Genomic DNA, 70105 nt, shown 5'->3' with positions numbered 1-70105 from the left:
GTCAGCTAACTTAGCTAGAGATTATATCCACAGTATTTGTTCATCAATAACTCCTTAAGATTCAACTTTTAAGAATTAAACTCGGGATTGTATTTATTGTGTATGTAATTGTTGTCCCTTTAAGTAAATGAAAAAATATATATAGGGTCCGATGATAACAACACTTTTCAATACCATTAAAACATTGACCATAATCTTTTGACCAAAACTCATCTCATCTCTCCTCATTCATCTCCTCAATTGGTAGCGACATTGTTTTGTGCTTTTCAATCGATTCATTCACCGAAAATTGACATTATTGCCACTATTTATCTTCAAAATTCCTAATATTTCAATCTTTGATTTTTGACAGATTAATCTCTTAATTTCTAAGGGTTTGGATGAATTAAAAATTTCATAGCCCGATACAATAAAGGCAGCGGGTCACAGTTGAACCGATTCAACTGATCGGGTTTCTAATCGCTGCTTGTGAGTTCAAAATAAAAAATCTTATTTAATTGAATCACATGACAAATTTGAATCATGCATTGGGAATTATTGACAGGACTTTCCTTTCTGACACGATTGTGTATCACCTAAAACGACGAACACAACACGTCAGCAGTTGGAACATGCTGGGAACATCACAAAAAGACACGTGGGTCTGCAAGGTCCAGCTTGATGAGCGTACGGACGGATATCCTAGTTGGCATTTGGCTGTGAATGAGGGACCCACGTTATACAACCGTTAAAAGCGAAGGTGGAGAGCGATGGATGATCCTTATTAATTACCATAGACCGCCGCTAAAGGCAATCATGTAAAGGTGGCTGGCGGGTAAGGTGAGATATGAGAATGGCGACAAGCGCTCATCTTGGCTTCCTGTGTCCCCCTTTCCTTTGTGATGATGCCATTGTCTTTTACCTCAAAATTTATCATCCTTCTTTTCAATTTGTTTAATAAACAAAAACAGCAGTAAATATATTAAAAAAAAAAAAAAAAAGATATGGTTTTTTAATTTTCCTACCTTTATCGGACTATGTATTATGCAGCAAAGTAGACCCTTTTGGGAAAGACTCAAGAGCACAAGACATCTTTTCAAAGTAAAACTGATAGATTTGAAGACAAACAGCACTTTAAGGCTAGTGATTGATTGATTTCTTTTATTAGTTGCACCTTAATCTCAAACTTAGTCGGCAAGAATAAGGGTAGAAATAGAATTTTAGGATAAACACAAAACACATGGAGCAATATATGTAGATTTCAAATTGCCATCATTAATACTAATGACTTTGACTTTAAATCCAGATCCTTCCTTCACACTCTTTATTAATTTTAAAAATATTTTTTGTCATTTAGGTAATCTCACCTAACCTGGTTATTTTCCGGTCTCTTCCAACCCACCCCTCAAAGTTGGCTGCTTTGTTTTTTTTTTGGTAGTTAGGGAGTTGGCATAATTAGTACTCAGGTGATCTTCGCCAAAGTCAGTTAGGTTAGGCTGATAATCTGGGTGTATTTTTTATATTATTAACTATATTCGTAAAATTATTTTTAAGACACAAAAATAAATATTAAGGTTCCATTTGATCCACTCTTCAAAATAACATTATAAGTTTTCCTAATAAAGTTAAACAGTAAAATTAGCTTATTCTCAAAATATTATTATATATTATTCAATTTTCTTTAAACCTCCCTAAATTTATTAATTTAGCTAAACACTCCTATTTTTTTAGAAATTACAAAAATACCCCAACAACCCGCATTTACCAGCTTCCGGCCACCACTGCCGGAAACTGGCCGGAATCTGGTATAATGGCGCACTACCGGCTGAATCTGACCGGTAGTGCACCGATCTAGCATTTTCCGACCAGATCTTTGGTCGTAGCCAGTCGTCAACGACGGCCAAGATATGGTCGACAGCCGGATCTTTGGCTGTCGTTGACAACCAAATGCGGCTAGATCTGGCCATTGAGATCTAGCCTTTTTTGACCAGATCCACTGTGAATTTGGCCGAAAAAGGTCATATCGACGCACGACTGGCAAGATCCAGCTGGTCATGTGCCAATACCTCAACTCTGGCCACCCTCCGGTGGTGGTGGCCGGCTGTTCGTATTTAATAGGTGGGTTAGGAGTGTTTTTGTTAACTTTTAATATTTTATTATAGGAGTGTTTAGTAAATAAACAAACATAGAGGGTATTTTTGTTAATTTTCAAATCTTACATCGTAATACCCACTAAATTTAACTTTTTTCAAAATATTATTCTAAAAAAATCAGAATAATGAACCAAACGAACCCTAAAATTTTAAACTATGTTTTAACATGTTACATGTATTCTTAAGAATAATGTTGTGAACTTTGATTATATCAAAATAATATTTATTTTGGGAATAATTTTGGGGAGTTGGATAGAGGAGTATTATGAGGTAAATTTTAAAAATTTTATTAAAAAACCCCAAGGTTTACTAATTTAATTAAACACCCCAATATGTAAAATGAAAATACCCCCACCACCCGCAGTGCCAGATTTCTGCCACCACCGCCGGAATTTGACCGTAAAATTTCGTTACGACACAGACCGGTTAGATCTGTGTCGTAACTAGTCGCTATGGTCTTTTCCGGCCAGATCCACCACGGATCTGGCGGGAAAAGGCCAGATCTACTCCCAAATGTGGCCGTCGATGGCCAAAGATATGACCGTTGTTTTCGGTCAACGATTGCCAAGTTTTGGCCGTCGTTGACCATCAACAACGGCCTTATCTGGCCTTTTTCGGCTAGATCGGTGAATAACCGATAAGTTTCGGGTTTGGTTTAAACTGTTGTGACAGATTCCGGCTACCACGGCAAATATGGGTGGGTGGGGGTGTTTGTGCTAATTTTTAAACTTTTTTCTGGGTGGATGCATTTGGTTCAGTATTTCTACTCATATTCCCAATTCTATTCCCCAAATATTGTTTGGCATATTATTCCAGACATATTAGTGAATTTTTTTAATTACTTTTAGACCCCTTAAGTTTATTAATTTTAGACAACCCAAATACTATTTAGATTTATTAGGGTATATTTGTTATATAATGAAATTTGGTATGGAATAGTTAAGATTAGTGTCGTGGCGTGCATGAAAATTAAGAACATTAAACTAAGACTAGTGAATTCAATTGGTTGAGACTACGTATTTCTAGGTGTTCTTTAGACCACCGATTATTCGCCTTTCATCTCAAGTCTAAAGAGTCTAAACGTGTCACTGTCCTTAGGCGAGGGAATAACACGTGTCCCTTCATTTCTACATACCCACATGACACATGTCGTAGTTATTTATAATGCCGCGTGCCTTGCCAGATGTCAAACCGTAAGCAAGATAAAAAATTGTAGAAGCTGATACATGCAAACAAAACTCTCCCACACATCAAGCGAGCCGAGTTAATGGATCCGCTGGCAATGCCATGCTAGAACAGTACGAAGCAAGCTTTCCCCACGCGTCATGCCAGCTGTGCATGCCATACACTCCGTGTTGCCTACATGGTGGACCATGTGGGCCCTTTCTCTTATTCAATTTTATTTTTCTCGATAAATAATACAATAATATTCTCATAATTCCTTTTTTCTTTTTCTTTTTTTTCTAAATTCAATTTGATTTCCCAAGTAGTACATAAATTGTCATTGCTCATGTTTGTTATTTATTAAACTACGTTTGTTAATTTTTTGGAAAAAAATCAACTAAAAATAAAAAAATAAGAGGAATATTTTTATGAGATGTATTTTTGAATTAAAAAAATATCAATGGTAAGAATAATGAGATGTTGAAGTATTGGATCATGAATATAATGTTTTTAGAGATTGTTATGCAAAAAAATATACTGACATAGTATCACCAATTAAAATTAGCTGTAAATCCCATAAATTAAAGTCCAACAAAAGTTAAAAGGACAAAATAAGATTAGATATCAAAACCAAACCAACATAAATTGTTATTAAGAGCATTTATATCAATCATACCCCATTTTTAGATAAAGATTAGGGAGGAGTCTCCACAATTTGCAAAAACATTTATTAAATTGAACTCAAAGGTATAAACAGACACTTTTCTTCATGAAAGATGGGACTGAAAAGATGAGAGCTGTGCACAAATTCAAGCTTCAATCATTATTTTTCTTTGTAAACAAAATATTATTTCATCTTTGTACATCTTATAGGTGATATCGGAAAAATAGTTAGAGAATAATAAAATCACAATAAATTTAAGATTTTTTTTAAGCATCCAAATCATTATACAAAATTTTCTTGTCAATATTTTATTTATATTTATTCAAACATACATTATCACTGTATCATAAACACTCTCATAATCTACTCACGTGCAATTTTTTAATACTTAACAAGTGTAAAATTGTTGGTATTAAAATCAAACATCAATTAACCGAAATTAATGAAAATATGAGATATTATAAAATTTGAGTTAACATATGGAAAACAGTTTTAGGTTAATTTTAAACTTAAAAAAAGGTAAAAGAAGTTAAGTGAAAGAAGCATAAAGAGGACGTGGCAGAATAAAAATGCAAAGCCACGGATAAATGGAAGAGGCGTGTGAGAATGAGAAGCTAGCGCAACAGCAACCGCAACACAACACTGTTATCACTTACACGTTCATATTAAAAGAGCATTCACATTCAGATTCAGACAAACGCAGAGAGAGCGAAAGAAAAGCAAGAGACTATCTCTATCTGTTCATAGAATTAGAAGCTGAGAGACAAACAAAACAAAAATTAGAAACCATAGAATGAAACAAAACCATTCCCATTCTCATTCACATTCACATTCTCATTCTCATTATGATTCTCATCCTCTGTTTTGCCATTCACAGTAACATTTAATTTTTTTTTTTTTTAAAAAAAAACTAGGTTCGCCTCCATTAACCCAACGGCGTTGATTTGATCTTCTGTTAATCTTATGGCCAAAACCGGGGTTTTCGATTCCGATCCGACGGTGATGGCAAAAGCAACGGAATTGAAGAAAGAACTGCAGAGATTGGTCAGGCTTCTCGTGGACGATGAGGATTACCGCACCGAAATGATCGATCAAGCCAAAGAGACACTCTCTGCTTTAAAGGAACTGAAGATGAAGAAGAGATCGTTGTCTCTCAAGTTACGTGAAACGCTCCTGTGTCCTGAGGAGTTTAAGTGTCCGCTTTCCAAGGAGTTGATGAGAGATCCCGTTGTTTTGGCTTCTGGTCAGGTCAGTCTCTGTTTGGTTGTTGAGAAAGTACGATAATGGAAATGAAAAGTTTTTTGTTTTTGGAAGTCTAGTACTAGAATTATTTTTCCAGAGCAATACAAGAATTGAAATTCTATTTCTTAACTACCTTTCTTGGCAATCAAACAATTTGTTTTTAAATAATTTAGACGAAGTGAGGTGTTCTGTTCTCTGAATATTTTAAAACATGATTTGTGCAAAGATTTCTGTGTTCTTTCTGTTGTGTTTGGTGGCTGAGAAAATGTGAAGAGAAGAAAAACATTGAGATATAATGTTAACACCATCATAATTTGGTAACAACCAAGTGTTGCTTAAAGCTTTTTTTTTTTTTTGTTTTCCCTCTTTAATTTAACGTTAGTTTATTTTGCATTTTCATTTGGTTAATGATCTAGTAACATTGGAGAGGTTAAGCTGTGTGGTGGTTGGTGAAATTAAAATACTAAGGAGATTCGTACTATCCTTCAAAAAAAAAAAAATTGAAAGCTGCATTTGATTGATTGGCTGGAGTTTGGATATCTATTTATTATGTTCATCCTCCCCCATTACTTTCTCGAAATAATATTATATTGCTTCCAAAATGATGCTAATCTTTAGGATAATGCAAATTAACTGAGCTTCCTCGATTATTTAATATTGAAAATGGACAAAAGAGGCGTCCAGAAACAACAAGCGCATCAACAATTGGTTAAATGTTAATCATTGACGCTTGTTGTGAATTATCCTTTTTTTCCGATTTATAAATAAAATTCACCATTGTGAGTTGCTGGATTTTTTTATCTTTCTGATGATATTGTATTGTTAATTGATGCTTAATATGTTTCTTCTAGGTTCTTGATTTTTTTTTGATATGTTTCTGTTTTGCAGACTTTTGATAGACCATATATCCAAAGATGGCTAAAAGCTGGCAACCGGACATGCCCACGAACCCAGCAAGTGCTGTCTCACACAATCCTTACTCCCAATTACCTTATCCGGGAAATGATATCACAATGGTGTAAGTGTCAGGGAATAGAATTGCCCAACCCTGTTCAGTATGTTAATGAAGAAGTAACGGAAGCAGATCGGGACCATTTTCTTTCTTTGCTTGAGAAGATGTCTGCAACTCTTGCTGAACAGAGAGAAGCTGCAAAGGAGCTTCGGTTGTTGACAAAGAGGATCCCCTCATTTCGAGCGCTTTTTGGTGAGTCTCTTGATGCCATACCACAGTTGCTCAGTCCTCTCTCTGAAAGCAAGTCTAAAAGTGGGATTCACCCCAATCTCCAAGAAGACGTGATAACAACACTCTTGAATCTTTCTATCCATGACAGCAACAAAAAACTTGTTGCTGAAACCCCCATGGTAATTCCTCTTCTAATGGAAGCATTGAGATCCGGGACCATTGAAACAAGGAGCAATGCAGCTGCCGCACTTTTCACTTTATCTGCTCTTGATTCCAATAAGGAACTTATAGGAAAATCTGGAGCCTTAAAACCACTCATTGATCTTTTAGATGAGGGTCATACATTAGCAATGAAAGATGTTGCCTCTGCATTGTTTAACCTATGTATTTTCCATGAAAACAAGGCAAGAGCTGTGAGAGATGGTGCGGTCAGGGTTATTCTGAAGAAAATTGCGGATGGTGTGCATGTAGATGAATTATTGGCTATTCTTGCAATTCTTTCTACCAATCAAAGGGCTGTTGAGGAAATGGGTGATCTTGGGGCCGTGTCTTGCTTGCTTCGCATAATTAGGGAAAGTACTTGTGAGCGCAATAAGGAAAATTGCATTGCAATCCTCCACACCATCTGTCTGAATGATCGAACCAAATGGAAAGCAATGAAGGAAGAGGAGAACACCTATGGGACAATATCTAAGCTTGCTCAAAATGGAACTGCAAGGGCCAAGAGAAAGGCTAATGGTATTCTTGAGAGATTGAAGAGGGCTGTTAATATTACTCATACTGCATGAAGAACTCACTTAATGCAGCATTACCGAGCACCCATTTGTAAATTCTACACCCGTTTCCCTTATCTTTGGTTGTCAAAGCTAGTCATCCTCAATCACCATTTTGTAAATTCTTTTCCTTGAATTCCAGTTTCATGTTTATGAGTTAGTCGCTGTGAATAAATACGTCGGAAGCTTTATTTATAAGATTTTTTCCCTTTGGTTTGTTCAATAATTTATTACATTCTAATTCTACTTGGTTTCTATTTTGTTTTTAATATAGTTGTACTAGCAATGTTGTCTCTTCTACTTGTTTTCTACCATAAGCCATCACTTTCTGAGTATTAGAAACTCCTTGTTCGCTAGTTTCAGCTTATATACTTGCACATGATTATTCCCTTTTTAGTTTGTCCAATACTTTCTCAACATTCTTATTTGGTAACTAAAATTTTACATTTTAATGCACTTCTTCTCACAGAGTATTGAATATTTGGATTATGCAAGATTAAATTTTATTATCGAATACATATTTCGAAAAATTTTCACAGTAGCAACAACATTTCCTCTGACATGTGACCTCCTGGACACAAGAAATAAGAATAAGATAAAAAACCAAAGCTTGTTTTAGAGTTGATGATTCATAAATGAATGGGAACGGTGAATGAATGGTTGAGAAAGTATTAGATAAGTGACGAGAAGAATGTGTCCATATTGAATGGCGCTGTGATTTCTGGTATTGTGGTCCATCCAATCCAAGCTGTTGCCCCTCGCTTTGGTGAAAAAGTCTTCAATGAAACAGTTATACCACCAAAATTTATCCTGTTCTTATGATCAGTCAAAGGATTGGTAAAAAAAAAAAAAAAAAATCAACAATTTCACCTGAGTTGTTTCAACAAAATCATAAATTTCAAGATCAAAGCAATGGGTCTACTATGTTGAAGTGGGCATTATAATGGCTTAATAAATTCACAACCCGCCAAGTCATGGACGGCTGGGATGGGAACTGGGAAGTGGTGTTTCCACTAATTTCTTCTTCCACCAGAAATATAAAACATTTATTTTTATTATTTAAAGTAAAGAGAAAACTGGGTCTACAAAAACAAAATTTATTGGCCGTCTTATTGTTTAGTGTTATATGAATGATTGAAGTTGATGTGATAAGTGAATAATTGGTGTGTGTGCTGGCAAGTTTTGAAGTCATATGGGGATAGTCTACTCATCCAAATTGAGACGGTGAATAAGTAACTTATGATCATGATCCATGATCAAGATAATGTCAGCTAACTTAGCTAGAGATTATATCCCAGTATTTGTTCATCAATAACTCGTCAGATTCAACTTTTAAGAATTAAACTCGGGATTGCATTTATGTATGTAATTGTTGTCCCTTTAAATGAATAAAAAAATATATATATAGGTCCGATGATGACAACACTTTCCAATATCATGAAAATACTTATCACAATCTTTTGACCAAAATATAACTCATCTCCTCATTCATTGGGACATTGTTTTACGCTTTCCAATCAATTCATTCACCAAAAATCAATATTGTTGTCACTATTTATCTTTAAAAGTCCTAATATTTCAATCTTCAATTTTTTACATATTAATCTCTTAATTCTAGGGGTTCGGAAGAATTAAAAATTTCGTAACCCGATCAATAAAGCCGCGGGTCACAGTACCGAACTGATCGGGTCTCTAATCGCTGCTCGTGAGTTCAAAATTAAAAATCTTATTTAATTGAATCACATGACAAATTTGAATCAGGCATTGGGAATTATGACAGTGCTTTCCTTTCGACACGATGTGTATCACCTAAAACGACGAACACAACACGTCAGCAGTTGGAACATGCTGGGAACATCACAAAAAGACACGGGGTCTGCAAGGTCGGCTTGATGAGCGTAGGGACGGGAATCCTAGTTGGCATTTGGCTGTGAATGAGGGACCCACGTTATACAACCGTTAAAGCGAAGGTGGAGGCGATGGAGATCCTTATTAATTAGATAGACCGCGCTAAAGCAATCATGTAAAGGTGGTGGCGGGTAAGGTGAGATATGAGAATGGCGACAAGCGCTCATCTTGGCTTCCTGTGTCCCTTTCCTTTGTGATGATGCCATTGTCTTTTACCTCAAAATTTATCATCCTTCTTTCAATTTGTTTAATAAACAAAAACAGCAGTAAATATATTAAAAAAAAAAAAAAAAGATATGGTTTTTTAATTTTCCTACCTTTATCGGACTATGTTTATGCAGCAAAGTAGATCCTTTTGGAAAGACTCAAGAGCACAGGACATCTTTTCAAAGTAAACATGATAGATTTGAAGACAAACAACACTTTAAGGTTGTGATTGATTGATTTCTTTATTAGTTGCACTTAATCTCAAACTAGTCGGCAACAAGAAGGTAGAAATAGAATTTTAGGAAAACACAAAACACATGGAGCGATATATGTAGATTTCAAATTGCCATCATTAATACTAATGACTTTGACTTTAAATCCAGATCCTTCTCCACACTCTTATTAATTTTAAAAATATTTTTTGTATTTAGGTAATCTCACCTAACCAGGTATTTTCCGGTCTCCTCAACCCACCCCTCAAATTTGGCTGCTTTTTTTTTTTGGTAGTTAGGGTTAGCATAATTAATACTCAGGTGATCTTCACCAAGTCAGTTAGGTTAGGCTGACAATTAGGGTGTATTTTTTAATATTAACTATATTCGTAAATATTTTTTAACACACAAAATAAATATTAAAATTTTTAAACTATGTTTAACATGTTAAATGTATTCTTAAGAATTGTGAACTTTGATTATATCAAAATAATATTTAGACAATCCAAATATTTCATTCGTTTCGAAATAAAAGTCGTTTTAAATAATTACACACTTTTTAAAAACTAATTTTAATGTAAAAGTTGTCTCTCCTACTCCATCTTATTCGCTCCTATGAAAATACGGTGGAAAACGCAATGAAGAAAAAATAATAGTGGAAAAATTATGTTAAATGGCTTTGAAAAAGAGAGAGAGGAGACGAGAGAGAGAGAGAGAGAGATGTCATAGACAAGACAACGATACTTAATTGAAAAAAAATTCATTTATTAAAAAACTGAGGGAATACTATTTAGATTTATTAGGGTATATGTGTATTAATGAAATTTGGTATGGAATAGTTAAGATTAGTGTCGTGGCGTGCATGAAAATTAAGAACATTAAACTAAGACTAGTGAATTCAATTGGTTGAGAATACGTGTTCTAGGTGTTCTTTAGACCACCGATTATTTGCCTTTCATCTCAGGTCTAAAGAGTCTAAACATGTCACTGTCCTTAGGCGAGAGAATAACACGTGTCCCTTCATTTTACATACCCACATGACACATGTCGTAGTTATTTATAATGCCGCGTGCCTTGCCAGATGTCAAACCGTAAGCAAGATAAAAAATTATAGAAGCTGATACATGCAAAACAAAACTCCCCACACATCAAGCGAGCCGAGTTAATGGATCCGCTGGCAATGCCATGCTAGAACAGTACGAAGCAAGCTTTCCCCACGCGTCATGCCAGCTGTGCATGCCATACACTCCGTGTTGCCTACATGGTGGACCATGTGGGCCTTTCTCTTATTCAATTTTATTTTCTTGATAAATAATACAATAAATTCTCATAATTTTTTTTTTTTCTAAATTCAATTTGATTTCCTAAGTAGTACATAAATTTCCATTGCTCATGTTTCTTATTATTAAACTACATTGTTAATTTTTGGAAAAAAAATCAATTAAAAATAAAAAAATAAGAAGGAATTTTTATGAGATGTATTTTGAATAAAAAAATTATCAATTGTAAGAATAATGAGATGTTGAAGTATTGGATCATGATATAATGTTTTTAGAGATTGTTATGCAAAAAAAATACACTGACATAGTACCACCAATTAAAATTAGCTGTCAATCCTGTAAATTAAAGTTCAACAAGAGATAAAGGACAAAATAAGATTAGATATCAAAACCAAACCGACCTAAGTTGTTATTAAGAACATTTATCAATCTACCTCATTTTAAGATAAAGATTAGGAAGGAGTCTCCCAACTTGTAAAAACATTTATTACATTAACTCAAAAGTATAAATATACACTTTTCTTCATGGAATAGGGGGCTGGACAAGTGAGAGCTGTGCACAAATTCAAGCTTCAACATTTTTTCTTGTAAATAAAAAATTATTTCATCTTTATAACATCTTATCGACGATATTAGAAAAATAGTTAAAGAATAATAAATCACAATAAATGTAGGATTTGTTTCAAGCATCTAAATCATTATAAAAAGTTTCTTGTCATATTTTATTTAGTTTCTTCAAACATATATTTATCATTGCATCATAAACACTCCCTAATCTACTCATGTGTGATTTTTTAATATTTAACACGTATAAAATCGTTAGTATTAAAATCAGTATCAACAGAAAATAATGAAAATAAGTGAGATATTATAAAATTTGAGTTAGCATATGGAAAACAGTTTTAGGTTAATTTAAAGTTCAAAAAAGGTTAAAGAAGTTAAGTGAAAAGCATAAAGAGGACGTGGCAGAATAAAAACCAAAGCCACGGATAAATGGAAGAGGCGTGTGAGAGTGAGGAGCTAGCGCAACAGCAACCGTAACACAACATGTTATCACTTACACGTTAATATTAAAAGAGCATTCAGATTCAGATTCAGACAAACGCAGAGAGAGCGAAGAGAAAAGCAAGAGACTATCTCTATCTGTTATAGAATTAGAAGCTGAGAGACAAACAAAACAAAATTAGAAACCATAGAATGAAACAAAACATTCCATTCTCATTCACATTCTCATTCTCATTCTCATTATGATTCTCATCCTCTGTTTGCCATTCACAGTAACATTAATTTTTTTTTTTTTTTAAAAAAGGTTCGCCTCCGTTAACACCAACGGCGTTGATTTGATCTTCTGTAATCTTTGGCCAAAACCGGGGTTTTGATTCCGATCCGACGGTGATGGCAAAAGCAACGGAAATGAAGAAAGAACTGCAGAGATTAGTCAGGCTTATCGGGAGATGAGGATTACCGCACGAAATGATCGATCAAGCCAAAGAGACACTCTTGCTTTAAAGGAACTGAAGATGAAGAAGAGATCGTTGTCTCTCAAGTTACGTGAAACGCTCCTGTGTCCTGAGGAGTTTAAGTGTCCGCTTTCCAAGGAGTTGATGAGAGATCCCGTTGTTTGGCTTCTGGTCAGGTCAGTCTTGTTGGTTGTTGAGAAAGTACGATAATGGAAATGAAAAGTTTTTGTTTTTGAAGTCTAGTACTAGAATTATTTTTCCAGAGCAATACAAGAATGAAATTCAATTTCTTTACTACTTCTTGGCAATCAAACAATTCGTTTTTAAATAATTTAGCGAAGTGAGGGTTCTGTTCTCTGAATATTTAAAACTGATTTGTGCAAAGATTTCTGTGTTCTTCTGTTGTGTTTGGTGGCTGAGAAAATGTGAAGAGAAGAAAAACATTGAGATAATGTTAAACCATCATAATTTGGTAACAACCAAGTGTTGTTAAAGCTTTTTTTTTTTTGTTTTCCCTCTTTAATTTAACGTTAGTTTATTTTGCATTTTCATTTGGTTAATGATCTAGTAACATTGGAGAGGTTAAGCTGTGTGGTGGTTGGTGAAATTAAAATACTAAGGAGATTTGTACTATCCTTCAAAAAAAAATTGAAAGCTGCATTTGATTGATTGGCTGGAGTTTGGATATCTATTATATGTTCATCCTCTCCCATTACTTTCTCGAAATATTATTATATTGCTTCCAAAATGATGAATCTTTAGGATAATGCAAATTAACGAGCTTCCCGATTATTTAATATGAAAATGGACAAAAGAGGCGTCCAGAAACAACAAGCGCATCAACAATGGTGTCAGTAAAGGAAATTCATAATTCAACACAATAATCAACTCTATTTGCGTAAAGTATGTTCTCTGGTTATATCAAATTAGATAACAAAAAAAATTAAAAAATAAAAATAAAAATTCACTAGTAAATTAAGATTAATAGGTTAGTCATGCTTTTAGGGATAAGCTGCGAATTTTTATAAAACTCCTGTAGTATACAATAATAAACAACAATAAAACTGTTGACGCTTGATTTTGGACGCCAACGTCTCGCACGTGAGAAGCGCTAAGCGGACTTTGGAATCACACGTGATGGATCCATGAGATTTGAATATGGAGCTGAGATTATATATGTTGTAGAAAACATAAATAAAAGATTGGCAAGAGGGGTTTTTATAGTGGTTCGGATGCAACAAGCAACTCCTACATCCACTGTTATTTTATTGATCTCTGGCTATTTCTATGATTTTGCCCGTAAGGCATACAAAGATGAAGAAATACAGTGTTTACACAGAGAAAGAATTGAGCTCTTATCTATGGTTAGCTCTCATATGCCCAACCCCATTCTTCAGGAAGAGGAGTGCCAATTTATACACCCTTGTACTCAAATGTAATGAGTGTTTTGCAAGTTGCCTTGACACATGGAAGGCTCTCATCCATTCATTTCTTGAAAAGAGATAAGGTTGGTAAGAATATCTTTGAGGAGATATGGGCTTGACAGTTAGTACAGAAAGACATTTATTAGGCTGACATAAGCATGACTTTTGAGGCATAACAGAAGCCCCCCAGTTTTTGGAGTGCGTAATCGCGCTTCAGAAACTAAGATCTTTGATTTGAATGGCTGTAGTCTCGAACTGAAGAGCTCGAACTATTATTGGCGCGATCAAGTGCTGAGAGCTAGGAGCTAATTGCGATCAGTTAGGAGCTTGACCTGAAAGGTCATAACGAGCTCAATCTGAGCAAAACGAGCTCGACCTCAAAGCATAACGAGCTCGACCTGAAAGGTCAAAACGACCTCGACCTAAGAGGTCAAAATGAGCTCGACCTAAGAGCACAAGAGATCAACGATCTCAGCGTGTGATCAGCGATCTGAACACGCGATTTGAAGCTAAAGATCAGCGATTTGAAGCCGAGGATCAGAACGACCTGGGCGTGCGATCTGGCCACGCGATCGAAGAATTCTAATGCATGCGATATGCGATCTAGCCACGCGATTGGAGAACTCTGACGCGTGTGATTTGGCCACGCGATTGGAGAATTCTAACGTGTGCGATCTGCGATCTAGCCACGCAATTGGAGAATTCTGACGCATGTTTGAGATCTGAGCACGCCATCAGGGAACTTGGACGCAGGCTTGAGAATCGGACCTCCATGGGCCACCAAACTGTTGACGCTTGATTTTGGACACCAACGACTCACACGTGAGAAACGCTAAGCGGACTTAGGAATCACACGTGATGGATCCATAAGATTTGAATATGGAGCTGAGATTATATATGTTGCAGAAAACATAAATAAAAGATTGGCAAGATGGGTTTTTATAGTGGTTTGGATGCAACAAGCGACTCCTACATCCACTGTTATTTTATTGATCTCTGGCTGTTTCTATGATTTTGCCCGTAAGACATACAAAGATGAAGAAATACAATGTTTACACAGAGAAAGAATTGAACTCTTATCTATGGTTAGCTCTCATATGCCCAGCCCCCCTCTTCGGGAAGAGGAGTGCCAATTTATACACCCTTGCACTCAAATGTAATGAGTGTTTTGCAAGTTACCTTGACACATAGAAGACTCTCGTCCATTCATTTCTTGAAAGGAAATAGGGTTAGTAAGAATATCTTTGAGGAGATATGGGCTTGACAGCTAATACAGAAAGGTATTTATTAGACTGACATAAGCATGACTTTTGAGGCGTAACAAAAACAATGATATTGAATGCCACCAACTTACAACTTTTTATTTCTCATGAAAACAACAAAGGACTTGGGTAAATTCGATTAAAAAATGTTATAAAAGATTTTAATCGAGATTAAGTATTCTTGTGGGCAATGTTTTTCAATATAATTAATCATCGAAATCTTATCTAATCTGTTCATTAAGTATCCCACATGGCAATATATAATAGAAAATAACTGTTGTATTAATAGCTTACTCTAAAATACACGGTAGTAACTATAATGATACATATAATTGCAAATTTTTTATTAGTATCTGACAGAATCCCCATTTATTATGACTATAATTAACTGGATTCATCAACTTGCCTTTCGATTTCGCATGTAGTTCATTCGATTTGATATTAATCCATTGGTGCTTCAAGATTCTCTTACTCACTTTGACACGCATCAAATTAAAAACAAATTATTTTTATTTTTATATATTTAATAGCTAAAAAAAATTTCATGTGAATCACGTCACATGGTGTGAGATTTATTCAGTGATTCTGAAGATATAAGCCTTTCCACAAGATCCCGTAACAATCGAATCTCAGGTATTTGAATATTGGATTATTGATCATGATCCCATGATCAAGATAATGTCAGCTAACTTAGCTAGAGATTATATCCACAGTATTTGTTCATCAATAACTCCTTAAGATTCAACTTTTAAGAATTAAACTCGGGATTGTATTTATTGTGTATGTAATTGTTGTCCCTTTAAGTAAATGAAAAAATATATATAGGGTCCGATGATAACAACACTTTTCAATACCATTAAAACATTGACCATAATCTTTTGACCAAAACTCATCTCATCTCTCCTCATTCATCTCCTCAATTGGTAGCGACATTGTTTTGTGCTTTTCAATCGATTCATTCACCGAAAATTGACATTATTGCCACTATTTATCTTCAAAATTCCTAATATTTCAATCTTTGATTTTTGACAGATTAATCTCTTAATTTCTAAGGGTTTGGATGAATTAAAAATTTCATAGCCCGATACAATAAAGGCAGCGGGTCACAGTTGAACCGATTCAACTGATCGGGTTTCTAATCGCTGCTTGTGAGTTCAAAATAAAAAATCTTATTTAATTGAATCACATGACAAATTTGAATCATGCATTGGGAATTATTGACAGGACTTTCCTTTCTGACACGATTGTGTATCACCTAAAACGACGAACACAACACGTCAGCAGTTGGAACATGCTGGGAACATCACAAAAAGACACGTGGGTCTGCAAGGTCCAGCTTGATGAGCGTACGGACGGATATCCTAGTTGGCATTTGGCTGTGAATGAGGGACCCACGTTATACAACCGTTAAAAGCGAAGGTGGAGAGCGATGGATGATCCTTATTAATTACCATAGACCGCCGCTAAAGGCAATCATGTAAAGGTGGCTGGCGGGTAAGGTGAGATATGAGAATGGCGACAAGCGCTCATCTTGGCTTCCTGTGTCCCCCTTTCCTTTGTGATGATGCCATTGTCTTTTACCTCAAAATTTATCATCCTTCTTTTCAATTTGTTTAATAAACAAAAACAGCAGTAAATATATTAAAAAAAAAAAAAAAAAGATATGGTTTTTTAATTTTCCTACCTTTATCGGACTATGTATTATGCAGCAAAGTAGATCCTTTTGGGAAAGACTCAAGAGCACAGGACATCTTTTCAAAGTAAAACTGATAGATTTGAAGACAAACAACACTTTAAGGCTTGTGATTGATTGATTTCTTTTATTAGTTGCACTTTAATCTCAAACTTAGTCGGCAACAAGAAGGGTAGAAATAGAATTTTAGGATAAACACAAAACACATGGAGCGATATATGTAGATTTCAAATTGCCATCATTAATACTAATGACTTTGACTTTAAATCCAGATCCTTCCTCCACACTCTTTATTAATTTTAAAAATATTTTTTGTCATTTAGGTAATCTCACCTAACCTAGTTATTTTCCGGTCTCCTCCAACCCACCCCTCAAATTTGGCTGCTTTTTTTTTTTGGTAGTTAGGGAGTTAGCATAATTAATACTCAGGTGATCTTCACCAAAGTCAGTTAGGTTAGGCTGACAATTAGGGTGTATTTTTTATATTATTAACTATATTCGTAAAATTATTTTTAACACACAAAAATAAATATTAAAATTTTAAACTATGTTTAACATGTTAAATGTATTCTTAAGAATTGTGAACTTTGATTATATCAAAATAATATTTAGACAATCCAAATATTTCATTCGTTTCGAAATAAAAGTCGTTTTAAATAATTACACACTTTTTAATAAACTAATTTTTAATGTAAAAATTTGTTCTCTCTCCTACTCCATCTCTTATTCGCTCCTCCTATGAAAATACGGTGGAAAACGCAATGAAGAAAAAATAATAGTGGAAAAATTATGTTAAATGGCGTTTGAAAAAGAGAGAGAGGAGACGAGGAGAGAAGAGATGTCATAGACAAGACAACGATACTTAATTTGAAAAAAAATTCATTTATTAAAAAACTGAGGGAATACTATTTAGATTTATTAGGGTATATGTGTTATATAATGAAATTTGGTATGGAATAGTTAAGATTAGTGTCGTGGCGTGCATGAAAATTAAGAACATTAAACTAAGACTAGTGAATTCAATTGGTTGAGACTACGTGTTCTAGGTGTTCTTTAGACCACCGATTATTTGCCTTTCATCTCAGGTCTAAAGAGTCTAAACATGTCACTGTCCTTAGGCGAGAGAATAACACGTGTCCCTTCATTTCTACATACCCACATGACACATGTCGTAGTTATTTATAATGCCGCGTGCCTTGCCAGATGTCAAACCGTAAGCAAGATAAAAAATTATAGAAGCTGATACATGCAAACAAAACTCTCCCACACATCAAGCGAGCCGAGTTAATGGATCCGCTGGCAATGCCATGCTAGAACAGTACGAAGCAAGCTTTCCCCACGCGTCATGCCAGCTGTGCATGCCATACACTCCGTGTTGCCTACATGGTGGACCATGTGGGCCCTTTCTCTTATTCAATTTTATTTTTCTTGATAAATAATACAATAATATTCTCATAATTCCTTTTTTCTTTTTCTTTTTTTTCTAAATTCAATTTGATTTCCCAAGTAGTACATAAATTGTCATTGCTCATGTTTGTTATTTATTAAACTACGTTTGTTAATTTTTTGGAAAAAAATCAACTAAAAATAAAAAAATAAGAGGAATTTTTTTATGAGATGTATTTTTGAATAAAAAAATTATCAATTGTAAGAATAATGAGATGTTGAAGTATTGGATCATGAATATAATGTTTTTAGAGATTGTTATGCAAAAAAAATACACTGACATAGTACCACCAATTAAAATTAGCTGTCAATCCTGTAAATTAAAGTTCAACAAGAGATAAAGGACAAAATAAGATTAGATATCAAAACCAAACCGACCTAAGTTGTTATTAAGAACATTTATATCAATCATACCTCATTTTAAGATAAAGATTAGGAAGGAGTCTCCACAACTTGTAAAAACATTTATTACATTAAACTCAAAAGTATAAATATACACTTTTCTTCATGGAATAGGGGGCTGGACAAGTGAGAGCTGTGCACAAATTCAAGCTTCAACATTATTTTTCTTTGTAAATAAAATATTATTTCATCTTTATACATCTTATCGACGATATTAGAAAAATAGTTAAAGAATAATAAAATCACAATAAATGTAGGATTTGTTTCAAGCATCTAAATCATTATAAAAAGTTTTCTTGTCAATATTTTATTTATGTTTCTTCAAACATATATTATCATTGCATCATAAACACTCCCATAATCTACTCATGTGTGATTTTTTAATATTTAACACGTATAAAATCGTTAGTATTAAAATCAAGTATCAACAGAAATTAATGAAAATAAGTGAGATATTATAAAATTTGAGTTAGCATATGGAAAACAGTTTTAGGTTAATTTTAAAGTTCAAAAAAGGTTAAAGAAGTTAAGTGAAAGAAGCATAAAGAGGACGTGGCAGAATAAAAATCCAAAGCCACGGATAAATGGAAGAGGCGTGTGAGAGTGAGGAGCTAGCGCAACAGCAACCGTAACACAACACTGTTATCACTTACACGTTAATATTAAAAGAGCATTCAGATTCAGATTCAGACAAACGCAGAGAGAGCGAAAGAAAAGCAAGAGACTATCTCTATCTGTTCATAGAATTAGAAGCTGAGAGACAAACAAAACAAAAATTAGAAACCATAGAATGAAACAAAACCATTCCCATTCTCATTCACATTCACATTCTCATTCTCATTATGATTCTCATCCTCTGTTTTGCCATTCACAGTAACATTTAATTTTTTTTTTTTTTAAAAAAAAACTAGGTTCGCCTCCATTAACCCAACGGCGTTGATTTGATCTTCTGTTAATCTTATGGCCAAAACCGGGGTTTTCGATTCCGATCCGACGGTGATGGCAAAAGCAACGGAATTGAAGAAAGAACTGCAGAGATTGGTCAGGCTTCTCGTGGACGATGAGGATTACCGCACCGAAATGATCGATCAAGCCAAAGAGACACTCTCTGCTTTAAAGGAACTGAAGATGAAGAAGAGATCGTTGTCTCTCAAGTTACGTGAAACGCTCCTGTGTCCTGAGGAGTTTAAGTGTCCGCTTTCCAAGGAGTTGATGAGAGATCCCGTTGTTTTGGCTTCTGGTCAGGTCAGTCTCTGTTTGGTTGTTGAGAAAGTACGATAATGGAAATGAAAAGTTTTTTGTTTTTGGAAGTCTAGTACTAGAATTATTTTTCCAGAGCAATACAAGAATTGAAATTCTATTTCTTAACTACCTTTCTTGGCAATCAAACAATTTGTTTTTAAATAATTTAGACGAAGTGAGGTGTTCTGTTCTCTGAATATTTTAAAACATGATTTGTGCAAAGATTTCTGTGTTCTTTCTGTTGTGTTTGGTGGCTGAGAAAATGTGAAGAGAAGAAAAACATTGAGATATAATGTTAACACCATCATAATTTGGTAACAACCAAGTGTTGCTTAAAGCTTTTTTTTTTTTTTGTTTTCCCTCTTTAATTTAACGTTAGTTTATTTTGCATTTTCATTTGGTTAATGATCTAGTAACATTGGAGAGGTTAAGCTGTGTGGTGGTTGGTGAAATTAAAATACTAAGGAGATTCGTACTATCCTTCAAAAAAAAAAAAATTGAAAGCTGCATTTGATTGATTGGCTGGAGTTTGGATATCTATTTATTATGTTCATCCTCCCCCATTACTTTCTCGAAATAATATTATATTGCTTCCAAAATGATGCTAATCTTTAGGATAATGCAAATTAACTGAGCTTCCTCGATTATTTAATATTGAAAATGGACAAAAGAGGCGTCCAGAAACAACAAGCGCATCAACAATTGGTTAAATGTTAATCATTGACGCTTGTTGTGAATTATCCTTTTTTTCCGATTTATAAATAAAATTCACCATTGTGAGTTGCTGGATTTTTTTATCTTTCTGATGATATTGTATTGTTAATTGATGCTTAATATGTTTCTTCTAGGTTCTTGATTTTTTTTTGATATGTTTCTGTTTTGCAGACTTTTGATAGACCATATATCCAAAGATGGCTAAAAGCTGGCAACCGGACATGCCCACGAACCCAGCAAGTGCTGTCTCACACAATCCTTACTCCCAATTACCTTATCCGGGAAATGATATCACAATGGTGTAAGTGTCAGGGAATAGAATTGCCCAACCCTGTTCAGTATGTTAATGAAGAAGTAACGGAAGCAGATCGGGACCATTTTCTTTCTTTGCTTGAGAAGATGTCTGCAACTCTTGCTGAACAGAGAGAAGCTGCAAAGGAGCTTCGGTTGTTGACAAAGAGGATCCCCTCATTTCGAGCGCTTTTTGGTGAGTCTCTTGATGCCATACCACAGTTGCTCAGTCCTCTCTCTGAAAGCAAGTCTAAAAGTGGGATTCACCCCAATCTCCAAGAAGACGTGATAACAACACTCTTGAATCTTTCTATCCATGACAGCAACAAAAAACTTGTTGCTGAAACCCCCATGGTAATTCCTCTTCTAATGGAAGCATTGAGATCCGGGACCATTGAAACAAGGAGCAATGCAGCTGCCGCACTTTTCACTTTATCTGCTCTTGATTCCAATAAGGAACTTATAGGAAAATCTGGAGCCTTAAAACCACTCATTGATCTTTTAGATGAGGGTCATACATTAGCAATGAAAGATGTTGCCTCTGCATTGTTTAACCTATGTATTTTCCATGAAAACAAGGCAAGAGCTGTGAGAGATGGTGCGGTCAGGGTTATTCTGAAGAAAATTGCGGATGGTGTGCATGTAGATGAATTATTGGCTATTCTTGCAATTCTTTCTACCAATCAAAGGGCTGTTGAGGAAATGGGTGATCTTGGGGCCGTGTCTTGCTTGCTTCGCATAATTAGGGAAAGTACTTGTGAGCGCAATAAGGAAAATTGCATTGCAATCCTCCACACCATCTGTCTGAATGATCGAACCAAATGGAAAGCAATGAAGGAAGAGGAGAACACCTATGGGACAATATCTAAGCTTGCTCAAAATGGAACTGCAAGGGCCAAGAGAAAGGCTAATGGTATTCTTGAGAGATTGAAGAGGGCTGTTAATATTACTCATACTGCATGAAGAACTCACTTAATGCAGCATTACCGAGCACCCATTTGTAAATTCTACACCCGTTTCCCTTATCTTTGGTTGTCAAAGCTAGTCATCCTCAATCACCATTTTGTAAATTCTTTTCCTTGAATTCCAGTTTCATGTTTATGAGTTAGTCGCTGTGAATAAATACGTCGGAAGCTTTATTTATAAGATTTTTTCCCTTTGGTTTGTTCAATAATTTATTACATTCTAATTCTACTTGGTTTCTATTTTGTTTTTAATATAGTTGTACTAGCAATGTTGTCTCTTCTACTTGTTTTCTACCATAAGCCATCACTTTCTGAGTATTAGAAACTCCTTGTTCGCTAGTTTCAGCTTATATACTTGCACATGATTATTCCCTTTTTAGTTTGTCCAATACTTTCTCAACATTCTTATTTGGTAACTAAAATTTTACATTTTAATGCACTTCTTCTCACAGAGTATTGAATATTTGGATTATGCAAGATTAAATTTTATTATCGAATACATATTTCGAAAAATTTTCACAGTAGCAACAACATTTCCTCTGACATGTGACCTCCTGGACACAAGAAATAAGAATAAGATAAAAAACCAAAGCTTGTTTTAGAGTTGATGATTCATAAATGAATGGGAACGGTGAATGAATGGTTGAGAAAGTATTAGATAAGTGACGAGAAGAATGTGTCCATATTGAATGGCGCTGTGATTTCTGGTATTGTGGTCCATCCAATCCAAGCTGTTGCCCCTCGCTTTGGTGAAAAAGTCTTCAATGAAACAGTTATACCACCAAAATTTATCCTGTTCTTATGATCAGTCAAAGGATTGGTAAAAAAAAAAAAAAAAAATCAACAATTTCACCTGAGTTGTTTCAACAAAATCATAAATTTCAAGATCAAAGCAATGGGCCTACTATGTGGAAGTGGGCATTATAATGGCTTAATAAATTCACAACCCGCCAAGTCATGGACGGCTGGGATGGGAACTGGGAAGTGGTGTTTCCACTAATTTCTTCTTCCACCAGAAATATAAAACATTTATTTTTATTATTTAAAGTAAAGAGAAAACTGGGTCTACAAAAACAAAATTTATTGGCCGTCTTATTGTTTAGTGTTATATGAATGATTGAAGTTGATGTGATAAGTGAATAATTGGTGTGTGTGCTGGCAAGTTTTGAAGTCATATGGGGATAGTCTACTCATCCAAATTGAGACGGTGAATAAGTAACATTAGCATATATCCGCAAACTTTCATTTATAAACATTATAGTTTGTAGTTGATTAGTTCGTAATAAATTTCATTTATTTAATAATAAATTATATCTGATTAAATATGAATTGACCAATTATGAACTATCATATCCACGTTTGTAAAAAAAAAATTATAATAAATGCTTCTCGCTCTATCTTTATTCATAATTAAAAGCAAAATTTAGAATTTCTTTTGGGAAGACATTTTCAACGCTGAACTGTATTTGCACCAGGGAAAGCAGATATACCACCCCAGTTGGAACAAACAAACAACTGTCAATTGATAAGCCATCATAAAATGGCCTTTCACCATCTCAATGCCCATAACATTATCAAAATGAGTGAATACAAATGCATGCCTCAGCACCACAAATATCAACAATACCTTTCATTTTTTTTGTTTACTTTCATCTGTCATGCATAAATACTTGTAAATAACGTTTGAGTTGGTTTAGTTTGATGTTATATGTTTTAGTTTTTAATTAATCAAATATTTATTTATATGGCGAAGATAAAAACATTACAAGTATTCCATACGCCGACAGGACTATTGGTGAAGGAAAGGTATTAAAATATAAAAAAGTCATTTAAGTGTCGGTGAGATTTGATCCCGTAGTAATGGAACCATAGAATTACAAACCTATCAAACTTAAAACGTTAGACTTAATAGCAGGTCAGTTGTCCTATTCATTACTTTATTTTAATAATCTTTTTTGACAAATGATTTTCATTGACCAACCGACAAGAACAAATATATGAATTTCCAAACAATCTAATCTTTATTTTTAATTATGAATATATAAAGACTTTATTTAACTCAAAACTAAATTACAACACAGTTTTTTAAAAAACTTTTTTTGAACGACATAACATGCGGCCCTGAAATTTTCATTAGCACAAATAACAAAAATGAGATGTTGACAGAGACGTATATAGACAACAGTTGCTATTCAATTGTTTAATTGTGTCTGATGAGTGGGCGTCACTTTAAAACAAGTTTCCTTCCGTAATACATCCAAATTCTGATAGCATTATCAACATACTTAAATAATGCAAGGGTTATTTTCATTTTTTTCTTTTTAAAAAAAATGGGTCTACCAAGTATGACTTTTTTGGACTAGCCATGAATATATCGACTTAAATAAGTCACAACTGTTTAAGAAATAATTGTGTAATTTGCTATTGACAATATAATCACACCCTCTTCCTCTTATAGTTGAAGGCAGGGCAACCCAAAACGAATTTCGCCTACCTTTAACTTTAATTACAGCAACTTTAACAAAGAAAATTCTCACGATAGACTTTTAATTTTCCACCGAGTAAGTATAAGATGCTATTTCAGCATATTTTGGAGCTAAATCAGTAGTAGACGTACAAGACAGAAGAACATTTTTGTCACGAGGAAGTATAAGATCATTTAATTTTGGTACTTGAATGTGATAGATACCACAAATACTGTAATAGGTCCTACCAACATAACAACAGTCGTAATTGTTATCTCAAAAGAGGAAGGGTTCATTCAGCTATGAAAGAAAGCAGGTACATTCATCCATCATCTTTTAAAAGTAAAAGATGAATCACTATGCATTACAGCACACCATGATTGACTCCTAAACTTTATTCATTCCAATGCACTCCCACCATACCAATAAATCAACACTTTGCATTTCAACCATTTCTATTTTCTAATGCTTAAGCTCCTGCCCCCTCTACACTCTACTCACCTCTATTGCTGAGCTGTACGTCCCCATATTAAAATTTTTATTTATGTTGGAATGGGTAGCCCCACTGAACCCCCCCACCTCTATTTCTTCCTCATCCAAAACACTAGTGTTACATTATACCCACCCAGGATGGTAACATCTGACTACCAATTGGCTAAGCAGAAAATGATCAACAGCATTTGGAAGAAAGCAATCTCCATTATAGAACAAAAAATATCTATCACCACATAAATCAGAAGAGAGAATATTTTAATATACCCTGGGAAGAAATTTACCTAGAAACCATTAGAGAGACAATCTTTTCATGGTACTTAACTTTATGCATATGATTCAATAAAATTCAGTACAACATACCAAGTTAGGAACTCAATGGTATATAAAGATCTCTGTACAATTCAAAGGATCATCTGATATCGCATATGCCTAGGATTATTGCAATGCACATTGAAGCCACATTACATAAGTACCAAACATGATCAAAAATTCAATGATGCATACAGAACTTTAAACAAGGCACTCATACCAGAAGTCTAAAAACTTGACTCTGCTCCAATAGTCCACACACATTGAGCACATCAATGCAACTAAATTTCAACTTGTCTTGTATGCCCAACCATGTTTATCTAGAAATGCATGAACTGCTTCCTTTATTGCCAAGTTTGGTATTAGCTGGGATTGATCGAGTGGTTCCCTTGTGATTGGATCAAAGTCACCCACCTAATATGAAGATGACAGAGGATCAGTGAAGGTATGAAAACATATAAATTTCACCACGCGATACCAAAAGCATACTATCACCTTCTGAAGATGCTCAAGGATCACTGCTCTCTCATATGTAAGTCCACTTGGAGTAATGACAGGATCACGAAAAATATCAAGTGTAATTTTACAACATAGATAGTCAGGCACCTGAAATACCAAATCAATTTCTCCACTGATAACAGTAAAAATTTGTAGTTAAAAAGAAACAAAAATATATAAATGGAGCTAATCCAAATACTCACCTCATTAGGCGTGTCAGCTTCTGCAGCTTTACTAAATACTTCTCTTAGAGCCTCCATGTGTCTCAAATGATTAGTAGTAGCTTCATCTGACGATTCCTCTGCTCTAGAAATATCAAGAACATACTTTTCTTCAAGAGCTGCCTCACAAGCTTCCCTGTTACACACAGAAACAAATTTTATGAAGCATCCCCTAATAACATCGCAGATCAACTTCTGTCAAATAATCAAACCAATTTCCCAACAACAAAGGTGAAAACTCACAGGGAGCACATACTTCAAGCTTTGTAATTCCCATGAACGTTTGCTAGATGCTTGCTCCCACTCCAAATATTTTGCTCTTGCAAGCGCCTGCCAGATTTCCTCTACCATATAACCCTTGGAGTCTGCACCCCTCTCAAGATCCAATGCCTGCAAAACCACGTTCTGTAAGAGCTAAAAGAAGATGCTTACAATAAGAATATAAAATAATGCTTGTGCAACGAAACAGCATGTAACTAGAATCAGAACATTAATATTGTTATGTGCAACAAAAAGGGTAAAGAAACATCAAGCTCAGTCAGCACCAGACAACTGATACTTCCATCAATACTAGGAAATGGTTTTGATTACATTATACACTGAAACAAAAATGACTGCTAAGTTTAAGTTAACCAAACCATAACACATGATTGAAAATACCAAAACTAACAATTCCAAGATATTGAACTATCATTTAAAAAGTAAGTTAAACCTAAAATCATCAGTAAATTCTTAAATATCTAAAAGATATTATTGATAAGACTGTTATTTATCCACATAATTGTTAGTTCTATAATTTAACAGGTAATAACGAACTGCAAAAAGCAAAAGCAGAAGATAAGTACCAAAATATTTAACAGCATTGTCATTAGTATGATAAAATGCTATAATCAATAAGAAAAATCACTATACTAACATAACATGCTATGCTCAGCTCTCCATTCTTTTTCCCAGCAGAGAAACTGAGCATAAAAGTGATATACTGAATACGTTAAAGACCAAATAAAAGGATATTAAATGGTAGTAATACTAGTAATAATAATACTTGCAAAAAAAAAATTAATGAACTCAGTCATATTTCATTAGATTAAAAACCAATAACATCTAGTCACTCGTACAAACATTAATAAAAAGTTAAAGAACTATCCAGCACATATATGATTCTGCACCTTTTTCAATTCTTTGACTCCTTCAGAATATTCCATTTTCTTTAGCAATGCAAGTCCCAGCATATAGTAGCCCTGTCATGTAACAAAACCACTGAAAGAGTAAGATAATTATGATCCAATAAAAAAAATGATAATAAGAAATATTTGTGATATGCAATTGTGGTTGTGGTTCTGTTTGGTTCATGTGCAAGTGCCCATGGGGGAGCATGTTTCAGAAATAAATATTGCTATTGGACCTTTATCTATCAACTTAAGCTTTTTAATCAAGTGATAACTTAATAGAATTCAAATCAACCTTGATTCATTATTATCTATCCTCTATTTCAGTATTTGGACAACTCATAAACTAAGCTTATTTTATATGTTCATGTGCATAGATGATCATGAAATTTTTGTCGTGAGAAACTTCAATTCACTTGATACATTGCAGCTGTTTGCATTTGAACCGCCATATCGCCATATAGTATTAATCAAACTATAATAGTTTTTCTCTGTGATTTGTATTTGTGGTTGTGATTGTATTTGGTCCATGTGCATCTTCAAGTGCCTGTGAGGAGTGTGCTAAAGCTTATAATACAATGATTGACTCTGATCTATCCCTGTATCTATCAGCCACACCTCCTCTTCCCTCCACCTTGATAAATAACAATACTAGCAATAATAACAACAAAAGGTTCAGCTGCAGTCCATGCCACTCTGCACCTCTTTTCATTCAGTTCTTAAATTGAAGCTCAAGGTTTATTCAAAATTAACCCTGATTCATTCCATTAAGCAAGAAAACTTAAAACAAGCTTGAGATCACGTCAATTTGGCAACTCAAAAACAACCACAGTTACAAGTAAAAACCCAAACAATTCTACACTACTCAGCTTCTTATACCCTACACTACAAATGTCTTTTCTCAAGTAGAATAGGATGAGAAGTTAAAAATTCAACACTTCTAAGAGCATTTGCTGAGCAAGAAAAGTTGCTCAAACTAAACAAAAGTCACCCGAAAGTAAGCCATGATATTCAACAATTCATCCAAGTGTAAATGTATATGATTAAGGTTGCTGAATTCTGTATCAGATGAAATGGTACAATTCAACAATTGAAGCACTTAAAAGTACTAGACCTACTTGGAAATACCCTGACAGTATCTTATGCGTCTAAAATAGTTTTGTGTATGACAAGTTAATTAACAGAATAAAGAAAATGAAATAAATTGTAAAAGGGGGGAACATGAATAAGAAGATAGTTAGATTCATGCACAAAAGCCACCCTCAAACAAAAGGATTAAAAAAAAAAAAAACGACAAGACAGATAAATCTATAACTACGTCCCAGAAGCAAGTAAGCGCAAACTTAGGCTCGAATGCACACAAAGAATCTGATATCATAATGCTATCAAGAGCATAATAATCAGTAAACTCCTGCTGTTCACTAATCCATTACAAAAAACCCAGAAATGACAGTAGAATAATTAACAACCATCAATAGACAAATTGAAACTAAACAGCCAGACACAGTTTACTGCCATCAAACAACTACGAAATTCAATACTTTCTGATGAAAGAATAATTCAAGCAATTGCAAGTAACAAAACGAACATAGAATAAATACCTTAACAGACTTGTGGTCAAGCTGAATCGCTTTCCGACAGTCGTTTTCAAGTTTTGTCCAATCACTACATATTACACAATCAACCAAAGGCCACAACGCAACAATATCAAAACAATATAAACAAAAATATTACTTATTTTCTTAAGGAAAAAATTAAAGAAAAAACAAGGTTCAGTGCTCATACATACTTCCGCTTGAGATGACAAAGAGCGCGATTCGTCCAATATATAGGCACGTTAGGGCAGAGAGTAATCGCCTACAAATTCAATCAAAACCAAACCAAAATTTCATCCAAGAATCATTATCAAGAAACATCTCCATTGCATGGTTATAGAATTAACAAAAATATCAACAAAATAAGCAAAAGAATTGATCGAAAGACCTCAGTGTAAGCATCAATGGCAGCTCCAAAACGATCCTTAGAGAAGTAAAGGTTTCCATCTAATCTCAGTTGCTCCGCCTGCTTCACCATTCCCGTAAATGCCGATCCAGTCCCCATTTTCTCTCTATACGACATCGCTCTTGATCGTCTGATTTTTTGGTCTTCTTTTTCTCGAGTATCTTTGTCTATAACATCATCCTATCTTTGTTTCTATATCAAAAGTATGTTTGTAAATTGCGAAGGAAAGCACGAGCTCGCGAAGGTTCAAGATTATTCAAGAGAACTTCAGGTGAAAACGTAGAGAAGAAGGGAGACGGAAGGAGCACTTGGGTTAGAAAGACAAATTATTTTTAGGGAGAAAAGATCAAGTGACAAGGAAAGAACATCTTGAGGTCACGGTAGACTCTGATTGGTTGTTATTGGGTTGACCAAAGTCAATTCGTTTTTTAATTGGGCGAAGGTTTCGCGCTTGTTTTGTTGAGAGACTTTATCCATAGAGAAATTTGCATTTACACAATATTAAAGGCAAAAGTGTGCTGGACTGCTGGGTACTTGGTACAACTTCTGTTTAAAAAAAAAAATATCTTTTAGTTTATTTGCCGTTTCAATTAAAATTATACGATACGGGAATCACGTTCTCCACAACAAAAAAAAAAAAAAAAAAAAAGAGATTAACACAATATTGCATTTGGACAGCTTTACATCTAACTCCTTTTAAGGATGCGTCAAGAGGAAACAAGTTCCCACCCAAGGTTTGGCCAAATGCCAACTTTCCACCCCGGGTTTCATAAGTTTCAATTCTCACCCTTAAACCAACACCCTTAGCAACTTTTAGATTCCGACACAGGTACAGAAAATGATATTACCATACTGCCCTTGACAAAATATTTTTAAATTCCTTTTAACCCCCAAATTAATAGAATTAGAAAATAACCCCATTTCCAAGCCTTTTTTCGACCACCCTTCCCACCAGAAATAGCCCTCTACCCAGCCATTCCACTCCCCGGTGTACCCTCTCCAAAACACGCTTATCCCCCAACCCTCTTTGCTCCTTTTTCACCATCTTGAAGGCCATTTTCCTTGGGTTTTGTTTGAGTCTGAAGGATTGTTTTGAGTTGATTTTGTTGGATGTTTGGACGCAAATTGAGATTCTTTAGAAGTGTTTGTGACTTGTTGGAGTTTTCTGGTCGTCGGCGCCTCTGAAAGCTCTTTCCTTTGACCTTTTTCGGATTGAACACAACCTGTTCGATAAAAGGTCGCAATCAGCGACCTGCCCTCTAGCTTGCACTCTCGTAAACCTTCTCCCAGCTGTCGCCACCGCCTTTTACGACCGCCACCACCACAACACCTTCCACGGCCACAACCACCTCACCCACAACCACCTCACCACCACCAGCATCCCCACCATCCTCTCCAACCTTCTTTTCATTTCACCAAAATAGCCACCCATTTTAGCAGGAGGTGACGCACGTTAGCTTGTTTGTTTGGGTGCTTTTTTTTCTAGCCGATTTCCTCTCGCCGGAGACTCGCCATCCCTCCCTTTCCATAGAGGGTTATTTAACTTATTTTGAGACTTTAAGGGTTATTTTGAAATTTGATTTTTATACATATTTAAATGACTATTTTAGCCTTTACTGTTATATTAAATGGATTTTGTTAATTTAAAGGTGAAAATATAAAATTTATGAAAACAGTGGACACTTGGTATTTCTCCAAACCTTTGGGTGGGAACATATCCTTTACTGGATGCGTTAATTCATAAATAAAAAGTTTACTATCTAACTCCTTTAAGCATGTATAAATGATCGAAAAAAAAAAAAAATTAGAGTAATACTACATTAATAATCTTCTCTCATAAATTTTTTTCTTATAATTTTAATGGGATAATTCATAATTGTTTAACCTTTAATTAATTAATAAAATTCGTTATGATCTGGTCAATTATAAACTATCACATCAAAACTTGTGAAAAATGATTGAAGGTGTAGTATTATTTAAAAAAGCTAACTAAAAATTTAAAGAAACAGAGAGATTTGTCGTGAAGTCGACTTCATATTCTCTTAGGTTCCCACTAGCTTTTCAGGAAAATAAAAATAACATAAAGAAAGTAAATAAGTTATTGAGTGAAAGAAACTGTTTTTAGTCAAAATTAGTTAGAGTAAATGGCATTGTCCCACCCAAGGTGCCTTGGCGAATCCTTACCCAAAAAATTTTAAAATATCATTTTTTTCACCCAAAGTTAATATTTTGCTACTATCTAAAACTGATTATGACCAATTTCGGTGATGAAAATTCTCTTTGTCACTACCATTTGAACATTCGGTCTCCTCTCTAAAAAATCCCTCTCATTCCGACACTTGATTTTTTGCTGATTATCGATTACTACAAAACTAGAGTTTCATGATTTTAATTGATTTCAGACTGATTTTGATCTACAACTTTTACTCTACAAAACACATCTTACCCTAGCTCCTAATAATTCATCGAATGCCGATTGAGAAAGTAAAATATATTTTAGCTTTAGGTATTAACGAAATATAAACTTTGGGTGAAAAAATGATATTTTGAAATTGTTTAGGTGAGAAAAAGTCGTTTACTCAAATTAGTTATGGGTTGATGTTTTAATAAATATAAAATATCGATTTTATAGGTATACTATGGTGAATTATTACTTATTAGAGAAATTGGGATCGTGACATATACCAATCAATACGCTATTGAATGTTATTTCAATTTTCAATTGTGATTGCACCACGGAGTACAGACGCGCTCAATTTCAACAAAATGCAAATTCGTATTTGGACTTTGGTGGCGCTAAAACTAGTTATGTATTGAAACTTTTTATCTCGTGAACCCAGATCACCAGTGGTACAAGGTGTGCTTACAAGTGTTTATATAGAAAATACTTTTTAATTTGAAAGTATATATAAATATATAATGTTTATCTAAAACATTTTATAACCTGCCATTGTAACCTAGAATAAGTACTCAAAAACAAAATAGCAATCATTAAGTGTGAGGTAGACTAATCACAGGAATAACAAGGCTAAATAGCAACTGATCCTGCGTTATTTCAAAGAAGGTGAAAGAGCAGAAACGCTAGAACAAAGTGGTTATCCAGATTCATGAGGATGATGTTCATACTCAATATGGATGGTGTTCAAGCGCAAAATACTCAGATGGCAGAGCAATGAAGATGACAAAGATCAAATCAAAGACATGGCAATTTCTCAACCACGAAGATGACCCTTGCCCCACCCTATATCCTCCTGTCCCTCTCTCACCTACACAAACAGAGACAGGCACAGAGAGGCAACCAGTAGTATCTATGGATACCAAATTTTCTAGCACCTGATTGCAAGTCAGGCAAGAAACTTAAAAGAATGACCATATATGACATGTCACAATGATAATGTAATTTATAAACTACAACATAACATTCTGATCCCGCTAACATCAAGATTCATGATAGACTGGATTCTATACCCTTGGTATCTTCAGAAATGTTTGATAACTGTTTCCGTACTTGGTCTGCAAGTCGAGAAGTTTCCTGGTCTAACTTTAGGGGATGCCGCCTCAAACTCTGTAAAACTTCAACATTGTTATTCCTTTCAACTAAAAGCTTTGTCCTCAGTTCTAAAATTAATGTAACTGGATAGTGCTTACCTCAGAAGCCCACAAGCAATCACGTGCTTTTCTGGGGATTATGTGGATATGAGTCTGAAATTTTCACATTTCAATAAGCAAAATCAATCAGACCTTAAAGTCTTCCTCAATGAACCTTAACAATATCCCAAAACAACTATTTCTAACTTCAATAAAGTAAGCACTCCATTATATGTCTGCAACAGAACCATACATCGCTACAAATACTTTTTGTCTGAAACTTATACAACTTACATGAAATATAACTTGCCCTGCAGCTACACCATTGTTAACCAGCAAGTTGAATGAATCTGCAAGAATCAGATTTTCAATTAGAAAAGATTACCTGCTGGTAGGAAGAGTTTCAGTAGATAATTTATAACAGTACTGTTATATTATACAATAGGATGTCATCCATATTTCTCTTGGAAAATTAAAAGCACCCATCAGTTGGTAAAATTGGAGTGAACATGTTAATTAAGTGCTGTTTTCCTCAAGAAGTAACAGCACTAAAGTTTTCAATAGAAAACTGTTAAGTTTTAAGAGGATGATCATGAATTGCTCCTCTTATTAGAAGAGTCAAAGTGAATATCTGCACAACAACTGAATCTTCCCCCAGGCCCTATGTGCTATGTAGATCATTCTAGAAATCATTGACCACATCATGCAATGACACAGACAATCACCATTTCATGTAAATAACTAATCCCCCTGTAGTTTACCTACTTGTTTGAGGAACCTAAAACCAGCCACCTCATACACAATATCAAATCAACAAATGAAAAGCAAAAAGCATGTTATTTTACGAACCGGCACTTCATATGAAGATATAATTCATGCAAAAATAAACATAACTGTGCATTTATGCACATGCACACAGGTGTCATTAGATTCATGAGACCAACCCCAAAGTTGAGCGGAGTTTAACTCTTAAAACACTGGTACAAAATAAAATTTACAAGGCCAATAAAAATCTCAAACAACTAATGTATAATTTTTATATATTTTATAGCCAAGACATTAATAGGAAAAAAAAAACCCAGGGGGAGAGGGAGTGAGAGACAAATTGATTATAACTGCAGTAAAGAAAGTTTAATACACACCAGAAGCCGTTGTTTTCATGATTGCATTGCTGATAATAGGCACTTTGGAACACATTGCAGCAATCACCTGAATAACATCACGAAAATGGGCCAGAAATAACAAAAGGAAATGAGATAGTTTGATCAAAGAAGATATGAACTCTACACATTTAAAAGAATTATTAATCTCCTCAAATGTTCTTCCAATATCCATTACAAAATGCACGTAGTTGCAGGTATGTCAATGAATACATTAAATTACCGCAAATGGACATCCACCAAAGAATTTCCAAGAAAAAATCTATCATTAAAACCGAACTACTAGAAGTTTTACAAGAGTCCAGGTAACATAAAGTAACTATAGCAATGCAGTGTAAGCCATAAATGATTAAAACAGATTGACCAAAACAATTCTAAGGGTACTTACAGATGGAGGAGTTGCTTCCAAGGAAGGAAAATGAGATTTTGGGATAATAAGCGAATGCCTAAGAAACATATGTAAAAATCCAATGAGTACACAGCATATTTTACTAAATAATCAAATCAACGTGTAATCAATTAATAATCTCATGTGACATGTAAGGTAGTAGAACCCAAATTCCTCTCTGGAATCTTTGCTTTCTGAAAGAAAGAAAAAAAAGGCTAACGTGTCTAATTCTAGTCCATCAGAGCCGCAATTTACAAAATAAATTTTAACAGTCCTGAATAAATATTAATATTAGTTTTGTGGAGAGGATGCAACTCGTAGCGCTAATTAATTTGAATACATTTAACAATCAAATGAATATTGAATACGTAATACCTTACCCACGACTCAGTGGATTAGTATCCAAAATACAGAGGCACATATCATCTTCAAAAAGCTGCAATAATGAATTCAAGTTAAAAATAATAAAGGCTTCCTAAATTTATCGCGTAATTTTTTTCTAAACCTGAAATAAAATATACCTTAAAAGCCGGGGATTCACCTCGGATAATCTTGCAAAAAACGCAGTCGTTGTTTTGAGTAACTACGTTAGAATCGCTCAATCGCTGTTCACCGGACGCGCAAAACGAGAGGGAAACGCCTGTAAAAAGAGTAGGAGTTGGAGGGGAATCGGTCGTGCGTAAATGAGAGCAGAGAACGTCAAGCCTTCTTCGAGTAGCCGCCATATCAAGTATTAAAGTTTGGCAAGCGTGTCGCCATGCTTTTGTCTATAACAATTTAACTGGTTCTGGTTTGAGGAAGATAAAGCCTAACGGTGACCGGTAGTTTGGTGGCTTATCCGAATCGATCCACAAGTGAGAATTATTTGTCAGAGGCTGTGCTAGTCTGCGTAAATAAATAATAATTACGGGAGAACGACATTTCCCACCCAAGGTTTGGCGAAAAGACATGCCCACCCTTAAAGTTTCAAAACAACACTTTCCCACCCACAGTTAAGACCCGTTAGTAAATTCTGTTAACTGACATGGTATGATTACAGTAAGGGAGAACGACTTATACATACCCAACGTTTGTTGAAACGACAAGTTAATACCCAAAAGGTTTTGAAACGACAAATGGGTACCTTCCGTCATGTTCTGTTAGTGATTTTCGTTAGATAATAGTGAAAAGACTCAAATGCCCTTGAAAGTTTAATTTTTAGTTTTTTATAAATTTAAAAATTTCTAAAAAACCCCCTAGGTTCACTAATTTGACTAAATACCCCAATATATAAAAATTTTATAAAATAACAAATACACCCCCGCCACCCACAGTGCCAGATTCCAACCACCACCGCCGGAATCTGGCCGAAAAATTGTGTTACGACACAGACCCATCGGATCTATGTCGTAACACACCGATCTGGCCTTTTTCGGCCTCGACGGCCAGATCTGGCCGGAAAATGAAAGATCTACGTGTTACGACACAGATCCGATGGATCTGTGTCGTAACACAATTTTCCGGCAAGTTTTCGGTCTCGACGGCCATATTTGGCCAGCCACGGATCTTGCCAGAAAATGAAAGATCTACCCGTTACGACACAAATCCAATGGGTCTGTGTCGTAACGCAATTTTCCGGCTAGAATCCGGCGGTGGTGGCCGGAATCTGGCACTGCAGGTGGTGGGGGTGTTTTTGTTATTTTATAAAAATTTTATATATTGGGGTATTTAGTCAAATTAGCAAACTTAGGGGGTTTTTTAGAAATTTTTAAATTTATAAAAATCCAAAATATTAAACTTTTAAGGGTATTTTAGTATTTTCACTATTATCAAATGAAAATCACTAACAGAACATGACGAAATGTACCTATTTATTATTTCAAAACCTTTGGGTACTAACTTGTCGTTTTGACAAACCTTGGGTATGCATAATTCGTTCGGCCTTACAGTAAAGATGAAAACACCCTTTATTATTTGAATCAAAATCCAAACCCTTAGTTTGAAAAAAAAATCTGAACAAAAATAGTTGGCCAGAATCACAAGGAATAGCAGTTGTCGACTCATGTTGCTGCAAATCGCCGGCGAGGCCACCAAATAACCCATAGATGCTCAACCCAAATCCATCACAAAGTAACACAAATCCAGCCAAAAATCCACCATCAAGCAAACACTTTTTTTTTTTTTTTTTTTTGGAAATGCACCATCAAGTAAACAAGGATCCGACAAAAAATCCATCACCGAACAACCTAAATTCGACCACCCAAACACCAATCAACAACACACAGCAGATAAACATTGGGTTTAAGGGAAGCAGGGTAACAAAAAATCACGTTCAAATAAAGGAAGTCCGCGGGTTGAATGCCTGGAGTATTGGTTAAAGTCCAGCTCGTGACAAAAAGCTACCTTCTCTCTTAAGAGAATCTCGATTTACTCACTGAACACAAACAAATTAGAAAATCAAAATGCGGCTTTACTTCACATCACAAATGAGAAATGGTTCTTAGCCACCATGACCGGCTTTCGTAAAAGCACCTTTGGGCGATGGTTTTTCAATCCTATCTCTCACTTGAAGAAAGATAGCCGCATAGATTATATATGCTATAATGATAGAGTTATTTTTTAGAGTAAGGCTAAGGTGAACAAGACGTGTAGTTCAACATAAAATTCTTAGAATGCGGCAGCTTGAAGATGAATAACACTTGGCCGATTTAAGGAAAACTTTTGAATGCGATAAGATGGTTTGAAAATGAACCAATTCAATCAAGTGTGCATTCGGAGCGGAGTGAGGGCTAGGAGTTTTTTAGGATTACTAGTGCGCCACCTAGGTATTGAGATAAACAAGAACAAAGTATGAGCAATTACTATTACTGAAGCTTCTCCACTAAAAACAAAAAATGGAATTGCAGCAATCAAAAGGATGCCATTAATTAGTCTAACGAACAAGCAAGGGATTTCGTTGCTAGAAGTAGCGTTAGCACAACTGTTTTCTCAGAGATTTTCGTTGCAAACTAATTTTCCCACCTAACAGTGTTTGCAATTTTGGGGCGGTGGGGTGGAGAAGGATGCGGAGGGGGTGGAGAACGAAGGTGGGGTGTGGAGGCCAGAATCACACCTGGTCGAATGCAATTCCAGCCGAATCGCATGGAGAAGATAACACCGTGGGGTGGATAGGGGTGGGGAGGCGTGGAGAACGACTGTGGGGTGTGGAGGGGTAAGGAAGAAAGGTAGGGTTTCTTTAATTTTATATATAGGGGGTGAAATGACTTCATTAGTCTGTGACTATTTTATAAATTTACCATTTTGTCCTTCTTCAATTAAGGTTAATGCATGGTGGGCGGAAAATTGTCATTTTGAAACTTGGTGGGTGGGTAGTGTCGTTCTCCCAATAATTATCACTAAAGTTGCGTAGGGACTCTTTAATATCTTTATTTTTGTGATATTTTAATGCATTGATATTAGGTAATTGTGAAATATAATATATAGATTGATGAGTTGGTTTAATTAATTTTTTTAAAGATAATACTATACTTACAATCAAATCTCACAAATTTTCTCTCATAATCTTGATATAACAACTCACAATTGTTTATCTAATAATGGGTTTCGTATGCTCAATTACAGGTTCTATTATTTAATTGTGAATTGTCATATTAGGATTGTGAGAAGATATTTATAAGATTTGATTGTGAATAAATCTTTATTGAATTTTTTAATCTATTTTATAAAATAAATAAATAAAATAAAATAAAAAAGTAAGACTTTTTACATTACCTTGAAATTATCAATAAAATTACCAGGAAATCTAAGTGTAGGTCATTTGCCAAACGATATAGGATTACTCAAGCTATAAAGGCTAGAGAATTGCCCGAATTTTCGGAAATTTAACCCAATGTCTATAACAACCAAACGCAATTATCGGATTTACCTCACTCTATCAATAATTAACCATTATCTGTGTGAATTATTGTTTGAATTGGATAAGTTTTGAATTTGAATAAAATTTGAAAGTCCCCTCCATGGCTCCACATAACAAGCATATTATTTTGTTAATATAAAATTACGAGACAAAATATTTAGCCAATTCGAAAATTTCGTAATTATCCAAAAACAAAATTAGGAATTTTTTTTCTTCTAAAAATTAATTAAATTGGGGTCAAAGGGGAGGACACCACTTCCTATTCCAACGACGGGATTTCCCATTTACTGAAGTGCCAAAATTAGTTCAAATTTAATAAATCATCCTCACTACTATATATACAATAATTGAATGAGTCTAAATTGTATTATAAGAATTGACCAAATGACTTGCGCATACCCAAGATTTGTCAAAACGATAAGTTGGTACCTAAAAGGTTTTGAAATGACAAACAGGTATCTTCCGTCATGTGCTGTTAGTGATTTCTGTTTGTTAACAGTGAAAAGACTAAAATGCCCTTGAAGTTTGATATTTTAGTTTTTTTAAAATTTCTAAAAAACCCCCTAGGTTTGTTAATTTAACTAAACACCCCCATATATAAAACGTTTGTTAAATGACAAAACCACCCCCACCACTTGCTGCCAGATTCCGGCCACCACCACCAGAATCTGGCCAGAAATTGCGTTACGACACAGACCCCGTCGGATCTGTGTCGTAACTCGCCGATCTAGCCTTTTCCGGCCAGATCCGTGGCTGATCTGGCCGTCGACGCCGCATATGGAGTTTTGCGGCCACGACGGCCAGATTTAGTCGTAGATCTGGCCTTTTCCGGCCAGATCACCCACGGATCTAGATCTAGCCGGAAAAGGCCATATTGGCGCGTTGTGACACAGATCCGACGGGGTCTGTGTCGTAACACAATTTCCGGCCAGATTCCGGCGGTGGTGGCCGGAATCTGGCCGTAGGTGGTGAGGGTGTTTTTGTCATTTAACAAACTTTTTATATGGGGGTGTTTAGTTAAATTAGCAAACCTAGGGGGTTCTTTAAAATTTTAAAAAAACTAAAATATCAAACTTCAAAGGCATTTTAGTCTTTTCACTGTTAACAAACAAAAATCACTAACAGCACATAACGGAAGGTACCTATTTATTGTTTTAAAACTTTTTAGGTACCAACTTATCGTTTCGACAAACCTTGAGAATGCGCAAGTCGTTTGGCCTATAAGAATATTAATGTGCAATTAATTTAAAATTAGGTGTAATTAACACATGGCAACAGGGGAAGACAAACTACACAAGTATGATCAACTCAATGACTCATACGAGTTAGAAAACTCACACAAGTCCATACGTGAGACCATGGGCAGACCTATTGGGTCTGTCCAGGGATACCTGGATGGATTTCCATCCCATTTATAATTTGTATTTTTTGATAATTTTATACTATAATAAATTTGCTATTTTACATGATATAATTATACAGTTTTAATTAGACGTAATGAATCCTGTCATTATGCAACCACTAAACATATAGTGATGTTATGATTTTTAATCAATAGAAACAATGATGTTACTCAAAATTAAATTAAATTGAAAAAGAATGAATAAAAGCATTAAAGTGAAGGAAAAGGAACTGCTTGGAGGCATACGAAGTTATTTCTCTGTTTGTTAGCTGAGAAAACGTATAAAGGAAACAAAAAATAAAAGATTGGCCAGTGTAAAATAATTGACTCCTTTTAAGAATTGACGGCGAAGTTCTTCAATTAATTTATGAAAGTGCCGTCTTTTTGGTACCAAGTACTAGAATTGAGAAATATTATATTAATCATAATAAAAAAATACATTATACATATAGTATGTGGTCAATGGCTGCGGTCAGCCGGAGAATTGGAGACAATATAAACTGAATTCAATATAAATTTCACTATAGATTTGATTTAGAGATATTGAATTAAAGATTTATTAATGTTGACTCTCAAAGGAGACTTAGATTAGATGCGATTAATTTAAACACTTTGTAGCGTGTTATAATTCTAGAAGATGCTATATGTTACATCCCCAGGTAAACACAACGGGTCTAAATCATAATATTTAAATAACTTAAAATGCAACCAAAGAAAATGTGTCTAAATCATATATTTAAATAACACAAAATATATTGAGGGTTGTGTCATTTTTTAATAACGCAACTCAATTGATTTATTTTCATAAAAACCCTTAAATTTATTTGAATTTGCATTATATTTATTCAAGTAAAATTTCATGGGGAATCATAAATAATTTTTTTTTTTTTTTGGAAAACTAACAAAACTGTTAAGTATTTATAGAACAACAGTTTATCATAAAATTAGTTTCAAATGAAAGTAATAAGTATATAAATTTTTCTAAATCAACTAAATGAGGATTCACATTCACCTACTTATACGGTAACTGGCGTTGGCAATAAGTCTGATCATTCCTTCTTGTCTCTTATAGCATTAATTTCTAGAACTACTTAACACGTAACTACGTATCGCAATTTCAATCGAACAATCCATATAACGCCACATGTAAAAATTCCACCATCATCTCCACATGTCTTCCATGCTGACTCAATACTTCCTCAGCAAGCAAAGGTTTCCCTCGCCCCCCCTTTAAAACGCGGTACACAACAAACCAACCTAGTTACTTGCCCACCAAACCTAAATAACCAAACGATTCTCTCCAGTTTATCCATCTCAATCACTCTCGCTATGAATGACGACGTAAACGAGCACCGACAATATCGAGTCCCAAGTTTAGATTTCCAGCGATTGAAAGTGGTATCAGCGCTCGGGCGTGGAGCAAAGGGAGTGGTTTTTCTGGTTAAAGACGAGGAATTGAGTGAGTTTTTGGCCCTTAAGGTCATATGGAGGGATTTGATTGAGAACAAAAACAAGGATTCAAACGATAACAATAATGACGAAGATGATTACAAGAGGGTTTCCTTTGAGCAACAAGTGTTACAGTCTTTTGATCATCCACTTCTACCCAGATTACGAGGAGTTTTATCTACCGAAAAAATTATCGGCCACGCTATTGACTATTGTCCAGGGCGTGATATGAATTTTCTCAGGAAAAAGCAGACTGAGAAAATGTTCTCCGATGATACTATCAGGTAAAATTTACATTTTCTTTTTTTCTTTTTTTGATAAAACTTTTATCCGGTAACGTAACGTTATTTTAACGAAGATCATATTCATTATTTTAATTTACAGATTTTATGCTGCGGAGATGGTTCTGGCATTGGAGTATCTTCACAATCAAGGCATAGTGTACAGAGATTTGAAACCTGAGAACATAATGATTCAAGAGAACGGCCACATAATGTTAGTCGATTTCGATCTCTCCACAAAACTATCTCCGAAATCTCCAGAGTCTTGTCCAGAAAAGACTCCTACCCCCGTTACGAAAAGACCTTCCGACTCCGTCAAAAAGAAAAGACGACCGCTCTTTCGTAGCATTTGCAACTCTGGCATTTCTCCTGAAGACTCGGTCTCTTCAGCGCAACATAGTTTCAAGACAGTGTCGAAAGGAGACTCGGACCACTCGACGGAGAAGTCTAACTCGTTCGTGGGAACGGAGGAGTACGTGGCACCAGAGATCATATCAGGTGAGGGGCACGATTTTACAGCAGATTGGTGGTCCTTAGGAATCGTTCTCCACGAAATGTTATATGGAGTGACGCCGTTTAAGGGAAGCAATAGGAAAGAGACATTTTATCGGATTTTATGCAGACCGGTTGAACTCATGGGTGAACCGACGGCGTTGAGGAACTTAATCAGGAAATTGTTGGAAAAAGATCCAAAGAAGAGGATTGGAGTAGAGGGAATCAAGCGCCACGATTTTTTTAGAGGGATGGATTGGGATTTACTGTTAAAAATGGTTAGACCACCGTATATCCCTTGTAGTGAGTTGGAGAATAAAAGAATAAAAGAAATAGATGTGGAGTCATTCGTCCAAGGAATATTCTCAGGCAGTGGTGATGGTGAAGGTGAAGGTGAAGGTAATGAAAGGAATAAAACTGATGCAGTGATTGTTAATAAAGGGGTGTGGAGTAATGGTTTAAGTCACCAACTCCCCGAAACCGATCATTTTTCTGTCTTTTAATATAAAATCTGTAGTTGTATATGAGAATTAGATTCCTGATTTTTATTTTTTCATAGTTTCTCTTTCTCATCGTTTGATGTGACCATTCATGCTTGGTACGATATGTTTGTACGTTGATTAGTTTAAATATCTGGGAAATTGGTAATGATATTTGGTGGGTAACAGTATCTCCTTCATTTAAGGATGGAGGCATTCCTCAATTAATTCAAATGGCAGGTCCTAACTAACGAAAAAGCCAAAGGGCATGCTTCATTCGCAATTCTCAGATATGATATCCCATAGATTATGTTAAACTCTTTCGGCCTTCAACATTAAACCATGTTTTCATTGCCAAAACAATGAAAACATTTCTAGAAACTCCAATAATCCATAAAGGACCGTAACACAAGGAAACAAAATCCAATCCAACAAGTAATTTTAAATTGCGCTATTACCGTTCGTCGTAATGCTATGCATCACAACTGTTATGCCAATTGGCAATCCTAATATGCATAAGCTGATTATTTCAGCGTGATCAAGATTTGACCAAACTTGGTCAATTTTGGAGTAAATCGCATCAAACTTATAATTTAAAAATCAACTTGGTGCTTCCTAGTAATAACAGTTAATGCGGTCCCTTTTTTTTTTTTTAAAAAAAAAAAATTATTGGCTTTTACATATTGAAACATCAATTCGGCAGATGGACCACCAGTTTCCATAGTTTGTTTTTTGGCAATAGATAAAATTGCAGTGGGCCTGGTAATATTAAGTGTTAGCCGACAATGGCAATAATTTAGTTTTATGGGTAACTTTTGCGGATGACCTATACTAAATTGACGATGCTAAAATTTAAAGGAGGAAGACGTCTCCTTGTATGCCCCCACCATATTAATATTTTGGAATAGCCAGGACTACCTACCGAAAATTGTTGTTTCAATCCAAGCCAATAATTTCAATTGCTAAAGCAAAGAGCCAGCGGGGATTCCTTAAAGGCATCCTCGACAAACGTGATTTTTGTTTCTTCCATGACCAAATAACTTTGATCATTCAATGTGCGGTTGCATTTTTCGTCACATTCACATGATTTGTTGGTATTGGATATTGGCTTTAATAAAAGCAAGTAGAAAATTAAATATGGTGAAGGAAATAAGCGAAAAAAGTGTACGGGATAATAAGGCTTTGCAAAGTCTAATTTAGTGCCATAAACACTTTAACTACCTCTTAAATTGATATGTCCATTCATGCGAAAAGTCATAGCTGAGTGATAGGCAAATGACTTGTATTGCCTCCTTTTTTAATGCGAATGGTAAAAAAAACATTCTATCAAACTGCTTATAAAGTAATTGGAGAAAGTAAAATTGCAACATGCATGTTTTAAATTTACATTTTGTTGAGAGGGGATTTGTATGGTAAAGTTGGTGGGTTGATTACTTGATTTCGTCCAGTGAAGTAATTTTATTATTTTACTTTATTGTAGTTAGAGACTAAGTAAGTGATAGAAGTATTTATTTATATAATTGGAAAAAGTACCCGTATAATATTCCCACAGTCACATGGGTAGGCAAAAAGATGATCGTCAAATATGTAGGGCGAAATTTTGATGAAATCAATATTTGTCTTGTGTTTTGCAATTTTTTCTCCCACTATTTTTGACCCGTATAACGCATTTGTCATAGTAGCTATAAAGTTTCTTTTCATAGTTGAGAAGTTCCAACGATCACTGTTAATGTAGTAACATCAGAATGTTGCGCATTCTGTGACTAGTCAAAGGAACCACGATAACAGCGAGAAATTAAGGTAGGTTCTGGTTCCTGCCAACTACTAACTATAAGCTGTGATATTTATTACGGAAGAAAAACTGAACTCTTCGTGTTGATTAACAACCAGTTGGTTTTTAATGCGTTTTACCTGATGGAATTCTCTCATCGTGACAAAATAGCATTCCCAAATGGCAGTAACTGATTGGTTACGTTAACGTTAGTATGAACGACTTTCTCCTCCGTATATATTTTTCATTCACATCACAATATTAAAGAAAATTCATGCTTACAACAATTCCCATCACAAATTGTTCAATCAATACAAATTATCACAGTTTTAATGATATTAAGACATTTTGATATTCTGGAATTTTGAAATTCAAAACAATTTTAATTAAGCTTGACTTGCCCAACACAGAACAAGTAATCTTCTAGAAAGACGACGACTAGCTTGTAGCTGAACTTTCGTTAAGAACATAACCCCACACGGAAATCTAATTATATACGTCGTATGTATATATCCAGAGAAGAAGTTTAAATAACTGAATATGAATCTCCATCCCAATAACTTGTCTAATTAAACAATGGATTATCTTCTGCCAAACTTGAAAATTTTCTATTATATAATACATTCAATCTAAATTGGTATTTACAAGTTACAACCAACCCATGTAGTAGTAGAACCATCAATAACTCTTGAAATTAATTATCAAACATCTAAACCATTATCTATTGATATTTTATGATAATAGTGGCACCTCAAAAAAAAAAAAAAAAGTAAAACATGTCACCTCAAAATGATTTTGAAAAACTACCAAACAGAGATTACTTTAGCTAATGTTTAAGAACATTATTTTAAAACTCGGATCAGAGGGCAATCCATTACACTGCCCAAGTCACAAGTCAACCAGTCCAACCGGTTAGACCGGCCGTTGGACCAGTGATGTTAGTACAGCCAAAACAAAATTTCCTTTTTTTTTTTTTTTTTGAAAATTTCATACTACCAACTTAGTTACTACCCAATTTAAACTCAATAACGATCCCGATTTAACTACAATCCAAAGTCCCCAAACATCATCCATTACAAATTAAGTCTCCAAACATCATCAATTACAAATTAAATGATAAAATACATAATAATTAATAACAAAACTGCAAGTGTTTTTTACATACAAATTCAGTGAACAAATTATCCATCAAAGCAATAGATTCATAAAAAAAAAAAAAAAAAAAAAAAAAAAAAAAAAAAAAAAAAAAAAAAAGTGGAAATATCTTTACAAAAGAGAGAGGTGTCGTCTTCGTTGATTTTGAGTAGGAGAAGTGTTGTCGTTGTCGATTCCAGCGAAGAAGGGAGGCGTCGTCATCGTGCAAGGGAGAAGGGAGGTGCGTTGTCACTGAAATCCAGTGAGTGAGATGCTGCCTTCGTCGAGCAAGGGAGAAGGGAGTTGCATCGCTGCCGAAATCCAGCTAGGGAGGTGTTGCCGTCGTCGAGCGACGCAATCCAGCGAGGGAGGTGCTGCCGTCGTCAAACAAGAAAGAAAGGAGGTGCGTCATCACCGAAATCCAGCGAGGGGGGTGTTGCCGTCGTCAAGCATGGGAGAAGGGAAGTGCGTTATCATCGTAATCCAGCGAGGGAGGTGCTACCGTCGTCGAGCAAGAGTCCAAGGGAGAGTGGAGTTGAGAGATTGAATTGAGACTGAGTACACTTATCTAAGAAGGGAGTTGCGATTTTGGAGAGTTGAGAGATCGAAGAGAATTGAGAAGTGGAGTTGTGTGAAAAATAATCAGATTTAGGGTTTTTTCATTTTAAACATCGACACGGTTTACCAGGCGATCCCATTCAATCAAGCGGGAAGCACTGTTCATCCGATTTGATAATGGATTTAAACAGTTTTTAAGTCTGGTTTTATATTAGTTCGGACCGGACACAACCGGGTCCCGATCGAACCGGTTAGACCGACCAGTCCAGTCCGGCTTTTAAAACAGAGCTCGAGAGACAGAAAATAAAAATACCAAGATCTCAATCAGATGAATATGAAATACAATATAAGTCAAACTTAAAGAACCATCCAAACAAAATAACCTCAAAAAAAAAACATTTGATCCAAAGGACAGAAAATGCCTAATGCTTAAAATATTCAAGTCCAAATAAAAATTATAACATGATATAGCCACCACTGTTTACTCATCCTCCTGGCTGCGCAACCTGGCCAATTTGTTGGTAACGACAACGTCCAACTGTGCAGCACGCTCAACAATCTCCTTTCTCTTTCTGGTTGATACGTTGTGGGCAATCTCAGCACAGTATGTCCTACAAGAGACAGCATGAAATAGTTGACTAATCAAGACCAGAATACAAGGAAAAATGAAACTGTCAAACATCCATGATGCTAAATTGACATTCACCTGTTGTGCATCATCAAAATTTCCAACTCTTCGACATTGTGCACAACAAATTTCTTAAATCCATTGGGAAGATAGTGGCGAGTTTTCTTGTCAGAGCCATAACCAATATTGGGCATCAGGGTGCATCCTTTGAACTTTCTCCTAACTCGTGAATCAATACCCTTAGGCCTTCTCCAGTTTTCCTGTTGCAACAACAATTAAACAAACTTTAAAAAAGAACCTAAGAAAATCTAAAAGCGATCTAACAACTTCTGATTTAAATATTTCAAGTTGACAATGTCGTCATAAATGTCTCATCAACAGCAGTTTAAACGTATCAAGTAAGACCAAATATTGGGAAACTTTAACTGATCTAATTTATTTATTTATTTTTGGTTGATTACTGGCACACACCTAGAACTTAATACCCAAAAAAAGTGAATATTTTCTATGCTGAAGCATTTGATTAATGTTTGGCAATGCATGCAACATAACATTATTGCATGAGTCAATTGCTAACATTTGGATGAATATCAAAGTGATAACAACAAAACTTAGAATATGAAGAAAAACTAGGAGTATCACACTTTCATGCAATTCATAGGGTTCAACAAGAAGGAAATATTTCACAACCAATTGTTGTAATGCTATATGCAGTGACATTCCCAGTAAAATAAAATCAATAATCTGTGGTAAATAGGAAGAGATACCTTGACAGAAATCTTTCTGTCACTCTGGGGCCTCTTAAACTTCTTGGCACGCTTCTTCACTATCTTCTTGGTCAACAAAGGAACAGCCATTTTTTCTGCAATATAACATCGAAAAAACACACAAATTGAGCAACTTAACACATATCAACAGAACTTAAAAATACATAAATCATCAGATACAAAACGAAAACAAAGTCATCCCCTGGTAGATACTGATCAGGGAACTGCAACAGATAGGAGAAATCTAAACAATATACAGAACCTGAAAAACTACAAACTATTTAATTGGAAAACAACTTATAGACTAGCATTTTCTTATCCTAATAGGTATCAATTAAAAAATAATATGTAAATTTGCGTTTCTAAACATAATCTAACACTGAGTTCTCAGTTGTCACTTTTAACTTATTTATTAAAACTGAAAACAAAAACACTTGCGAAAATTCTAGTCAATTGCGAAATTCGGAAATGACGCTTATGTCTATGGTTCCTCGTTTGAGAAGAGCATAATATCTTAAATACTCTATTTTCATGATTAAATCAATTTTTAAACAGATCCCTAGCACCTTAAACCATACAATTTCATCCAGAAAGTAGATATTTATGAACAACGGCAACCATAAATCTACAAATTGAGGAAAATATCTAACCACCAATAACATCATATAAGCTAATCTTAATACGGTAAATGGAAAATGTCCTAATACCAAGCCAAACTTTCTTATCATAAATTTCCTTACAGATGCAACCGATTCATATCTATGTGCAATACATATAACTACAATATAGATAATAGTGAAAACGAAGAGTAATTGATTAGTGTTTGGAACCTGACTGAAACGGTGCCGAGCGGCTGCTGTAAACCCTGGGGCAGTGAAGAGGATAGTGCGAGCTAAAACTAGGGTTTTAAGCGATGAGCTAGTTATATGTACGAGTTAGCAATACGGCGTTTGGGCCTTTAGTTCAACCTTCTTATAAGAACCTATGTGGTTGTGATCCAAAACAAGTAGTTAATAGAATAGGCCCAAGATAAAAAGCCCAATATTGAAAGGCGTAAGATATCTCCAACTCGACTGGACAATGGACATAACATTTGTGTGCAATAAATTGCATAAAGAAAATTTACAATTTACAATTTACATAAGACATAAATAATTAAGTTTCTGGATATAGTTGGTGTGAATGTGAATCTCTTATTAAAGGGTCGTGCCTTAGAAATTCTGATCCATGAAGAAAAAAAGTGTGGTCTAAATATGTATATAATAGCTGAAAGTAGTGGAAAACGAATGCTCTGCCAATTTGACTAAAATGATAATGTAGCATGAGTTGTCATGGAGGTCACATGATCAAAATCATGTGAGTAATACATTATTGTACTTGTTTTGATGTGGTTTTTTTTTTTTGAAAATTTTAGAATACCAACTTAATTACTACCCAATTCAAACTCAATAACAATCCCAATTTAACTACAATCCAAAGTCCCCAAACATCATCCATTACAAATTAAGTCTCCAAACATCATCCATTACAAATTAAATGATAAAATACATATAACCGAAATTGGGAATTTATCTTTGATTGTGATTTTGTTCAAAGCACGGTAGTTGACAAACATTCCTCACGAACCGTCATGCTTTTGAGAAGGATAACAGGGGATGAATATGGGCCTGTACTTAGCCGTATGACTCCAGAAGTTAACATCTTCAACACAATCTTTTCGATCTCAATCTTTTGGAAATGTGGGTATCTATAGGGTCAAATAGAGACTTAGTTATGTCCCTCTTGTAAGGGAATTTGATGGTCATGAAGCCTGATTGGAGGTAATTCCTTGGGTTCATTGAAGATTGTAGAAACGGTCAAAGAGTTGCTTTATTTCTGGTAGAAGCACCTTCTCATTCGTTGCCTCAATCTCAAGTCCCTTGATTTGGAGAAAAATCCCTCGCCTCCTTTTCCAGGTTACTTTCTCAATCATGAAATTATCTACAACCCCATCTTCTGCTGTTGATGATCCACGCAAAGTAACTTCCTTTCCATTAAGGCAAAACCTCATTATCATTCTTGAAAAGTCCCAAATGACAAGCCCTAAAGTCTGAAGCCATTGTGTTCCCAGGAAAATGTAATATCCTTCTAGTGGAAGAACATATATAAAGTTCCACAACTAGCGGTACTCCTTGGAGAGTAAGTGGAACCGAGTGCAACAACCAGAGCAAGATAACCTTTCTCTTGAGGCAACCATCACTTCTAATTTCCTTTAAGTCAAAGGTTGAAGACCAATGCCAGAAGCGAAACTTTCATTAATAACAAAACCGCAAGTGTTTTTAACATACAAATTCAGTGAACAAATTATCCATCAAAGCAATAGATTCATAAAAAAAAAAGTGGAAATATCTTTACAAAAGAGAAAGGCGTCGTCTTCATTAATTTTGAGTAGGAGAAGTGTTGTCGTCGTCGATTCCAGCGAAGGAGAGAGGCGTCGTCATCCATCATCGTCATGCAAGGGAGAAGGAAGGTGCGTCGTCACCGAAATCTAGCGAGTGAGATGCTACCTTCGTCGAGCAAGGGAGAAAGGAGGTGGGTGCATCGCTGCCGAAATCTAGCGAGGGAGGTGTTGCCGTCGTCGAGCAAGGGAGAAGGAAGGGAGGTGCATCATCACCGAAATCCAATGAGGGAGGTGTTGCCGTCATCGAGCGAGGGAGAAGGGAAGTGCGTTATCATCGAAATCCAACGAGGGAGGTGTTGCCGTCGTCAAGCAAGGGTCCAAGAGAGAGTGAAGTTGAGACTGAGTGCAATTATCTAAGAAAGGAGTTGCAATTTTAGAGAGTTGAGAGATTGAAGATTAATGGAGAAGTGGAGTTGCCTGAAAAATAAATCAGATTTAAGGTTTTTTCATTTTAAACATTGACCAGGTTTACCAAGTGGTCCGGTTCAACCGGGCGGGTCGCACTGCTCATCCGATTTGATAACGGGTTTAAACGGTTTTTAAGTAATTGCAGGTTTTATATTAGTTCGGACTGGACACACAACCGAGTCCCGATCGAACCGGTTAGACCGACCGGTCCGGCTTTTAAAACAGAGCTCAAGAGACAAAAAATAAAAATACCAAGATCTCAATCAGATGAATACGAAATAAAATATAATTCAAACTTAAAGAACCATCCAAACAAAATAACCTCAAAAAAAAAAAAAAAACATTTGATCCAAAGGATAGAATGCCTAATGCTTAAAATATTCAAGTCCAAACAAAAATTATAACATAATATAGCCACCACTGTTTACTCATCCTCCTGGCTGCGCAACCTGGCCAATTTGTTGGTAACGACAACGTCCAACTGTGCAGCACGCTCAACAATCTCCTTTCTCTTCCTGGTTGATACGTTGTGGGCAATCTCAGCACAGTATGTCCTACAAGAGACAGCATGAAATAGTTGACTAATCAAGACCAGAATACAAGGAAAAACGAAACTGTCAAACATCCATGATGTTGAATTGACATTCACCTGTTGTGCATCATCAAAATTTCCAACTCTTCGACATTGTGCACAACAAATTTCTTAAATCCATTGGGGAGATAGTGGCGAGTTTTCTTGTCAGAGCCATAACCAATATTGGGCATCAGGGTGCATCCTTTGAACTTTCTCCTAACTCGTGAATCAATACCCTTAGGCCTTCTCCAGTTTTCCTGTTGCAACAACAATTAAACAAACTTTAAAAAAGAACCTAAGAAAATCTAAAAGCGATCTAACAACTTCTGATTTAAATATTTCAAGTTGACAATGTCGTCATAAATGTCTCATCAACAGCAGTTTAAACGTATCAAGTAAGACCAAATATTGGGAAACTTTAACTGATCTAATTTATTTATTTATTTTTGGTTGATTACTGGCACACACCTAGAACTTAATACCCAAAAAAAGTGAATATTTTCTATGCTGAAGCATTTGATTAATGTTTGGCAATGCATGCAACATAACATTATTGCATGAGTCAATTGCTAACATTTGGATGAATATCAAAGTGATAACAACAAAACTTAGAATATGAAGAAAAACTAGGAGTATCACACTTTCATGCAATTCATAGGGTTCAACAAGAAGGAAATATTTCACAACCAATTGTTGTAATGCTATATGCAGTGACATTCCCAGTAAAATAAAATCAATAATCTGTGGTAAATAGGAAGAGATACCTTGACAGAAATCTTTCTGTCACTCTGGGGCCTCTTAAACTTCTTGGCACGCTTCTTCACTATCTTCTTGGTCAACAAAGGAACAGCCATTTTTTCTGCAATATAACATCGAAAAAACACACAAATTGAGCAACTTAACACATATCAACGGAACTTAAAAACACATAAATCATCAGATACAAAACGAAAACAAAGTCATCCCCTGGTAGATACTGATCAGGGAACTGCAACAGATAGGAGAAATCTAAACAATATACAGAACCTGAAAAACTACAAACTATTTAATTGGAAAACAACTTATAGAATAGCATTTTCTTATCCTAATAGGTATCAATTAAAAAATAATATGTAAATTTTCGTTTCTAAACATAATCTAACACTGAGTTCTCAGTTGTCACTTTTAACTTATTTATTAAAACTGAAAACAAAATCACTTGCGAAAATTCTAGTCAATTGCGAAATTCGGAAATGACGCTTATGTCTATGGTTCCTCGTTTGAGAAGAGCATAATATCTTAAATACTCTATTTTCATGATTAAATCAATTTTCAAACAGATCCCTAGCACCTTAAACCTAAACACAAATACAATTTCATCCAGAAAATAGATATTTATGAACAAAGGCAGCCATAGATCTACAAATTGAGGAAAATATCTAACCACCAATAACATCATATAAGCTAGTCTTAATACGGTAAATGGAAAATGTCCTAATACCAAGCCAAACTTTCTTATCATAAATTTCGTTACAGATGCAACCGATTCATATCTATGTGCAATACGTATAACTATATCATATAGATAATAGTGAAAACGAAGAGTAATTGATTAGTTTTTGGAACCTGACTGAAACGGTGCGGAGCTGCTGCTGTAAACCCTGGGGCAGTGAAGAGGATAGTGCGAGCTAAAACTAGGGTTTTAAGCGATGAGCTAGTTATATGTACGAGTTAGCAATACGGCGTTTGGGCCTTTAGTTCAACCTTCTTATAAGAACCTATGTGGTTGTGATCCAAAACAAGTAGTTAATAGAATAGGCCCAAGATAAAAAGCCCAATATTGAAAGGCGTAAGATATCTCCAACTCGACTGGACAATGGACATAACATTTGTGTGCAATAAATTGCATAAAGAAAATTTACAATTTACAATTTACATAAGACATAAATAATTAAGTTTCTGGATACAGTTGGTGTGAATGTGAATCTCTTATTAAAGGGTCGTGACTTAGAAATTCTGATCCATGAAGAAAAAAAGTGTGGTCTAAATATGTATATAATAGCTGAAAGTAGTGGAAAACGAATGCTCTGCCAATTTGACTAAAATGATAATGTAGCATGAGTTGTCATGGAGGTCACATGGCCAAAAGCATGTGAGTAATACATTATTGTACTTGTTTTGATGTGGTTTTTCTTGTCAGATTTCTATTATTGATGGGAAATGCTACATCTATCGTCCTCTTTCCATAAACTTTTTTTCTTAATTATGACATGACAGTGTGTAATTGGTCAACTCATAATGGATCTCACTTAAATCTAACCTAATAAATTACAACTGATCGATGACAAGTTATTACGTCAGAATTATGAAAAGAGATTGTGAGTATAACATTACCCATTATTGATTATATTGTAAACTAAGTGCCATAACAATACCCCGTGCATTAATTAATTCATCTGAAAAAAGGTTTATATTGTGCAATAAAACTATGCATACTCACAATTTTACTAACCATCTTATTATCATGTGTAAATATAACGCATAGTATGAATACTATGCATATGATACCCGTACTATACCACAGGATAGTAAGATGGTTAGTAAGATTGTGAGTAAACATAGTATTACTCTTATGTTGTGGTAGGAGTATCGCAATGGCATTTATCATAAATCAATTTATACATGTTAAATAATATTAAACAATTATAAAAATAAAGAGAGAACAAATTATAGACAGCATAAAATATAAAAATAATAATAAATGTACAAACTCTTATATATAAATTAACATAGCATAATATATAATTCTTTTATTGTTACCATGGTATCATTATTATTTATTTAGTTGTCATTTTATTTGCACTACTTTATTTACCAAATGATAGATTAATTAGTAAGAAACAATTTATAGAAAGATATTGTACATGTAAGATTATTAAAAAATATATATATATTAAGGCCTCATTTGGATCGAGAGATTCTATATGAATGATTTCGTTTAATCCATAGATTTAGTAAAATCTTTCATTAAAAAAAAAAAAAAAAACTGGTTGAAATCTATGGATTTTGGAAAATCCATCACCCTCCATAATCTTTCATTTTTTAGGGTTTTAAAATCCTACATGGTAAGGGGGATTTTGCCAAATCCATACAGTTTTAATAAAATGAGGGATTTTGTTAATATTTTAATTTTCCAATACTATCTTCTTAATAATTTAATATTCCAATAATTACTTTTTATCCTAATTAAAAGAAATATAATTGTCGTTTTTTTTTTTTTTTACTTTTTACTTTTACATCATCAACATCTTCAGAGCATACTAGAGAAATAATCTACTTGTGAGTTTTCATTCTTTTAATTAATTATTTTTAATTTATCACAGTGATTCTTTTTGTTATCTAGTTAAGAATTTACTGGTGGTGGCTTTTTGTTTTTCATGAAATATTAAATCAATGGCACTATTGCAAATAGTCTTCAAGCTTGTCATATATATATATATATGTCATTTTATAAAGCAATGAGTCCCACAATATATAGATCAGGAACAAACTCTGGTTCTATCTATAATTTGATATAATTTAACTTGTATTCAATTAATGGAAGTTAAATTTTTGTTGGTTTTAGATATTGAGAATAAAGTTGAAAATTATTTATTAAATCCATAGATTGTATTCATTTAACCAAACATGAGTGCATGAAAAATTTGAATCAACAATCTATTAATTTTATATTTAAACCGAAAAAATAAATTTATCAAATACACCGAATCCATGCCTAAATCCAAGCGAGGGTAAAAGTAATGACAAATTCAAGACTGAAATGTAAAAAGGGAAACCAAACTAAATAAATATGTCAATTAGCATAGTTCTACAGTGGTCTGGAACCATCCTTTTTATGTACTGTTCTCCTAGTTAAAATAAGGTAATTAATTTATTGAAATCTAAGAAAGCATACCCCGAATCTGGTACACCCAAATAGCATTAACTCTTTTCTACTAATTTAGCACAAGTGTTCTAAAATCATATCAACACCTGCTAAATTTGGAGTCAAACCATATGTGGACACTACACACTCATCAAATTTATTCTTATCTCCTCATTCATCATCTGGGTTTTCCATATATATGAGAGAAACGAATTCAACCTGCATGCATGCATGCCATTTCTTCATCACTCACCAAAACTAATACCCACGGTAAGCTAAAACACCCATTTCTTTCTGCTTCATACATATGTTTAATCATGTTACATTTTTATTATCTGTTTTTGGAACAATGGATCATAATATTAATGGTGTTATTGGTTGCTGAAGGTTCTTTATTGTATAATTTTGATTAATTATTCTTTCTTCTTACAAAATAGACCATTTAAATGAGCATCCAAAATGGAGAGTGCGAGGACTGGAGAGGGAGAAAGGCAGATTCTAAAAAACAAGGTGGAATTAGAGCTGCCAGCTTTGCATGCGGTAATAATTATAGTTAAAAACTGTATTATAGTGTTTCCAATGGCTTTATGTATCTTGTAATAACTTGTTTGTGCAGTTGTGGAAGTATTAGAGAACATGGTTTTCCTATCCAATGCAACAAACTTTGTTGTATACTTCCTCAAGTCAATGCATTACCCAGCTGCTGAGTCTGCAAACATGGTCACCAATTTTATGGGAACCTCTTTTTTGCTCACCATATTTGGAGGCTTCATCAGCGACTCTTTCTTCACACGATCTACCACCTTCATCTTATTTTGTATTATCGAGTTACTGGTACGCGCGAATTTTAACAAAATTCATATGATTTTGAATTATAAATACAATGGCCCAAACTCAAAGAATGATTAATATATACCAATTACAGGGACTTGTACTGCTTACACTTCAAGCTCAATACAGCAGTTTACAGCCTCCTATAAATACAAGGCCGTCTCGCTCTCAAGCTACTCTTCTTTATACCGGGCTCTACACAATGGCCACTGGCGTTGGTGGCGTCAAGGCGTCATTGCCTGCACATGGAGCTGATCAGCTTGACCACACCAACCAGCGACTTATCTCTGCCTTTTTCAATTGGTTTTTCTTTTCGCTATGTACAGGTGGGCTCATTGCTGCAACCGTTATGGTTTGGGTCGAAGAGAACAAAGGGTGGAACTGGAGTTTTAAGATTTCTATCATTGCACTGAGTTTGGCGCTGTGCCTTTTCGCAATCGGGTTTCCAATTTATAGACACAAACGTCCCATTGGCAGTGCACTAACAAGAATCTTTAAGGTAAAGGCACTAGACCGAAGTTGGTGTACTGGAAGCCCATACAGAATCAATCATCATTTCATCATTACACAGTAGTACTTAATTATTCTAAGTGGAATGTCAACTTTTTTGCTTTGGTTGTGAAGGTACTTGCTTCCGCAGTTCGACATAGGAAAGCCTCAGTGGTAGAGATGGGGAATCATAATGCAATTTCAGCAGCAAAAAGGACCCCTGACAAGCTCAGGTAAGTGTTTTAAAAGAGATCTTGCAGTTTAATCTGACGTAGAAAAAAAAAGGTGTTTTTAAGTACAGTATCTCAAAGGCCGCACTCATGCATAAAAAAAAAAAATTAAAAAAATAAAAAAATAAAAAGGCCTTCTAGATTCAGGTAATTGAATTGCATCTGCTAGACTACAACTTCTATTAAAATAGGAACGTCCATCATTGCTGCAATAATTTATGATTGTAACAACGAGGAAGAATTAGTGGCAGACAGAGCCTTCCAGATTTCAATGGCAATTGGCATTTCATACTCAAACAATGAATTAAACAAGAAAAAACAAAAATCAGAATTGAATCTAATAATTAAACCAAAAAGAAGTGTCAGCACTTGAAAATCCACTAACTTTGGACATGTTTAGAGCATGCTGTTTCCAGTAATTGATTGATATCATCATGAATTATGATTTAACAAATTAAACAAAATAATGCAGGTTTCTAGATAAAGCATTATGTGATGACACCATAACTGCAGCTGAGGTAGACGAAACAAAGACATTCCTTGGCCTATTTCCCATATTCGCAAGCACAATCATGATGAACTGCTGCCTTGCACAGCTACAAACATTCTCAGTGCAACAAGGGAACATCATGAATAGAACACTTAACAATTTCAAAATTCCTACCCAATCATTGTCAGTATTTCCCTTAACAACTATGCTTGTTTCCATACCCTTATACGAACGTTTTGTACACAGTTTCGGAAGCAAAGTTTCACCAAAATATAACATTTTTCTACCACTTAAGAGGATCGGCTTGGGGCTAGCACTAGCGTCAGGGTCCATGGCTGTGGCAGCTGTTGTAGAGGCCAAGAGGCGCTCAGCGGCAACACAAAATGATGCGGCAATGTCAGTGTTTTGGCTAGTGTGGCAATACCTTTTACTTGGGATTTCTGATATGCTCACTCTTGGTGGGATGCTTGAGTTCTTCTACTCAGAGGCGCCAGATAGCATGAGAAGTATTTGCACTGCACTGTCTTGTTGCTCTACATCCATGGGGTTTTTCATTAGCTCAGTGTTAGTGTCATTTACCAATTTGGTGAGTGGACAATTTGGTCAAGAGTGGCTTGGAGGGAACGATCTGAATCGTACACGTTTGGATCTGTTTTATGCACTTCTTAGCATTCTTAATTTGCTTAATTTTATAAATTATGTGTACTGGGCTAATCGTTATTAGCCTAATTGGAATTAGTTGTAGCTTCATTATTGTCATAAGAGAATATGTTGGAACAAATAATAATAAGTAATGTAAACATTAATTATGTTAATTAGTGGTTGTTTACGGGCAAGATTAGCGTGCTTTCACATGTGAATGGAATTATGGAGCTATGAAACAAAGGAAAAACGAATAAAATGCATAAACAGAAACAAGCAAATATTGTCATAAGAGAATATTTGGTTGACCATCTAAATTCTAAACATAATTACGAAGAAATGAGATAAATTTTAATTTGTTTTTATGCAATTTTAATTATTTTACAAAAATTAATTTTTGAAAACAGTTATATTCAAAGAGACCATGCCAAGAATTAAAATATTTCGATTAAACTAAAATCATGATAAAATAAAAACATAGTTTGTGATCGAATGACAAAACCTTAAGTTACATAGAGGTCTTGTGTTCGAATAAATAACAACCTATCATACTTATCCATTGGGTTTGTAAGGTATTCAATGAATCCAAAAATTAGCTGAGATGCGTATAAATTGATACAAAAGCCCCCGCTCACCAAAAAACATATATCATGGTAACATTTTCTAATTCTTATAACAAGTCATCTGTCTTATAAAAAAAGGCTACAAACGAAACTTTAACTAACAAAATGGAAAAAATGGGATTCAAACAAAAACTAATGATTTCAGTTAAAACTTGACAGTCGGCACAAAAGAGAATGTGGAATGGAGCAAATTCCAAATTGTCTGCCGTGAGAAAGAGAAGAGTTGTCGATAACGTTTTGGGGAAGGAAAAACATGAAGTCATGTAATTCATGCTCTTTGAGAGGGGCATGAATCATACTTCACATTGATAAATTCAACGCTCTTTAACTCGTTCATCGTGCGTTAAGAGTGTACGAGGGTCAGGGTGAAAAAAGAAAAATTAAAAAGGCATTACGTAAAAGACGTGCACTGGATGGAGGAGAATCAGAGTCAGTTGAAAAATAAAACGTCGTTTCAGTAATATCCCTTGACTCGATTGGGTTGTCTTGTCCGGTGCAAGGTGACAAATGGAATGTACTTTGAGCTGTTGAACAAAATTCGAAAGGAGAACAGTTGATCAGAAGATTAGATTCCGTACATTTGGAATAAAAAGGTTCGTATATTTCACATATATAATTATATATAGAAATTTTAATTAGTTTTTACCAATTAAAATTACTTTCATAATTAATTTTGAAAGGGTTTTATGATAATAAAAGCATAAAAGTATCTTTAAAGATGTTTTTTATTTAAAGAGTATTTTTTATATAAATAAATAAATTTTTTATTAAATTTGATTTCAGATTTATTATTTAATTTATATTTAAAAAATAAAAAACAGTTAAATTCTTATTTTTATGAATAAATTATTTATAATAAAGAGTTTATATAATATAAAAAATATTTAAAGGTGTTCTCGAACGGTAGAATTTTCACTTGAAAAGACTGTCTTTGTACACTGAATATTTATGTTGAGTCATCATTACGGAAACTTTCCTTAAAAAAACCAATGAAAGTTTTTCTTGCTTTAATTACTGATAAGAATTATCAACGTTTCATGAATGAGCGATTAATATCTGTTAATCAAACGACGCCGTACCGTCAGTTCCCTCTTATCTTCTTTCTATATATTCATCCAAAGCTGGAAGTGCCCTAGTCCTCAAAAGACACATCAGAGGCATCTCTCTGTTTCTCCTTCTATAGTTCTTGAAAATGGCGTCTCCCTTCTTTTCTTCATTAATCCTATGTATTTCTCTCTGGGTTCTGCTAATATCTCCTGCACATTCCCTCACCTGCAACTCCCAAAAATTATCAAACAGCAAGCTATATGCCAACTGCACTGACCTCCCTACTCTCGACTCCTATCTTCACTACACTTACAATGCCTCCAACTCCTCTCTCTCCATAGCCTTCATCTCAACTCCGGCCTCATCCGACGGCTGGATCGCCTGGGCCATCAACCCCACCGGCACCGGCATGGCTGGATCCCAGGCGTTAATCGCTCTAAAATCCAGCGGCTCCTTGGGCGTCAAAACTTACAACATCAGCTCCTACAGTTCCATTGTGCAATCAAAGTTGTCTTTTGACGTCTGGGACTTGAAGGCCGAATCTGGTTCCAACGGTACTTGGGTAATCTATGGGTCGTTGAAAGTTCCGGATAAAGTAGAGAATTTGAACCAAGTTTGGCAGATTGGTGCTAAAGTTTCAGATGGTCATCCCAGTAAGCATGACTTCGCTCCGGCCAATCTCAAAGCTAAGGGAACTTTGGCTTTGGTTGGGACTCCAGAGAGTCTGACACCTGCATCAGCACCTACGGCTACACCTTCAAGTTCAGCCGGTGGATCCACTGCTCCTGAAAAGGGTGGACAGTCAACACTTAGAAGTAATAATTTGGGTTTGTTTCTGGGTTTGATTCTGTTTTTTCTAGGTGTTTTGGCTTTGTGATTTGATTACATTTGATTTTAACGTTACCTTCGATATTTACTGCCTTAGTTACGGAGATTTGGATGTTCCCATTGATTTCTGTATTTTGAGGGATGAATAATATTTATGTTTCAGCCCATCTGCAGTTATCTTTATTTTTGTTATTTTTATATTAATTTGGAAATTGGAAGTATTGATTCTAAATATTAAAGTCTTAAAATTCTAACACGGTAATCTTCACGATCACGGACAACTTTTCTGACATGATACTTTAATGGGCATGTGCCACAGTTCATTGCACAATTTTAATGGTTGTTCGTATCATAGCCTTAGTTGGCACAATCAAAGCAATTCTATTCCCAAATGCACAAGTGCGCCTTTTTTAAAAAGTATTCACTTTATTTTAACCTTTCAAATGCTAATTTTTATGGACCGTTCAATATGCAATCAAGATGTTTTCACTAATAAGCTTTAAGCAAATAACGTCTTAAAATTGTATGTAACGTTAATTGCATGGAAATCATTTATGAAAAAGTATAATCTAATTAGAGCAAACGACATGTTCCCACCTATGGTTTACCGAAATCCAAGGTTAATACCCTTGGTTTGATTTATTCCGGATACCCACCCTTAATTTAACACTGTTTATTTTATTTTAAAAGGTTAAGGGTAAAAGTGTCAAAACCCATTTCTCTCAACACACCACCGTTGACTGTTGACTGCTTTCCTTCTTCTTCTCCTCTTTTCCTTTGGCCTTTTCCTTTTCTTTTTCTTCTTCTCCTTTTTTCTTCTCTCTTTCTTCTTCTCTTCTCTCCATCAGATTCTTCCTCTTCTTCTTTTTCTTCTCCTCTTTTTCTCCTCTTTTTCTTCTCTTTTTCTTCCTCTCTTCTCTCCACCAACTGCTTCCCCTCTACCACTATCGGGGAAAATGGAGGTTTTGGAGGTGGAAGGGTGGTGTTGTTTGTGGTGATGATGAGGACGACCAACAAAGCCGAGATCGAGCCAAATGGGACCGAAATCGGGTGGTGGTGAGGGATTGCAATGGCGGTAAATGGTTGGAATGGTGGTGGGTGGTGGTGGTGGTGGTGGTGACTTTGGGGTTTCGGGAGGGAGAGAGGAGCGTGGTTATGGCTATGGCTGTGGCTGTGGGAGGGAGAGAGAAGCGGCAGAAGAGAAGAAGGGGGAGAAGAAGAAGAAGACAAAGATCGGGCGGTGGTGAGGGATTGCAATGGCGGTANAAAAAGGCCAGATCGGTGTGTTACGACACAGATCCGACGGATCTGTGTCATAACACAATTTTCCGGCCAGATTCCGACGGTGGTGGCCGGAATCCGGTACTGTGGTGGCGGGGGTGTATTTGTTATTTTATAAAATTTTTATATATTGGGGTATTTAGTCAAATTAGCAAATATAGGGGGTTTTTAGAGATTTTTAAAAAACTAAAAATTAAACTTTTAAGGGCATTTTAGTCTTTTCACTATTATCTAACGAAAAACACTAACAGAACATGACGGAAGGTACCCATTTATCGTTTCAAAACCTTTTGGGTACCAACTTGTTGTTTCGACAAACTTTAGGTATGTATAAGTCGTTCTCCCTTTATTTATATGTCAATTGGGTAATTTTGCTTTTTCTTGTTAACGTAATCAATGACGACAAAATTCTTTAGTATATCCCATCTAAAAAATTTAGATTATATATGTAAAGGCAGGAAACTTTAATGGATTTCCTTGAATGCCGTATACTCACATAGCAAAGCTTCAATTTCAATCCCAAATTTGGACTGCCAGCATTAAGTATTATTCCCATCTCCCGAGGTAGAAATAAATTAATCCATAACCAACGTGATTGACTAAAATTGATAAAATGTATTTGATTAACGGGTGAAAATAGGTGAAACATTTTTTATATGTCCAGTAATTTTTTTACAGATCGATTGACCCCTGTCATCCTCCACAGCATCAAGTCCACCTCGTCCACCACCCAAATCATACATGGAAAACACTGGAGTGTTCGTAATTGACCATCATATTTATAATATTACATAAATATCTAACTCCTAACAATATTAATGGCAAAATTAGATAAATATCTCATGAAATCACCAATTTAATATCTACCTAATAGATTTTTGAAGTAGATTCAACATCAGAACAAGTTTATTTCAGTCCAATGGGTTCTATTTAAACTTTGGGCTAAAATCCAAATTGAAAAATCAGCTCAGCCCAAACTCATGGTCATTCAAAACTTATGATTAAATTGGACAAGAAGCTACGACCCCACGTGCCGTGCTTCTTAATTCATATCCTCCGCGTGATGACCACGATCCTCCCATTTCACGCTAGTCAATCTAGAGTCGACGAGTAAGTCAGTTATCCAACCACACTACTCCACATCACTATCATACAGAATCTGTTTTCCACGTGTCATTACACGATTAGTTATCACCTTTCCTAAACAGTTCCAGCTTTTCATATAGTTTCTCACTCCCTCCCTTGAAGGTCGCTATAAAAGATTAAAATCCGCCACTTGTATTATCATCTCTCCTAAATTCAGCCCAAACTTCGCATCAATGGCTGTTTCTTTTTCTTTTTCTTTCTCTTCTCGTTCCTTAATTTTGGGGTTCTCATTTCTGTTTCTGTTAATTTCACCCGCGCTGTCGCAGACTTGCAAGTCACAGAAGCTCACAAACAACAACGTGTACAGTCACTGCTTGGACCTCCCAACACTCGCTTCCTATCTTCACTTCTCCTACGATTCCACCAACAGATCTCTATCAGTAGCATTCGTTGCGACTCCCTCCAATTCCAACGGATGGATCGCGTGGGCCATAAATCCCACGGGCACAGGCATGGCGGGTGCTCAGTCACTGGTCGCATCCAAAGATTCTACCGGCGCCGTTACCGTTAAGACGTATAACATAAGTAGTTACAGCTCTGTGGTCCCGGAGAAGCTGTCGTTTGAAGTGTGGGACACGAGCGCCGATGAGTCAGGAGGGTTCATGAGACTTTATGGGAAAGTTAAGGTGCCGGAGGAGCTAGCCAAGGCAGGAAAGGTTAACCAGGTTTGGCAGATGGGCCCTGGTGTTGGGGCTAATGGTATGCTGGAAAAACACGACTTTGCGCCTGCGAACCTGAACGCTAGGGCGACTCTTGATTTGAGTGGAGCTCAGAGTACTGCTGGTAGTACTGGAACAGACTCCAGAACCAAGAAGAAAAATGTCAGTATTTCCTTTTGTTTTTATTGTTTTTGACTTTTTATCTCTTTATTTTTTATTCTGCATATCTTAAATCTAGAAAATTTTGACCCAGTAAAACATAATTCATGTTTACTTACTATAGACTGAAATCGATGAGAATGAATTGGGATTATTTCGTTATTGAATGATATGAATATATATTTATGGGGTTCCTTGATTCGATTATGGATCGATTAAAATAGTGCGATCAAATTCTTTAATTGATTTTGACAAATTGTAAAATCTGATGTTTGCGTTATAGATTCATGGGATATTGAACGCTGTGAGTTGGGGAATTTTGTTTCCGCTTGGAGCAATTATTGCCAGGTATGTGAGGACTTTTGAGTCTGCAGATCCAGCATGGTTTTATCTACATGCATCCTGCCAATCCTCTGCCTATGTTATTGGTGTTGCTGGCTGGGGAACTGGTCTCAAGCTTGGAAGTGAATCAAAAGGGGTTACTTACTCCCACCACCGTAATATTGGAATTGCCGTTTTCTGCCTTGCAACTGTTCAGGTAAATTCTTTTTCGGTTCTGTTTTTCTTCCATTTTAAATTCCCCTGTTATCGGTTGGACAGACTTAGTACAAACATTGCTCAAATTTGTTTTGAGTATATGCAAAAAGGAAGAAGTAATTTTCAGATTTTAGAACTATGTGGATTGAATTGATCCCGATAGATATTTATTCAAACATTTTACTTTCAGTAATGCCAACTGGCTTTGATACTAAATTTTAGTTGATGTATGTTCTGATGGCAACTCTATTTTTGGTTCTTGTTAGATTTTCGCGTTGTTCTTGAGACCAAAGAAGGACCACAAGTATCGATTTTACTGGAATATTTATCACCACGGTGTTGGATATGCAATACTGGTCCTTGGCATCCTCAATATTTTTAAAGGTCTGGACATCTTGAATCCTGCAGAAAAGTGGAAAACAGCTTACATCATTGTGATCGCAGTCTTGGGTGGGATCGCTGTACTGTTGGAAGCGGTTACTTGGATTGTCGTTATCAAGAGAAAATCTAACAAGTCGACGAAGCCATATGATGGATACAACAACGGGCAAGGCAGGCAACAGCCACTTGCTCCATAGACAAACAATGCGTGTGGGGCTTCATGGAAGATTTTGGTTTTAATACCTCTTTATGTTATGAGGTTTATCTATTTCAGACCTTTCTCACATAGTCTGTACAATGATTTGGTTTCTCCGGTATTATTGCTTAGGATGTAAGTATCAATTGGGCAGTCTCTATGTTATATTTTTGTTTGTGTCACTACAGTTAGGAAGGATTCGATTTTCGAGTATGCTTGTGCATTTTCGAAGATTTATTTATTACTCTTTTTTTTATCATATATATATATATATATTGCAGAGATCTTCTATGCCTCACCTCATCTTCCTATTCTGTCTTGACTCTTGATACCTTTTGAAGCGTGAATATTACTCAAAACCAAATTTTGTGTCCTAATAGAGGAACAAATATCCCAGTTTGTGTGATTCTTAAATCGTAATAACATTAGTTTGCTAGTGAAACCAAACGCTGCGCGTTGATGATTTGATTTCAAGCAACCCACTCTCTTCATGGACTTATATTTTAAGTGGTTATCTCCACTAACCTTTTGATTGTTTTAGGGTCACCCATGAGCCCACATGGCAAACTGGAATAAGTAGCACTCAACGTGTTAGTAAGCTAAATTATCCACTTCTGCAAGAAATCAAACGAGAGGCACGAAGAAGTTCCCTCGTCTTGTGGTTCTCTCAAAATTTATGGTCATTTTCACTTGTTACTTTGCTACTAAACTTATTGACGACCAAGTTTGTGCTAAAAAATTCTTTCCATTGATGGCCTTAATCCCAGTTACCAATTTTCAAATGTCAAGGTATCTTAGTCACCAAAATCGACTCGTGTTTTGTCAAACTTTTAGTTCACAATTGTAAGGTGAATTTATTCTGGAAACTTGAAAGCTTTTGGTAGGTTTCATCAGTGGTAAATTAATGACAGCTGGACCAGATGGTTTCTTAAAAGTTCAAACAAGAGAGTCATTTAGTCCTTGACAATCAGCTTATTCAAGGAGTTTAATGAGTATCTCCATGCATAGTACAACGCGCCATTATCAGATAAATATTCGGTTTGACAAAGACTTCCATCAAACACGATTAATGGTGTTTGTTAGTTTATTAGTATAAATCAAACCAACTAGGTAGGTGCTTACTCACCATACTTTTGTAAGTTTTTTACATTTCATGTCAATTCAGTGATAGCAAAACATAATTGCAATTTCGTCAACACGTTAGGAAATTTCTTCAACTTGTCGGAAAAACAATTCAAGTCTAGAAACTTGATTAGGTAGATTTAAAAATTTGTCATGGAATCCTATATAGTTGTTTAGTTACACCCAAAACTTATTTTAATTAATTGAGTGTCCATCTTGACTATATTTTAAATAAAGTCTCCTACCCCCAATCTATGCATTTTGTATCTTAGTCCTACACTGCTTTCACTTTCATTATTGCAGCCTTTGTTTGATTCCCATTTAATTAATAAATTTATCTCTCGTTAGATGAAACCAAATGCACAAACTTTTCAAGAGTAAACGGTTGGCTTATCTTCTCAACTAGTAGTTCAAATTTTAGAATTGGAAGGTCAGAAGAAAGGCAATAGCCAGTTATACGAACAAACAATAAAATGATGAAAAAGTGAACGTCGAGGTAGAATAATTATTTGATTAATCTGTCATTGATTGTAGTTAATATATAGAATGATCAAGATTAAAGTTAGGGGTGGATGTTTATTATTGTAATTATTATATATTAATGTGTTAATGATTTAAACCGAAGAACGTATTATAACAGCTAATCAAGAAAAAACCAATAATATGGCTAATTAACAAAGGTGAAAAGTAGGGGGGATTTTGTGGTGTGTGGATGTAAGTTTGTCTGTTTGTGTTTGGCTACTAGGAACTGGGTAGGAGTAGGAGTAGGAGTGTGGTATTGGATAAAGGGACGTAAAATATTAAGATCAGTCTTTGTACCAAAGCAATGTTTGATTATGACATTTGACCCACACGTAACCCACGGGCAATTGCCCTTTATTTTCTAGTAATGAGTATGCATTTCGAAAGATGAGCATGTGAACTCAACCAGGGGCGGGCGGGTATGGGGTGGTCAACCTTCACAAATTTTGAAAACTTTATAATTTCGTCGTCTAAACTCTAAAATGTTTTGTTATTGTAACTTTGGGCCCCCTTGTTTAGGAACTTTCATTTTATCTCTCTTAAATGTAATTTTCTAATTAAGTTATTTAACTTTAGTCTCTTTCACTCATTAAACATTTAATAATATATTACTTATAATTTAGTCATACAATTAAATCATTCAAATAGGTAAAAATTATATAAAATTCATATAAAATGACTATTCTAACCTTTATTTTTTGTCTATTTGTATGACTTAATTGTAAGTATAGCATTATTTTAAACATTGTACTTTGAGTTCTTAAACATAATTTGATGGTTTGCCACTTAACTCAACCCATTTAAATAATAATTTTGCATTTTTTTGTCAAATAGATCTTTAAAATTTGAAAATTACATAGTGATAACTTTTACATTTGTATTAAAAGTAGAAAGATTACCATTATTTAATGGCTATAGAAATCTTATTACAAACTTTTGTTTTTAAACACGAGAGATCTTAATATGATGATATCATCATTTTGCTTTTAATTTTACCTTTTTTTCTAAAAAAACAAAAATTGCTTAATGTTTCTCGTGACAACCCATTGAGCATAAAAGTTGCATAAACAAATTTTTTTTGTTAACTTCTGTTTCCTTTTATAAGATAATGTTATTTTTCATAAAATTCCTAACAATTATTAAAAGTTGTGTTTGTTTCCTTATTCCTATCCCATCCTATTCAAAATACATGTTTGTTTTACTATTCTTAAAATCTAATTTTATTCAATTCAATTCAAAATATTTAACTTCTTGGATTTGTTAATTTAACTATATACCCTCAACAATAAAAGTTTACAAACTGAAAAAAACACCCTTTCCACCCAAATATTCCCGATAGTTGGCCACCACTGCTCAACAATAAAAGTTTACAAACTGAAAAAAACACCCTTTCCACCCAAATATTCCCGATAGTTGGCCACCACTGCTAGCATTTAATGGGTGAGTGCCAGGTGGGGGTGTTTTTATTAATTTTAAAACTTTTATTATTGCGGGTGTTTAACTAAATTAATAAATGCAGGGGATTAAAAAATAAACTTACCAAACATATTTTCAAATTTAAATTCTATCTTCGTAATAATAATTCAACTCAATTTTTTAAAAAATATTACTCAAAATAATAAAACAAACAAACATAAAGTTGTTTTAAGTTCTTAACAATCGACTACCTATAATTTCCTTAGAAATCTCTTTCATAGATAAGGATTTTAAAATCCTTTTGAAAGATATTGTATATTTTAAAATTATTTTTGCAATTAAACAATCACCCATCTAAGATCATTTGAAAACAACATTCGAGATTGGTATTATAAACGTTAATTGAACCGTACACCGGACATCGTCTTCAATTTGATTTATGCGTCCTAAAGACTCTGAGTGTGAGAGGTCCCATTCACAAATGTTAAATATAGAGTAATGGAAAGTGTCGTATTATGAGCATGTCACGATGATGCTAAGGTGACTAAATAATAATCATAATAATAAAGTTTCAAAGTAATTGAAATATGACATCATTACTTCATCACTATTATCTCACTCTCACACTCTTGGGCTGCTAACTGCCAACTGTCCGTTTCCTGAGATTCAACTTGAACTGCTGTCTGTCATGTGACACCGAAAAGTGTCAACTCTAGAAACTGACACGACATCGTTTTGTTGTTGTCTCTCGCGGCAGTAGCCTTAATTTATGGTTAACCACTTTCGATAGTTCAACTAATTTGAATAATCACGTTTGGTCCCTGTCTGCACAGCGTTTTTTTTTTTAAATGGTAATTGGTGGCCAATTGGCCATCCCTTACCTTTGTTACAATTTAAACTCAACACCTCTTTGTCTTTTAACTCTTCAATCCATCCCTCACTCCATTAAGGTAAGGTAAAGGGTTGTTACACAACGGTTTTCTAAACGTGTTTTGAACTAGTTATTATTCTTAAACAATATATATATTCGTATTATTAATGTTGATTGCTTTTTATTTTTAATTAAAATTAAAGTTATTTCGTTATATAATTACCATGGTTTTGTGTAGGTTAATAAAGAACTACATGTGGGATGTGCTTTCTGCAATTTATTATTGTAGACTTGTAGTCTAATGACTTTAAAGATTCAAATCCCCACGACTCGTGCCTAAAATTTGGCATGGTCTTCTTGTTATTTTGGAGTAAACCAAAAGCTCACAACTTCAAAGTTAAAATAATAATTTTTAATCATTTTATAGTAATATTTTAGATCTGTAGAATGGACAGATATCTAATATTAATATATTATAGACATCACTACTTCGAAGAAAAATTGTGCCTTGGAAGCGATCATTAATTTCCAAATACATCTATATTCCAGCTATTTTTCTTCTGTTCTTTTATTACATTACCGGCTATTAATTATTATACGGCGAAGAGAACATTATTCAGAATAAAAAAAAAAAAAAAGCAGCAACAGAAAATGTACGAGGACAGAAAAGAAATGGGTTTATTGGTAAAATTAAAGAATAAAAATTCATATATTTGAAATATTTAATACAAATAATATAAAATAAAATTTTGGATGGTAGATTGGATACCTATGTTTAAAAAAAAAAAAAAAAAAAATATTTGACAATTACATAATAATACTCGGGATAGACTCAACTTATCTGTAATTTAACCGTTATTCAAACTTAAACAACAAGTCAAAGGGTCTCCCACCGCCACGTTCTTCATAAAAATCAAATAATTGATTATTGAGTCAATAATGATTACTAATATGATAATATTATAAGTTAATAAGGAAGAAAATATCTCTCCTGTCAGTAAAATACATAATCTTGCCAAAACATCACATTACGTATATGTAAAAATTCATAATGATAATATGTTTTTTAGGATGGGGGAACTCTTACACTCAATGGACATGGTTGAACTCTTTTGATACATTTTTCTTTTAGGAAAAAGTAAATATCTTTATCTTCTTTACCTTTTCCTTTCCTTTTTTTCTTTTCTTCTTTTTTTTGTAACTTTTATAAATGGTTGGTGGGATGGGGTTCTCAAAGATTAAGGCTTTGTGAATCCGTGGACCCAGATTTTTGTTTCGTGGTGTAGAAAAGGATCATCGAAATCTATAAGAGCAGATACTGCCCTCTACAAGTAAAGGCCGAAATGCGCTTCTAGCTTATTTTGGCTTGTACATTTTAATTCTTGATTCAAATACACTGAAGAAAACTGTATTTTTGTTGGGAAATGCCGACCCTATATGTGACTTATGAGAAGGTGGTCCAAGTATTTTTCTTCCACATAAAAATTGATAGAAAACAAAATTGAGATTCATATCTACTTTATACGTATCTTACTGTATATGGAAACTATTAAAAAAAGCAATTCATTTAATATATCAAAATAGAGTCTATAAGTGAATTATGTGTATGATATTGTTTTAATAAGTTCTAAGTTTTTTTCTGTTCATGACTCGGCCAAGCAATGACACTAACAAATACGCAATGATGTGGCTGTATTAAGTAATATTAAAAGCAGTTAAAGAACATAAATAAATGAAGTCTAATAAAATAATAGATGAGGTGTAAATAAAATATATTACTCACGATTTTTATTGTATATAATATTACCAAAGTAACGTTGTTTTCGTATTGTATTAGTAATTTAGTATACATTGAACATGATTGTGTAGATATGGATATGGAATGGGCTGAGCAAGCCCTATAAAAAGTATATGGATTAAAATCTAGGCGGACCAGGCCTCTGCTGCAATATGTAGTTTCTAGTTGGGCCCGTAATGGGGATCTGCTAATGGTACAAGTTGGGTATGAAATGATAAGAAACTTCATCTTCATAATCATTCATATATATTGTCTTTTTACATTGTTACAGTTATTAAATAGATCCATATACCAGAGGATAAGATTGTTAAATAAAATGGCCCAACCTTATACTTTCAATCAGAAATAGAAGAGTGAATGGTAATTACCCACCAAAGGTTTGCCGTAATTACATTCTCCCACCCATAAATTTTGAGAAAAACAATTTCTCACCCATCCTCAATATCTGTCAATGGACTCTGTTACCTGATAGGGTTAAAGATAAGAAAAGACTATAATACCTTTTACTATTTGACTTTATAATTTTTTAATGAGGTTTCATGACATTTTCACACTCAAACTTTATTAAATGTATTTTTCACCCCTAGTTTGGTTTATATTAATTTTAGGGTTAATAAAATTAAAAAATAAAGCCAATTATTAAAATAACATATCGAAAAATAAGAAAATTATAAAATTAAAATTTTGAAAAAAAGAA

General features: G+C 34.7%; 10 protein-coding genes across 12 annotated transcripts; 6 read left to right on the top strand and 4 right to left on the bottom strand.

Moving 5' to 3' along the window:
- Nucleotides 1-4597: 4597 nt before the first annotated feature.
- LOC116113650 (U-box domain-containing protein 9-like) lies at nucleotides 4598-7427 on the top strand. Its single transcript, XM_031399803.1, has 2 exons — nucleotides 4598-5208; nucleotides 6091-7427. Exons 1-2 carry the CDS (start codon nucleotides 4924-4926, stop codon nucleotides 7171-7173), a joined length of 1368 nt encoding a protein of 455 aa, XP_031255663.1. The 5' UTR covers nucleotides 4598-4923; the 3' UTR covers nucleotides 7174-7427.
- An 11701-nt stretch (nucleotides 7428-19128) lies between these two features.
- Nucleotides 19129-21916, top strand: LOC116113651 (U-box domain-containing protein 9). Its single transcript, XM_031399805.1, has 2 exons — nucleotides 19129-19697; nucleotides 20580-21916. The coding sequence occupies exons 1-2, from the start codon at nucleotides 19413-19415 to the stop codon at nucleotides 21660-21662; spliced, it is 1368 nt and encodes a 455-aa protein (XP_031255665.1). The 5' UTR covers nucleotides 19129-19412; the 3' UTR covers nucleotides 21663-21916.
- Nucleotides 21917-24929: 3013 nt separating this feature from the next.
- LOC116113652 (E3 ubiquitin-protein ligase CHIP) lies at nucleotides 24930-29159 on the bottom strand. Of its 3 annotated transcripts, none has more exons than XM_031399808.1 (8): nucleotides 28805-29159; nucleotides 28607-28678; nucleotides 28423-28486; nucleotides 26822-26893; nucleotides 25909-26042; nucleotides 25635-25788; nucleotides 25423-25539; nucleotides 24930-25347 (listed from the first exon to the last, which is right to left on the bottom strand). In XM_031399808.1, exons 1-8 carry the CDS (start codon nucleotides 28861-28863, stop codon nucleotides 25222-25224), a joined length of 798 nt encoding a protein of 265 aa, XP_031255668.1. In that variant the 5' UTR covers nucleotides 28864-29159; the 3' UTR covers nucleotides 24930-25221. The 3 variants fall into 3 exon arrangements, with proteins under 3 accessions (XP_031255668.1, XP_031255666.1, XP_031255667.1); XM_031399806.1 differs by having other exon boundaries at nucleotides 28611-28678; nucleotides 28805-29153; XM_031399807.1 differs by having other exon boundaries at nucleotides 25429-25539; nucleotides 28611-28678; nucleotides 28805-29148.
- A 2683-nt stretch (nucleotides 29160-31842) lies between these two features.
- Nucleotides 31843-34814, bottom strand: LOC116113654 (adenylylsulfatase HINT3-like). The gene is made up of 7 exons (XM_031399811.1): nucleotides 34480-34814; nucleotides 34339-34394; nucleotides 33959-34016; nucleotides 33553-33619; nucleotides 32705-32760; nucleotides 32471-32524; nucleotides 31843-32387 (listed from the first exon to the last, which is right to left on the bottom strand). Exons 1-7 carry the CDS (start codon nucleotides 34681-34683, stop codon nucleotides 32268-32270), a joined length of 615 nt encoding a protein of 204 aa, XP_031255671.1. The 5' UTR covers nucleotides 34684-34814; the 3' UTR covers nucleotides 31843-32267.
- A 5717-nt stretch (nucleotides 34815-40531) lies between these two features.
- LOC116113657 (serine/threonine-protein kinase OXI1-like) lies at nucleotides 40532-42142 on the top strand. Its single transcript, XM_031399813.1, has 2 exons — nucleotides 40532-40988; nucleotides 41089-42142. Exons 1-2 carry the CDS (start codon nucleotides 40585-40587, stop codon nucleotides 41978-41980), a joined length of 1296 nt encoding a protein of 431 aa, XP_031255673.1. The 5' UTR covers nucleotides 40532-40584; the 3' UTR covers nucleotides 41981-42142.
- A 3695-nt stretch (nucleotides 42143-45837) lies between these two features.
- On the bottom strand, nucleotides 45838-47689 carry LOC116113658 (60S ribosomal protein L32-1). Its single transcript, XM_031399814.1, has 4 exons — nucleotides 47645-47689; nucleotides 46815-46909; nucleotides 46126-46307; nucleotides 45838-46030 (listed from the first exon to the last, which is right to left on the bottom strand). The coding sequence occupies exons 2-4, from the start codon at nucleotides 46902-46904 to the stop codon at nucleotides 45901-45903; spliced, it is 402 nt and encodes a 133-aa protein (XP_031255674.1). The 5' UTR covers nucleotides 46905-46909; nucleotides 47645-47689; the 3' UTR covers nucleotides 45838-45900.
- A 2230-nt stretch (nucleotides 47690-49919) lies between these two features.
- On the bottom strand, nucleotides 49920-51961 carry LOC116113653 (60S ribosomal protein L32-1). Its single transcript, XM_031399810.1, has 4 exons — nucleotides 51842-51961; nucleotides 51001-51095; nucleotides 50312-50493; nucleotides 49920-50216 (listed from the first exon to the last, which is right to left on the bottom strand). Exons 2-4 carry the CDS (start codon nucleotides 51088-51090, stop codon nucleotides 50087-50089), a joined length of 402 nt encoding a protein of 133 aa, XP_031255670.1. The 5' UTR covers nucleotides 51091-51095; nucleotides 51842-51961; the 3' UTR covers nucleotides 49920-50086.
- Nucleotides 51962-54586: 2625 nt separating this feature from the next.
- LOC116113641 (protein NRT1/ PTR FAMILY 4.2) lies at nucleotides 54587-56904 on the top strand. Its single transcript, XM_031399788.1, has 5 exons — nucleotides 54587-54680; nucleotides 54757-54974; nucleotides 55066-55470; nucleotides 55596-55693; nucleotides 56163-56904. The coding sequence occupies exons 1-5, from the start codon at nucleotides 54587-54589 to the stop codon at nucleotides 56902-56904; spliced, it is 1557 nt and encodes a 518-aa protein (XP_031255648.1).
- Nucleotides 56905-58563: 1659 nt separating this feature from the next.
- LOC116113649 (auxin-induced in root cultures protein 12) lies at nucleotides 58564-59431 on the top strand. Its single transcript, XM_031399802.1, has one exon. The coding sequence runs from the start codon at nucleotides 58638-58640 to the stop codon at nucleotides 59367-59369; it is 732 nt and encodes a 243-aa protein (XP_031255662.1). The 5' UTR covers nucleotides 58564-58637; the 3' UTR covers nucleotides 59370-59431.
- A 2446-nt stretch (nucleotides 59432-61877) lies between these two features.
- Nucleotides 61878-63977, top strand: LOC116113648 (cytochrome b561 and DOMON domain-containing protein At3g25290-like). Its single transcript, XM_031399801.1, has 3 exons — nucleotides 61878-62568; nucleotides 62849-63103; nucleotides 63369-63977. The coding sequence occupies exons 1-3, from the start codon at nucleotides 61921-61923 to the stop codon at nucleotides 63678-63680; spliced, it is 1215 nt and encodes a 404-aa protein (XP_031255661.1). The 5' UTR covers nucleotides 61878-61920; the 3' UTR covers nucleotides 63681-63977.
- The last annotated feature ends 6128 nt before the right edge of the window (nucleotides 63978-70105 follow it).

The sequence above is a fragment of the Pistacia vera genome, unplaced genomic scaffold, assembly GCF_008641045.1.
Source record: "Pistacia vera cultivar Batoury unplaced genomic scaffold, PisVer_v2 Contig687, whole genome shotgun sequence".
Taxonomy (NCBI): Eukaryota; Viridiplantae; Streptophyta; class Magnoliopsida; order Sapindales; family Anacardiaceae; genus Pistacia; species Pistacia vera.
This window is presented reverse-complemented; position numbering and strand designations above follow the sequence as displayed.

Coding starts and splice junctions, on each gene's coding strand:
- LOC116113654 (XM_031399811.1), bottom strand. CDS start 34,683: ATGGCGGCTACTCGAAGAAGGCTTGACGTTCTCTGCTCTCATTTACGC. Junction 33,620..33,958: donor TGGAAGCAACTCCTCCATCT/GTAAGTACCCTT, acceptor GATGTTATTCAG/GTGATTGCTGCAATGTGTTC. Junction 32,388..32,470: donor ATTGCTTGTGGGCTTCTGAG/GTAAGCACTATC, acceptor GAAGTTTTACAG/AGTTTGAGGCGGCATCCCCT.
- LOC116113652 (XM_031399806.1), bottom strand. CDS start 28,939: ATGTCGTATAGAGAGAAAATGGGGACTGGATCGGCATTTACGGGAATG. Junction 25,789..25,908: donor TGGGAATTACAAAGCTTGAA/GTATGTGCTCCC, acceptor TGTGTGTAACAG/GGAAGCTTGTGAGGCAGCTC. Junction 25,348..25,422: donor AGCATCTTCAGAAGGTGATA/GTATGCTTTTGG, acceptor TCTTCATATTAG/GTGGGTGACTTTGATCCAAT.
- LOC116113653 (XM_031399810.1), bottom strand. CDS start 51,090: ATGGCTGTTCCTTTGTTGACCAAGAAGATAGTGAAGAAGCGTGCCAAG. Junction 50,494..51,000: donor ACAGAAAGATTTCTGTCAAG/GTATCTCTTCCT, acceptor TTGTTGCAACAG/GAAAACTGGAGAAGGCCTAA. Junction 50,217..50,311: donor ATTTTGATGATGCACAACAG/GTGAATGTCAAT, acceptor TGTCTCTTGTAG/GACATACTGTGCTGAGATTG.
- LOC116113657 (XM_031399813.1), top strand. CDS start 40,585: ATGAATGACGACGTAAACGAGCACCGACAATATCGAGTCCCAAGTTTA. Junction 40,989..41,088: donor TTCTCCGATGATACTATCAG/GTAAAATTTACA, acceptor TTTAATTTACAG/ATTTTATGCTGCGGAGATGG.
- LOC116113658 (XM_031399814.1), bottom strand. CDS start 46,904: ATGGCTGTTCCTTTGTTGACCAAGAAGATAGTGAAGAAGCGTGCCAAG. Junction 46,308..46,814: donor ACAGAAAGATTTCTGTCAAG/GTATCTCTTCCT, acceptor TTGTTGCAACAG/GAAAACTGGAGAAGGCCTAA. Junction 46,031..46,125: donor ATTTTGATGATGCACAACAG/GTGAATGTCAAT, acceptor TGTCTCTTGTAG/GACATACTGTGCTGAGATTG.
- LOC116113641 (XM_031399788.1), top strand. CDS start 54,587: ATGAGCATCCAAAATGGAGAGTGCGAGGACTGGAGAGGGAGAAAGGCA. Junction 54,681..54,756: donor AGCTGCCAGCTTTGCATGCG/GTAATAATTATA, acceptor TTGTTTGTGCAG/TTGTGGAAGTATTAGAGAAC. Junction 55,471..55,595: donor CACTAACAAGAATCTTTAAG/GTAAAGGCACTA, acceptor TTGGTTGTGAAG/GTACTTGCTTCCGCAGTTCG.
- LOC116113650 (XM_031399803.1), top strand. CDS start 4,924: ATGGCCAAAACCGGGGTTTTCGATTCCGATCCGACGGTGATGGCAAAA. Junction 5,209..6,090: donor TTGTTTTGGCTTCTGGTCAG/GTCAGTCTCTGT, acceptor TCTGTTTTGCAG/ACTTTTGATAGACCATATAT.
- LOC116113649 (XM_031399802.1), top strand. CDS start 58,638: ATGGCGTCTCCCTTCTTTTCTTCATTAATCCTATGTATTTCTCTCTGG.
- LOC116113651 (XM_031399805.1), top strand. CDS start 19,413: ATGGCCAAAACCGGGGTTTTCGATTCCGATCCGACGGTGATGGCAAAA. Junction 19,698..20,579: donor TTGTTTTGGCTTCTGGTCAG/GTCAGTCTCTGT, acceptor TCTGTTTTGCAG/ACTTTTGATAGACCATATAT.
- LOC116113648 (XM_031399801.1), top strand. CDS start 61,921: ATGGCTGTTTCTTTTTCTTTTTCTTTCTCTTCTCGTTCCTTAATTTTG. Junction 62,569..62,848: donor CCAGAACCAAGAAGAAAAAT/GTCAGTATTTCC, acceptor TTTGCGTTATAG/ATTCATGGGATATTGAACGC. Junction 63,104..63,368: donor TCTGCCTTGCAACTGTTCAG/GTAAATTCTTTT, acceptor GGTTCTTGTTAG/ATTTTCGCGTTGTTCTTGAG.